This window comes from Centroberyx affinis, unplaced genomic scaffold, assembly GCF_046629955.1.
Source record: "Centroberyx affinis isolate AG114_WGS23_722 - 3 ecotype Tasmania unplaced genomic scaffold, CSIRO-AGI_Caff_v1 ptg001502l_1, whole genome shotgun sequence".
Taxonomy (NCBI): Eukaryota; Metazoa; Chordata; class Actinopteri; order Beryciformes; family Berycidae; genus Centroberyx; species Centroberyx affinis.
Genome location: NW_027279966.1, coordinates 181,045 through 235,369, shown reverse-complemented (window position 1 = coordinate 235,369; position 54,325 = coordinate 181,045). Strand labels below are relative to the sequence as shown.

General features: G+C 41.1%; 1 protein-coding gene across 1 annotated transcript; it reads right to left on the bottom strand.

The window, feature by feature from the left end:
* Positions 1-16,909: 16,909 nt before the first annotated feature.
* On the bottom strand, positions 16,910-40,376 carry tmem161b (transmembrane protein 161B). The gene is made up of 12 exons (XM_071527220.1): positions 40,181-40,376; positions 32,084-32,187; positions 30,803-30,886; positions 28,383-28,480; positions 27,752-27,908; positions 25,871-26,022; positions 25,723-25,783; positions 25,474-25,614; positions 24,196-24,309; positions 22,736-22,910; positions 21,183-21,279; positions 16,910-21,085 (listed from the first exon to the last, which is right to left on the bottom strand). The coding sequence occupies exons 1-12, from the start codon at positions 40,181-40,183 to the stop codon at positions 20,790-20,792; spliced, it is 1,482 nt and encodes a 493-aa protein (XP_071383321.1). The 5' UTR covers positions 40,184-40,376; the 3' UTR covers positions 16,910-20,789.
* Between the last annotated feature and the right edge of the window lie 13,949 nt (positions 40,377-54,325).

Genomic DNA, 54,325 nt, shown 5'->3' with positions numbered 1-54,325 from the left:
TTTATTTATGAATTTACATTCAAGCATAAACAAACTGCAGCAGACATTACTTGCTTTTTGTAAATAGAGTTGATTGTATTAGTGTGAATATAATTGATAATTTTTAATTTTATTATATTGGTCAGCTGACATCTGTGGATTTGCTACAGTGTTTGCTGCCTGTGTTGACACACTTCCGCAATTTGTGACGCCAAGGAGATAGGAGGCCACAAAAAAGTTAGCAGGTTGTATTTACAATAAATCCGACATGATGTGAATGCGGCATGAGGCACTTCCTTTGTGTCGTGAAGTTTTCTTGGTGATGATCTAATTTTTTTACCGCCATTATTCAAATTAATTTGAGAATGATATAATGAGGTAATAGCAGATATATTTTCCAAGATCACTGAGCTCACCTGGAAAAGCCACAGAAATTGCAAAGCAATTCAAACAAATTCAAACAAGCAATTACGTGGCTCAGTACACTTAGAAGCAGATAGTGATTAGTAATAGGTTCTTTATGAAGACTTGGATTGGAAAGATCAGAGTAATCAGTCATAGAATCTTCATCAATGTGGTATAAATTTGTTAGTTTCATATATAGCACATATTTGTTAATAATAAGCAGACCAAAAAAACAAGTTAAATCTCCAAAGAGTGTAATGAGCTTAGTTAAACTTTGTTACAGTGGATCACGTTAGGCTACCATGGTGTCCATGATTCAAACCATGATCAACACCAACATGAATGTAAGTATACACGTTTGAATGAACAGTGTAAGGCTCTTGGTAGTGTAGCAACGGTGGTCATGGTGATCAAAATCAATCAAAATCTTATGCTCATAGTTCGAATGTGTTATGATGCTGTTATTTCATAAGGATAGTGCATTTATGTGTAATGTGCATTATGTCCAGTTCAGTTATCCACATATCTATTAATCTGTGTCATGAGAAAAGACATCAGTGTTAAAGAGTTAATAAAATGCCATTTATATCAATTCTAACTATAAACACATCGTTTTCAGCCGTAACTACTTCACAAAGGGGGGAGTGGGGTATCTTACTCAGAGGAAGGATCATTACATGGCTGTTAGATTGATGAGAGCATACCCTTGTTGACCTTTCCTTTTTTTTCGCTTCAGTATACCAAACTTCTCTAATGGGATGCTAAGAAAACTGAAAACCACAAAGTTGAGCCCTAAACCAAGGCAACCTAGTATAATGATATGGAGGCTATGTAGCAGTAGTGCAAGCACAGCCCCAGCGAAATGAATAGCATGGACTTCTCCACTATAAAGCATCTTTCAAGGTCTGTCTGGAGGAGGACATAACTATAGAGCCCACACTCCAGAGCACATAGCTGTAATGTCTAACAACTTCCTCCATTTCTCCTTCTCATATTCAGCTAATTTGAGTCCTCCCGTCTCTCTGTGGTGCTGTGTGCTCTATACATCCTCCCCCACCATTCCCTCACATTTTCACTCTGTGCACTCTCGCTCTGGAGGACCTATACACCGGCAGATAAGAGGAAATGAAGTCTCGTCGGCACAATTTGAAGCGCTGCTTTGAAGCTGAATGTGAAATAGCAGCTCCGCTCCTCTCTGCTCCTCTCCGGCTGGTAAAATAAGGGCCCTCTCGTAAAAAGCACTTTACCTGTGCTCTCTCCATGGATCATTGCTCTCATTAAACAGATTTGGGGTTACGTTCAAATCACAATTACTCCAAGCACTAACTGTTAATGGGCACAAGGGTTGAAAGAGTAAGAGAAATGTTTCTGACATTTCTTTTTATATCTCTCTTTGAGCTGGAATGAGAACACATTGAAAGGTGTAAGGTGAACCATAAACTAACCTACACCTGAATGGGGATTGATTTCAAAGACTTGCAATATTGAACTGTACCTGAAATCATAACTGAAATTTTTTAACTTTAAAGCAGATTTTAATCTTTTGGTCTGTTGGGAACTGTTACTTTCATAATGATTATATGTTGAAAATAGAGTATATCCTTTTTGTCTCCAGACTAAACTAGTAAGTGGAGCAGATGCCTGCCCTTATCTGACCTTTCAGTACTTACTGCGTGAATCTTTCTGTTCTCTAATATGCAACACACATTGGTGTGTGTGTGTGTGTGTGTGTGTGTGTAGGTGTGTGTGTGTGTGTGTGTGTGTTTGTCTGGGGGGTTTGTATATGTGCGAGGCTGCTGAGAATACCCCCTGGGTCCTACTGCACAATGCCAACAAGAGTTCAGGCAGGATGCTTTCATCTCCTCACCATAGAAATCCTGCTGTGTGTATGTGTGTGTGCGTGTGTGTGTGTGGTGTTTGTATGAGTGATAAAGGATGGAGAGATGTCACCTTGAGCACAGAGAAGAAACAAAGTATTGCAGATACAGTAAATATACTAAATTTGACACTTGGCAATTAAGATTTTACAATATCATTTAAATGAGTCTTACCCAGCATGAACTGTGACCCCTAATGAAAAAAGACCCATTGACCCATAGCTTCCTCCCAGAGTGTCTGTTAGTGAGTAACCTGCTGACTACCTCAGGGCAAGACACTTTGTGATTAACTCATTTATTAACGACCAACAGAAATCACAACATGGGTTTTTCCTGTTAATCTATATTCGTCATGAGGGCATCTCAGTCATTATCACCACATTCTCTCTCTAAGTGTGTTTGCATGTGTGTGTGTGTGCATGCGTGGACGTGTGTGTGTGTGTGTGACAGAGAGAGAGAGAGAGAGAGAGAGAGAGAGAGAAAGCATGCATGTGGTTGTATTTCACTGATACCATGATGCAAGTGTTTGTGTGTACAACTTATGTGTGCGGGCCTCTCCTAGTGACTGCCTAGGGCGATAGCACAGGATGCTAATCCCATGTATGCCTCCAGTCTCTCAGCTGCCTGCACAGATGTGGAGGAACGTTTTAGCCCCTGCAGTGTGCCGTAGGGCACGAGCGCTCACCCTCCCGTACCGCTAACAGACAGCAGCTGCCTACTGCAGTTCCAACACACCATTTCCTCCTAGCTTTCACCATTTGTGTGGGACTCTTTCCACCATATCTATGTGGCACTGTTCAATTTTCAGCAATGAGAGGTGGCTTAAGGAGGGGGAAATCGACTTTTGACTGCCATTATATTAAAGTATGCACACTTACACACATTTATATCAGTGTCTGGGGGTGAAGAGCACTCTCTTCCCTGAGAATCAAATCATCTACTTAATGTATAGCCTTATCTTGATTGGCACTCGGTTGTGCAAAGTCTAAGGAATATAGTAAGTTAAACATGCATATAGTGAAGCCAGATGTCGCCCATTGATTGAAAAGGGAGTGCAGACATCCTTAGTGCTGGATTCAGGCTCTGTGACAGGCAATCAAATTTCATTTGACAAATGAATTCGAGGAAACAGCTAGACATGCATAGCTCTATTCAGTAGATGGATAGAAATCATATCATATAATACACATCAAGGGGAATTTTCCAAGCTGTTACTCTGTTCTTAAAATAGTTTGAGCCTAGTCTGCTTCCCATGCAGATTGTCTGTACAAATCTAATACACTAATGCTACACTAGGCAAGATTTTCATGTGAAAATACTATTGTCTTATCAGCCTAAATCACAAAGTGGGACTGCAATGGCGGAAGCGTCCCATCCACCCTAATCGAGACCCTGTAGGTTTGCCCTATTTGCCCTCAAATTAAATGCTGGTGTTGGTATGGACACTTCTCCACCCTTAGGAAGTGACAAATGGAAACTTAAGATCGAAAAACAAACTGTCTCTTAAACAGCAGTGAGCCAGTGATCCTTTGCTTCTCTCATCCCTTGCATATCCTTTGGTATGAAGCGATCACAGACCTGCTGGTTTGAAAAACATGAGCCTTCTGTGTGCAGTTTACTGTCATGGAATTAATACCCAGAAATCATGTAACATGATCCAGAAATCATGTAACATGATTTCTGGATGTTGAAGTTTAACATTTTCTAACAGTATCTGCCAATGTGTGAAGTTGCTGAGTGCAGCTTTAAAGAGAAATACAAAAATAGGTTGTAAAAAATGTGATAACTCAGAGTAGCTGAGCAAAGCTGTAGCACTCTCATCATTTCTTCACCTGGTTTGATTGTCTGGCAGAAACATCTTTATATGCTTTGTGCAATCCATATTATTTAATCACCCAATACTCTCAGAGGTGTTGCTAATCCCCCCAATTAACAAGATGGAACAATTCTATTCACTCTTGATTGATAAGCACAGTCATGGCTGTCATTGGCTGTGAAACCTATTATAACCCATTTCTTCTCTGTTCTTATCCTTTCAACCTCTATATTATTACCATGGCCTGACCTCCTGCAGTGTTTGTGGAGAGTTTTGATGAGGTTGTGGAGGAAGGCTGGAGGAGTGACAGGTGGTCATGACGATAACTATCCATCCACCCCCTTCCATCTCACCATGGAGCAGGCTTCAACCACTGATCTCATCTCTGATGTCCATAGTTGCAACAGAACACAGCAGAAAGATAGATCAATAGGTGTCGTAATCGATAGGTCAGAATGAGGGATGACTAAAAGGTCGGCACCGATCGATTCTCACATTATTGGACTGTAACCTCTCAGCTATAGCATGTTGGTCATTAACTATGAAACCCTACGGGATACCAACACCCCCACCTGCTTTCAGTCGCATCAACTAATCCTAGTTATTAGCTCCATTCTGGCTGGACGGGGAGATAACTACATTTTCTTCATCTGTGTGTGATGTGTTATGCTACGATATCTGCCTGGCCCTCACACCCCTGACCTGTCTCTCTGTGAGACAGTTCCTCGTTAGGAGAAAGCCAGCTTCCCCCCTGCTGCATGTAGCCCCTGCCATACAACCATCATTAGTGAGCGACAGTGCTGTATATGGCTGCCGTGCCATGAGGCTCTCAGACCAGCGTTCGTGAACTCCAGGACACTATCCTGGAGCTGTATGAGGTCCAGATCATGAATCTTACACCACTCAACTCAAGAGCAGTCCTGTTCCACTATAGAGCTTAGCAAGACATCTACCTGGGCTCTTAGCTCTGTAGGGGAAGAGGACAGGGTCACTGGGTTGAGCCAAATCTGATTTTCACCTCTGTCTGGATTGGTGTGAAGCTATGATGGAGTTTTGACGGGCTTGAGAAATGCAGTGTCATGGGGTGGCAATGGATGTCACAAGTCAACCTAGGTAAGGACCTAAACCTCATGGAATGCACCCATCCTCCACGTTAAAAACACGAGTAATTGATAGGGGTGGTGATACCTACTGCTGAGTGTTATATGCTAGAATGTTGAATAAAGAATGGATATGCTACCAGCCCCAACAATTTGCCCCCACACTTCAGTCACGTAATCACAAATCGCAGGTGATCACACAGCTTATAGAGGTAGACCAAAGATATAAATAGCCATAATCAATTGTGGGTTAGTGTGGAAATGAAATTCAAATCTATAATACACTGACACATTGACATGTTACACTCATACGTTCAGTGCTGAAAAAAATCTGCAGGCCTGTGCCATGGCCAAGTGACTATACAGTTCTTTTCTGACCCTCTAAACCTGTTTTGTCCAGTGGTTCTTCACTGAAATGGCATTAGCATAAATCTCCAGCCCATAGAGGTAATGATGGCGTGAAATTATGGCTGCCTCAGCAGACCTTATTCCCCTCTCTGCTCTCCCTCCCTCTGGGTCCAAGGCCTCAGCCTTCAACTGAGACCATCTCCCATGCTTTCTTTCTCTCCTTCGTTTCCCTCTCTCCTCTCCTTTGCCTCCTAGTTCCATTCAAAGGGAATGTGTAACTGAATTTGAAATTGAGTGCCCTTCTTTCAAGGACCACAGCTAATGAGACGTTTTGCCTTGAAATCCAGGCAGGACGGGGGGAGACCCTGATGGGCGAGGCCTGGAGATGATAGCCACCCTGTAAGTCAGGTGTAAGGCTGTCCGGATCACTTACCACTGAGAAGGGGAAAGGTGGTTTCTATAGGAGTGAGAAATAAGGACGAGCCTTTATAGAGTGAGCACCCTTTGCTGGCTCACCTGGGGCTGCCATTGTGAATCCAAGAGCCGACCTGAAACAGTAAGCCAGTGTGATCTGCATCTATGTGCAAAGAGAAGACAGCCTGTACCAGCCAGGCCCCCCCCTGTTGCATACATGTATTAGGGCCTATAATGAAAAAGAAGCCCATAAGGGTCTGGAGGGGGAAAGGAGGTGACAATTAGATTGAGACGGAGGAAAGAGCACTGGAGTGGGTCGGAGCGAGCCGAGGAAGGATGGAGTGTGGAGAGATGGAGAGGAGAGCCAAAGAGATGGAAAGGGGGCCGGGCCCATAGAAACAGGTATACTTGACAGTTTGCAGTCCGGGGATCATCCGAGAGACGCCGCATGGGTGCAATGATGAAAGGAATCGAGAGCTTTGCGTCCTAGGGGTTCTCCCTTTAATCAGGGGCCCCGAGGAGAGAACCTTGCAGCCTATGGGCCCGTGGCCGCTGCTAGCCACTGTCATGCTAATGAAAGAGGCTCAGGGTGTGAATGGAGAAGCTAACTTGTTACCAGCGTGCTAATTAATGCATGCGGCAGGGGTGTGTGTGTGTGTGAGGGTTTTATGCATTTTAATGAGGTCTGTGTACGTACGCGCACGTGTGTGTGTGTGTGTGCGTGTGCGTGTGTCTGTGTCAGGATGACAGGGATTTGAGGCATGGGGTGAGACGGATGCACGACCAGGTTTGAAAATATGTGGTTCAAGTGTACAGAACACAGCAAATATGCCCAGGAATAGTGTCAAAATAATTTTTTGAAAATTACGTCAAGTGGAGACACAGCCTGCCTCCAAAAACATCTAACTGCTCTATAATAAGATGTTTTTCAGCTTCACAGTACAGACACACACTATGCCTGTAGTTTAGACACTACACAGGCTGTAAACCCCAGTTAATATAAGCAAATATGATGATTCTGTATATTGGTGAATAGACATACTCTGATAGTTCGATAATGATGCTAATTTGTATCATTAATTAAAATAGTGATCCAAAATTGCAATTAATCCTTATTAGTACTAGTATTAATAGTAGTTTTTATTTATGCAAAGAATCTAAATCTGACTAAATCTCACGCCTGGCTGTCGCTTGTTGACTGTCTGCGGTTCATCGGTGCTCTTATGTCTGTCATGTCTGAGACTATGACAAAAAATTACCCTTGGAGCTCGGTTCAGGGTCTCACCCCAGCCAACTCTTGCTGTCTACCCCACGTTCCCACGGACAAATGGGCGGGGGACCGATGGATGGCCATAGGCACAGCATATGGCCTTAGGCCGCAGCTTTGTCTGGGCTGTTTGGGTTAGTCGGAAGAATGGCATTGTTGCACGTGTCACCCAGACAAGACATAGGGGCGTGTGTCAGGGTAAAAGGGAGAGCCGTCAGGGGCCGCGACCCCCTGAACTGCCGGTGGCCTCTCCCACAGACCTCTGTGTCATCCAGACACACCCCGTTCTGTGATTTGAGGATCTATATCAGTCTCAGTGGTATTGACAAGGAACATGATTTTTAGATTCAATTTGACTGATGTAACCCACGAGTAGATGGTTTGTTATAACCTGCTTTACTGACACATATGAAAATATTATTTCCATAATGGCGGTTGAGTTAAAATAGGTTAAATGCTCTGAGGTTACGGCCTGCAGGAGACATACCACTATGCCTGAAATGTGAAATTGCCATCTTTGAAAAATTAAAATTATTTTCCAAATCTTACTGCATCAAGAGGAATATCTCAGAGGATGTGACCCAGTACCGATGTGCTACACTAATGAAATGTGCTCTACTTTTTCCATCAGTCAACTTACACACAATTTTGTGGATGCACTTAGTGAGGAATATAATATATGCAGTTTTATGTTCTGATTGATCTGACTCCATCACACACAAAACAACAACAAAAACAACAACAAAATCCAGTTTTGATTATTATTGATTATTTATTGATTATTATTACTTATATTTGGGACACACAAATTCTTTATTGTGAAATAAAAATAGTTGGTAGCAAGTTCCTGCATGTTTTTCTGTTTTGTCTGTTTAAAGACAGTCACCTCTATGTCACCAGCAAATCTGTGACAGACAAATGCAACGTACAGAACCAGAGAACACAGGTCTCTGTCTCTCTTCATGGGTGATGGAGACACACTGGAGGTCCTTATATTTTGTCCCACCAATTCTACCTCCTATATCCTACCCTGCCCCCAACCTTGTCCACCCTGTAAAGTGCCATTATAAAAATGTCAAGGGGTCCCTTTCTCTCGTCCTGCCTGTCAAAATCATGTGCCATTATGCAAATCGCTTTGTGAACATACACTCTCGAAGATTTACATAGGCTATAGGCTATAGGCAGTGGAGAATTCAGACGATTACAGAATTAATCCCGGAGATACATGTTGTGTATGTATTTATGAAATTTGAGGAATATTTTACATTTGTCCTTGAAGGTTAAAACACTAAAGATGCTTATATCATGATGTTTTTGATTATATGAAATTATTAATTATGATTTTTTTTTTTTCAACAACATTGTTTTTTGTTTTTTTTCACCTTGTATGGCTAATTAATTAGTGTTTATGTTGCATTGAATGTTTTCTGGTGAAGCACAAATACAGGCAACTGCATGTTGTGAGTTCAATATTCTTCAGTATGATTCAACCTACTGTTTAGCAAGACATGTAAGTAAATTAGATTATTCAGTTCCATAAATAATTGTATGCCATATCACTCACTTTTTTTAAATCAGGATTTGAAACAAATTTGTGTACCATCAAAGCTACAGTCAGTCAGACACAAGCTAAAATTTGAATATATTCTTCAAGGTAAGAGGATTTCTGTCCATTGATACTTTCTCTTGCCAAGAACATGCTAAATGCTTCTACGCCAGCATAATCTTAACCTCCATAAATTGGGTTTAAAATGATTTTCTCAGGGACTATTAGATAGAAGTGCACATGTGATTTTATCCTTTTACATTTCTTAACTCTTCCCCTTTTCACTGGTCTTAAATGTCTGTGTTTGAATTGCAATGTCTGAAGTGGTTTTGAGGTGCTACAGAAATGGAAATAGTGTGTGTGAGGAAATGTAAGAGGGACATAAGAGGTGGAAATAAGTCTTTCTTGGTGGACGGCATGAGTGTACCTGAAGTGGAGGTCAACCCTATAATGTGCCCATTTGGAAGGAGCATCATTAAAGCCATTTACCATGACTTTCACTACATTGCTTCCTAAGTAATAACACAGAGCCCCCCCCCTCTCAAGAGCAAGAGTAAAGAGGTGTGTGTGTATCCCTCTGCAGCACCTGTACAATACAGTACGGTACATTACAGAAAATAGAGAAAGGACAGATAACTTCCACCGCTCTGATACATTAGCCAGAGAAAGAGTGAGAGAGAGAAAAAGCCAGAGAGAGAGAGAGGGAGAAAGAGAGAGAGAGAGAGAGAAATAGAGATCGGGCCTTCTATTTTGACAGCCCTGAACCAGAATATTGCTCCATTGTTTGTTTCTCAGAGCAGAGGAGTCATGGATGTGGTTTGAGTGACAGTGCGTCCGATGTACGCTGACATGTGGAGCTGCTTTACATTTCCTCTAATTGCTCTGCATTGCCAGAGCTTGGCACACATGTAGAGCATGGTAAAAGGCGCCTCTTTTTAGGTCGAAACAGAGGGTGCTGTGATTTGGCATACAAAGAGAAAAGGAGGCAGTGGGGGAGGAGGAGGAGGAGGAGAAGGAGGAGGAGGAGGAGGAGGAGGAGAAGGGCTTGAAGAGAAGGCGCTCTATTATTACTGATAGACTACTCTGAAGGACAGAGAGGTGACGGCCTTGTTTGTACAACTCTGTGGCATAATAATGTCCTGCATTAAATCTCTGGCCAGTTAAAGCTTAGCCATATTGCCAATGCACCAGGTGTGTATCTGACATCATCTGTATTCTCCCAACCACAGTTGTCAATGATGCAAGCTAGAGAGGATTTTGTTGAAATACCAAATGTAGAAACAAAGGCATAAAAAGAAGGGAATTTGAGGGGTAACAATACAGTGGCAGACATGGCGTCAGTTTTGATTCATGGTGTTCTGAAAAGCCCTGAGATTGGAGGAAATCCTTGCAAGGGAGGAAAAAAAAGCCTCTATCCTTGCTGATGCTATTTTAATTAAATAGTTGCTAGGTTACACAGTGCAAAACGACAGGGGTGGGTGGTGTGGCACAGGCGCCTGGTGAAGGGAATGGTGTATGTGTGTGTGTTTGTGTGAATATGCATTTGCGTGTGTGTGCGTGTGTGTGCATGTGTGTGTGCGTGTGTGTGCATGTGTGTGTGTGTGTGTGTGTGTGTGTGTGTGTGTGTCTGAGGGGACATGTCTCTGAACAATGAAAGCACATCCCTTTTTTCCACACCCAATCTATAATAAGGATTTCAAATGTGAGACGTATTGACATGAAATACAGTGAGAGTGATTTTACGCTCTCTAAAACTCTCTCTAGCTCTCTCTCTCTCTGTCTCTCTGTCTCTCTCTCCATATATTCCTCACTGTCTTTTTCATTTTTCTCTCACAGATCAGAGGAAGGGGGGAAGCCCCCTTTCATCTCTGTGACAGTGCTTTTCACCTCCACCGGTGACTTACTGAGGACTAGTGCTCCCATTGCACCCTGGGATGCCAGACGATGGAGAATGCCATGGGCCTGTGTACCCTGGCAACCACTCCTGTTCCAGATCCCCCCACCCCGTACACACACACACACACACACACACACACACACACACACACACACACACACACACCTCCTCTAGCCTCCTCCAGCCTTCCTCCATGCCTCTCCAGCCTCTGTCCAGGACTCTGGCCACACAGAAACCCAGACAGAGTGCTGATGGATGGGGCTGGAGACAGCAGAGAGTCCCTTGATGTTGGAAATAAATCTGACAGGCCCTACTGGATAAGGCCAAGCATAATCTTTCTCAGTGACTCCAGGCTGAAGGGGGTGTTTTGTCCTTTTTCTGCACCCTTTTCTTTATTTTCAACTCACTCCCTCCTTTCCACCTCGGCCCTTCTCTCCGCTGTCCCTCCTTTCCTCTGTGCCAGCAGAGATAATGCCATAATTTACAGCTGTGCATTGTAGAAGATGAATGATAGTTGCTTTTCTTACTTAATATGCATTCACCACTACCAGATAATAGTCTTTTTGTAGGGAGAATAAAAGAAATACCTTCAAAAGGAATTGAGCATTTTTATGTTATATTCTCTCCCTAATGTGCTAAAAGTGATATATAATTCTCAGTCTTTCATAAGACACAAAATTGATAGTGATGAAAGTGTGGTACTTTTTTCTATAGCTGTTCCTTTTTCATATTCTTGAGTAAAATATTGCATGGTGAAAAAAAAAAAAGCTTTGCTTTTCAGTTTCCTTCCCCATAGGTGTGGAGCAGTCTCTCTTTTGTTTGTTGGTCTCCTGAGTGTATATGGTACTGGCTTAAAAAATGAAAAAGAAAAAAAAAAAAACATTGGGAAAGGTTCAGACACACACACACACACACACACACACACACACACAAATAATTTTACGAGCGCTTTGGCAAAAACATCCACACTTGATGCATATACAGTATAAATATGTATTCGGTCTTCCAGTCACAAACAGCTATTTCTCTTTTACCTTCACACTTCCATGTGTCCCCAGCAGGGACTGGAGCTATGTGTGTCTGCAGGAGAGAGGCAGGGAGCCCAGTGTCCAGGGGCTGGTTTCCCCTGGGATCACTCTGAATGCCTCTAACGACCTGCTGCCCTCCCTGGCGGCCGGCCTGCGGCCGGCAGGTCGCAGGGAGAGGTCAGGGGCCATTCAGAGCAACAGGGTGTCAATATGTGACCTTCTCACACACAAACAGGATCAAACAGCAAATTAACTCGCTGAACAAGGTCACCATTTGAATTGTCTTTTGGCTGAGAGACTGACCGGATTACCAGTTTTACCCAGATTTCCTCAAATACAATTATGCATGGTTATTTAGTTCACTGACATGAAATACCTACCAATAAAGGGGTGCTTGAATCTGATTTATTGTATATCATCTCACATATATCCCAAAATATATTGATTATTGCTCAATTTCAATTCAGAGGCATACTGTTGAGAAACCAAGTAAATACATATATTTATATACTGTATACTATATGTATATATATATATACATACACACACACACACACACACACACACACACACATAAATATATTTTTTATATATAGAGAAAATAGAGAAAATCAACAATTAAAGTGAACAAATAAACCCAAGGTCGGGCCTAAAAGGAGTTATGATCTACTGTGGCTGAAATGCCCCTTTAATATCACACAATATGCCTTTAAGACTCAGTGAAACACAAAGACAAGGCTATGTGATGGTACATGGTTTTAAAATATTTCCATACCTTGTCTATTTTTTTTTTGTGTATATCCTCAGAAATTATCTCTGAGGAATGTATTCATAATCCGACAGAAACCCCTCATTCTGTTTCAGGTACAATCTAATTGAAGGGCATGAAATACATTTTTCCCTATATCCAATGTAATGCTTAGAATTTATTGTCTTCATTCCAATCAGTTTTACATTTCCTGAAAACAGTGCAGAGTTACTTTGTCTTAATTAGGAACATAGGCTGGCTTTAAAGCAATGTGTGAGAGGACCTGGGGGTTGAAGTGCTGTGTGAATGCAATGTGCATCATCAGCCTAATGAAATCTAACACTGAAAATTAAGTCTGTTGGACCTGAGGCACGCAGAACAACAGGGCCCCTGCAGCAAAATGATGCAGGTTTCTGTGTGTGCGTGTGTGTGTGTGTGTGGATATGTGAAAAAAAATAAGAAAAAATCTGAGAAGAAAATGTTATGTAGGCTACAACTCCTTTGTCCCAGTTTGAGCACCACACTCGCCAAAGTGCATCAAAGTGTCAGCAATTCAAAGATGAAAAATGGATGAAGACAATGGCGCATTTCTCACAATTTTTCTAATAAACTGTCAATCAATCTGCCCCATGAATGACACTAATATCACATGATGCAGCATTCCATATCAAAGATCTGGTCGATGCTCATCCCCCTGGCTCAATCCGAGGCCTGTCCTCCTCTCTTATTATCGCCATCATCATTGGGACATGAAAGGAGAAAGAAGTGCTGCACCATTGCCAAGGAGAAACCTTGATCTTGGAATGAATATAGATTTGCATTCGCCACCTAGTTCCACTGGATGTATGAACACGTTACTGAGCTGCTCTCTGATTGGACGGCGCAGGAAAACCTGGCATTCTACTGATGCTCAAAGCAAGCAGGCTGGCCCCCTCCCCCTTCACACACTGTTACACTCTCAGTTCACGGCACTAGGGGGCAGTCCACTCTGTTGGTTCTTATTGTTGAGGAGGCATCTAGGATATCACAGTTTGATCAATAGAAAATGGGGCAGAGCAACATTCAAAAAACCAAATTCATTTATTCATTCATGTTTGACTTTTCAAAAATTCAATTACCCGTCTCTGATTTGGAGGTTTTGCCTTTTTCAACATCAAAGTTATGAGAAAGCCATTAGGCCATGTAGTGCTGCTTTTGCTAATTCATTTGGAGCCTGCCATTAATCAGTTAAATGGATTTGTATTGGCACATTTTCTATCACAGGTGATAAGTCACAGGTGGTAAGTCATGGATTAGATACATAAGACACAGAATAATGCAATTGACTGCCTTGGTGGGTGCAGGTACCTTTCCAGAGGAGCTCATAGGAATAAAGCTGAAGTAATTTGCATCTCAGTCGTACACGATAATTCACTGACACTAACAAATCTGATTGTTAATGTCAGTTAGCGTCATTGTTCAAAAGGCTGACACTGAAACTGTTAATGGATGGGCCAGTGTTTCTGTAAGGAGCCATGACAGACCTTCAGTCACTGTGGGAGGTTTGCTTATGATGCCTGACAGGATGATAAGCCGATGGATTCTCACCACAACACATTTGAGTTTAATTCTCAACATTATTGAACAAGGCCACTGTATATTAGGAATAATAAAATAAAAAGGCAAAACATCACACTTTTGATAAACAGTAAGCTTCAACAAGCATAGGCATAAGAAATTCATTTTTAAACACTAAATACATGGATACATGCAAATGCACACACACATACCCACACACACACACACACACACACACACACACACACACACACACACACACACACACACACACCAGCTATACCGTAGAGCTGTGGCTGTATGAGGAAGTAGTGTCTATCAGGAGGCTGCTAATTAAAGGCCTGCAAGAATGAAGCGTGGAAACCCCAAAGGAACAATGTTCATCTCAATATGAATTAATGTAAGAGCACTGGTGATTACCACAAGGGCAGTCAGCCATTTCATATTTCTACCACGAGTCAGTGGACCTCAAATTTTAGCCATGACTAGATTTAAATTTACTTTGCTTGGCGAGAAGCTTATCTCTGGTATTTTTTCTTTTCTCGCCTTCTTTTCCCTGTTTTGCACTGGTAACTAGTGCAAGTTTTAACTCAATTAGGCTGTAAAACACAGACAGCATTTTGAGGCAATAGAGATGAGCAACATTGCTTTATGGAGGGATGGGTCAGAGTCGCTGTGTAAGACATTGTGATAAAATACATAAAAATATGATTAAAAAATGCTATTGGTCTTGCTATTGGTATTGGGGATCATGGCTTTTATGCTCTGTGGCTACAGAGGAATGCCACCACAGCTTCATACAGTACAGAATGATACACTTGACCCTGATTTTTTTTTTCTCCAAGCATGAACCAAACAAGACTATAAGCTAACTTGTAATCTCTTGTGTGCATGTTGTTTTCCTCATGGCCAGTATACCAGCATCCTTTCTTCCTCTCCCTCTCTACTATTCTGTTGTACATTATCAAACATCTGGACCAGCCCTCACTGGCCCGGCTCAAGACGTTTTTAGTGTTAGTTTAGTGTCTTGTTGGACAGTCTTCTCTCAAACGCAGGACAATACAGCATGTTCCTGTGCACATATCTCATGTATCACCAAAATAATACATTTGTTTCCATTTCAAATTACATAATCATCACTATTAGTAAATTGTTATAGTTAGTCCTGTTTCTTAAGTGCAATATCAGTATATTTTGCTATTTGTAAAAGTACATTGTAAACTGTTTTTAGATGTGCTAAATAAATAGTTTATTATTACTACTGTTATTGTAATTATTATTATTATTTTTTTTAATATAAACTAGTTTTCTAAAATCAACATCTCCTACGGGTGCTTCCTCCTTCTGCTTAAATGTTTTGTGCTACTTACTTTTTTTTCTTTTGTGATTTCTTCAGCCGTTGTCACGGTAATGAAAAGATGATCAGAGTTGAAAACATGAAAACATTTTTTTATAATAGGACATCAAAGAATGTTTAATTCCACAGCTGACAATAAGAAAAAAAATATTGCTTTTATGTTTTGAAATGTAGTGAATTTAAAGTGGTCAGAACTTGCTGATCTCTGTCGACCAATCTCTAATTGACATTCAGTTCATCTGAGAAAGTTTTCTCTTTCTCTCATCTTTGTCCTAATTTGGATGTAGCATTGTAAAAAAGAGGAAAAAAAAGATGTATAAAAACAGGTCAGGGGAGTTCAAGCAAAATAAAGTGTTCTCTTTTGGGCCTTTCAGCGTACAAGGTCAGGTCGATCATGGAGTAGATCCCTTTATGGCTGCTGCTTCTCACAATCAGCACAAGGGTGGAATTCCTATTCTCCGTCAGACAGAAAGAACACTATTATAGGGCCACCTCTCCAGTAGATTCTCAGTTTGTCTTGCTGTGTGTGTGTGTGTGTAGGGGGTGTGTGTGTGTGGGGGGGGGGGTGGAGTGGGGGTCTCCGGTCCCCTTCCTAAAGGGTCACTCCCTGTCCCTCTATAGAGAAGGGACCTCGGTGAATAGGCCCCACTCAGGAGGAAGAAAGAAACCTCTCCACTGGTTTGTTTTGGGAGCTGTCTTATTGATCTGTCTACCTATGAATGAATGCATTGGCCCAGTTTTCCCGCTCGTGTGGACAATGGCACTCAAAGCCTGTACTATTGGCCTGATGTTATATCCATGGAATAGCGTGCATTATGGGGAGTTGGGATATGTCGTCATTTCATCCCTCAACCTACTCCACTAACCTCTCCTGCAAGAATAGTGATGCCAAACTCAGGAAAAGCAAATCGATGGCCATTGACTGCCAAAATCAATGCCGTATTTTAGAACTGCAGTGATGCTTGAACACTTAAAGTGCAGGACAAAGCAGTTATTATTGAGCACCATTCTAAAAGACAATTGTTCTAGTCTAATAAAGACGACGTAATTCCAAATGTTGCCCGTGACCTTGAAGACCCTAAAGCAACTCCAGTAATCATTTACAGGGAAAGGCTGTTTTTCTAGCCCATGCTACTATTGCAGTGGGCTTAATCAGTTATGTATTTGCTTCACGTCTCCAAGAACAGATATAATAGTGTCAGGCATGTAGAGAGGGACTGTAGAAAGGGACATCTCCATGGCAATATTTTGTCAAACTCATAAACTGAATGTATTGGGTCTAACATACACATACTGTGAATTCCAGAAAGGCAGGTCATCATTTCCACTTCAAATAATGTGGTGCTTCCAATTTGGTGATGATGCATGGCAGCCATGTTTTTTTTTTTTTTTTTGCTTTGCTAAAAGGCCAAACCATCAAGACGATTCAGAACACACAAAAAGGCAGCTGTGCAGTAAAAGCCCAAAGAAAAGGATATATATATATAAAACAATGCCACTTTATTCAAGTCATTTGACAGTTTTCCAGACTCAGACTGGGTATAAAATCAGTCAATTTTCTTAATCTCCGTAAAAATAAGTCATTATTTGCCTGTTATAGAGTTTACACAAAACTAGTTAAAACAAGGGAACCATTTCACAACACACAACATGCCAAAAAAAATTACTTATTGTTCTCAAGCATATTTAAACAAGGACCAGTACTCCTGTTAGCATGATTTGGAAGGAATGAGAGAGAAGGAGCGCACAGAGTTGGACAAGGAGAGACAGATCGAGTCAGTGAACTGACAATTTTACAAATAGGTCTTTGGTAAGGCATCATTTCTGAAGTTGTCAATCCTTCTGTTGCACTGACCAGAGTATCATCCAACTACAATAGTGCCATTATCTTGACTTACAATATCCATCAAAATGAACATGGTTGTATTCAGTGTTCAAACTCATAATTTCTCTCTTTGGTCATCCGGGAACAACTAGAATCAGCTTGGCCAGTAATACAAAGATTGTGATCAATGCATCCTTCTGCAGGTGTCTCTACTTGTTAGGACTGTAAGCTGACACATATAGATTATGTAAGATGCTCTATCAGCACTGACAACACAACTCACCGAGTTTCTCAGCAGTTCACAACAAATCCATAGCTAAAGTGCCCAACTGTCAATGTTTCAATATTTTGGAACCAACTGCTCTGAAGTCTGCCATTCAAGAGGCAGCTCTAATAATCAGCATGTAAAGCATTGAAGTAATTTAACCCGTCTCCCTGTCAAGCTACTGCTAAGGCCGTATGTGAAGCCAGTGAGCCAGTGGAATAGTCTTGCATAATGATGTGATTTGAATCTGACCGTCAAATGAAAACCTCTAAGATCCTTTTGTAAAACCAACTTAAGAAAAAAAAAAGACATAGTAAAGAACATAATTTATTAAAGACGATCTAAACCAGAAATAAATACATGAGAGAACAACAATGTGTGTAATTTGTGAACCCAACAATGAAAAATAAACACTTGAGTGGTAACAAACAGAACAGCCAATGCCTCATCAGGCCAATGAATTCTGAAAGTATCCCAGCTACTTCTCAACAGACAGTTAATTTGTAATTGATTTGTCTAGAACACATTTTCAAAAACTGATTTAAGTCATCATGCACTCCAATAGCAAAATAGAGTGTTTGCTGTTAATAACAGAAATGTTTACAGGCCTCAACATGTATAATAAATACAAAAAAATATATAAATCAACTCAAATGATCATTAGGAGAAATTCGATTTTTTTGACCTAACCAACACAAGGTGTGAGGCTGTTTCAGGGATGGTAGTAGACAGGTTAAGAGTTTAGGAAGTGCAGTTCTTACAACTGGAGGGGGCTAAAATCAACTCACCATACCAATCATTTTCATGAAAACAATCTAAAAATTAGGCAGGATTGATACATTCATTATGTGCATACTCCCCATATTTTAAAACGGAGACAAACAGTGAAGATAAGACTTTAGACATCAAGAGGTGTTCAAAAACAAACAAAACAAAGTATGCGATATGGTGCTGCTTGACTTTGCAAAATGTATTCTGTACAAAATTCATAGAACTGGAACTCATGAATTATAGTTCTATGATATAATCAATGTAATGATAACAGATTGTGAAATAAAATGCCAGAGAACCACAAGTTTCGGTGATCTGTGATCAGTCTGGCGCCATGTGCCCTACATTCCTGAAGAGGCTGGACAATCATATTGGCCGTGTGTTTCATCAGCACAATGTGCGTGTGCGCACGCATATACCTGTGAAAAAGTTACGGTATGCGAAGGGATTGTAAATACAAGTATGAATGTCCTAGAGCTATTGATTCCCTCATGTTCCCCAGAATACAGAAGGCCGCGGGTTGTAGTCCAGTTGTAGTTAGAAACACTAGCAGACACCAAATCTACAGCCATTGGGACAAGGGGACAGGCTCACTTGGCACCATTTTGAAATCAAAGTAAGTTCTAAAAATCCACAATTTGATCCATTAGAAAAAAACCAAACATAAAAACAGGAGATAAAAGTTAGTTCTCAACTGGCTCTAAAAGCGATGGATGGGGAAGAGGCAAAGAAAAAAGATGGAGGAAAAGAGGAAATAAAGGCTTCAGCTTATCAGCAGTAGTTGACATCCTCTCCTCTAGATCACAATGCCCTTTCAGATTACAGCCGACCTACAGCACAGATCTTTCTCATGCACACAGACAAACACACAGCCACAAACACATACCTTGACTAAGCCCTATGTGCTGTCCTCCCTTTACTGCTCAAAAGGAGCTTAAAATTCTCTCATCTCTTCCAATATGGCTCAGTTTAAAACGAGGGAGATTAAAACAGAAATTAAAAGTCACAAATGAATCGGAACGCATTTCATTCAAAAACCTAGGTTTGTCCTTGGTGGCAAGTTCACTTAGACATGTTTAAATACATCAGTTTCAAGTTAGTGGGAAGTCTCCCAATGAGTTCATTGTCTCTTCTTGCTCCTCTGCAGGTAGGACTCTCCTTGGGCTGTCCATTCTCCAGCCATGGTTGGTGGACAGCTGTGACCATCTACTGGCAGCTGTTCCTCGCCAGTCCTTTTGGGAACATCCACAGGCTGCCCCTCCCTCCTCCTCCTCCTCCTGCATGCAGACACACTGGTCCCTGCTGCTCCACTTTAAGACTTTTACATACATACTTCTGATCGGTGGCAACAGTATTGGGACATTTGAGAAAAATAGGGAATTTTGTCTGGTCAAAATGTATATTTCTGATCAAAAGATAAACATAGTTATCAGTACTCCCAAAATTCAGGTAAACATGGGGAAAAATTACTCAAAATAAGGGTAATTTTAGGCAAATATTAAGTTGCGTAACATTTACATATAATGACTGCATGAACCCCATGAACATCTCCAGATTCAATGAAATCCTGTGGCATACTCCCCCCAAATATAAATATCTGTGACAATGTGTCTCCATGGGATTTCAGCAGTGGCACGGACTCTGCCCTGCTGTGATACAGGCTGGAATACGGACGGCTCCCTGACTCAATGTCCGGGCCCTGTGCTCGTGTACCAACCAGAAAACATTACCCTCCTAGCACTGTGCCTCCAGTCATGCAGGGTAACTCCACCGGGGTAGTTCTTGCTGGATAATTTTCTGATGCAATTCAATGGCAATACTAGTTTCAAGGAGCACCTACCGCTGAGGTGACCCCGCATAACTCAAGGAATCGAGATGGGAGGGTAATAGTCTGAAATTTGAATTCTACTGACGTGCATGAATTTGTAAAAGGCTGCACTCTGGGCTTGCTGGAGTATCTCGCATCAAGATATCAGAAGTCTGGTGATGTTGATGGATCAAAAATCTCACCTAGTTATTGCATGTGAACAATTGAAGTATTGACCAGAAGATTAATTTAGTTTGAATTCATTTGTCCCAATATGCTCCACTGAAACTGGTGAAACTGACCACAACAACTGCCATATAACATATTAACATCTCTGCAAATAGTTTGAATCAGTATCTGAGAGTCAGCAATTTTACTTTGTATCATTCAAATTTCATATATACTAAACTGGACCATTTTCACATTACCATCTCAATACACCACTGACTGTTTATTAAAATTATTATTGACGCAAAATTGAGTCTCTTTGTTACAGTTTGTGAATCCTGCTCTCCAAATAAAAAGGTAGTAGTCGTAGTAGTAAAAACAATGACAAGAGTTCACAGAGTCATCTGTGGAGGAAGCACTGGAAGTTGAACCAGGAGCTCTGATGATATGGTCAGGTTTTTTACGAGGTGGTCAGAGGGAGGGAGGGAGGGAGGGAAAGAAGGAGTTGTGGAGTGGAGTCATCAATAGGCTTCTGTAGCCCCACACAGTCCTTTCTGATCGGGCCTAGAACGTAGCCCTGTGGGACTCCGCCTGCCACCGCTGGGTCGGTGATGCTATGCCGCCATGAGATACTGATGGTAAAAGAGGCCGAACAGAGAGGTGGAGAAGAGGCAGGCAGCAATCCACCAAGTAAGGAAGGAGAGGAGACCCCGGAAAAGCAAGGGGCTGAATACAGTCCGCAGGCCTCCAAGGGCCACCGACAGCTGGGCTACCGACGCCCGGGCTCCTGCTTCCACCACTGGAGCTGGTGTCGGGGCTGCTATTGGTGCTGCCCCCATTGCAGGGTCAGAGTTCATTTCATGGGTGCAAGGCAGGTCATCTTCAGGATAGACCCCCCAGGAGTGTCCACCTGTAACAAATAGGCCGATAAGAGGAAAAGGGTAAGAATTCCTGGGGCCAATGAGATATTCTGTACTGGTAAAATCACTGGACAGTGCATGACTCACCTAAGGTTTTTAGCAGCAAAGTTGTATGTAGCAACATCACCAGTGGTGCCACATACTGTAGTGCGATTACACACAAGTAGTAAAAAACACGCGCAACCTGGGTGCAATAAGAGAAGAAATATGTCATTGTAATGTACTGTTACAATCCCATTGGTTCTTAAACAGAGCATCTTGCAAGACTTGGAGGTATTATAACACAAAACTATCATAACTTGTACAACCTTATTGTTTCTCTGAAGTAATTTCCCCAAACATCATTTAGTGCTATATGATCAGAGCAACAAAATAAAAATTCAAAAAACAGGAAAATGTAGGATAATAGGAATTTACCATTACATTAATGGGAATGCCTAAAAGCCTGAATTCCATCATCAACTCTTGTGAGTGGCCGACTGACAGGCCACCGCTCACCATTAGGGGTGGGATTCATTCAGGGATCTTACCATACAATTTCAATTCACAAGCCATTATTTGATTATAAAAGGATTCTTGATGTCTCACAATTTTCAGTTAAATACATAGTGAGTTTAACATTGTTTTATTTTTCCACATAATATACTTATACTTCATGATTTAAAAAATAAACTACATTCCTTTTTATTGTATAAATCAATCAATCAATTGCAATCATAAACATGGAATGAAGTGCACCTGTTATATGAACCCTACAATGCATTATCATCCAATTGTTGTAGACCGCTGTGTAACTTGATATTTTGAAAAACAGTCCTCCATTCAATAATTGGTAATCAAGGTTTCCTCACAAATAATTGTACAAAATTTAGAGTAAAGAAGCCCTTATACAAAAATGAAATAATATGTATTATGAGAACAGCAGCAACCTCATACAAAATAAATCATTATTTGCCATCTCTCATGAAAAACACCAAACTTTTGGTTGTAAAAAAATCACAATAATTTCGACACACAAATAGGCCTACAGGAATTAAAAAGTGTGGGTTGCTGTAGATAAAGGAGGCAGCGATGTGCCTCACCCTTCCCTGCAGTCGTGACAGAGTGGGTAGCGGCATTCACAAAGTTGACATTTTTTATTGAAATGAGTGCTACTTGGTGGTTCACTTGCATGCCACATTTACCAGTGGCTCCTAACGATTTGGAAAAGGTCTTGATCCTATTCTGCAAGATATGCATGTTTGCCAATAAGCAAGGAAACATTAACCTGCTAGATTTTTGTACAGAGCTTGAAGTCAGGTTCTCTTCCATACAAGAGATACTTGACCTTTGTGTGGCAGAGCTTGCAACACATGTGACTCTTTATCAAATTTCTTATTTTCCTTGAATCTCATAAAAACCGAAAGGTGTCCACGTTTGCTTTAATCAAGGCGGAGCTGGCTTACTCACATTTCTCCGCTACTAATACTACTAATTACAGATGTAAACAATGCTTAGACCTCCAGTCTGTCACAACTCTATTCTTTTTTTAACATTGCGCCATAAAGAGTGTAAAGTTATGCTTTAAAAACTTGGAATTCATTTTTATTGTGCGCACTGATACAGAACGGCAGGACTTTTTTTCCCCCATCTCTACTCACCATCTTCTGCAGGTCAACAGTGCTGATACGTCCTGCCTCCTTCTTCATCTGCTCCACACCCTTCTGGGCCAGGTTGAGGTAGGCCTGCAGGTGGTGTCTCATCATAGCCAGCCGGAGCACACACAGCAGCAGGATGGCCCATAACCGCAGCGTATCATACGTCTGCTCAGTCATTCTGATATAAAGAGAGAGAGAGGAGTGTGAGCGAGAGAGAGAGGAGGGATGAGGAAGGGATGAGAGCTGTGCTGGCCCATGAACTCAACACATCATGTGTCTGCTCCATCATCTGGATGGAAGGGAGAGACGATGAGACAGAGAGGAAGGAGATAGGAAGAGCAAAGGAGTGAAAAGCAACTCATAGCAGAGGAGAAAACGGGGAGAGAAATAAAAAAAGTGGGTGAAAGTGAGAGATAAAAAGGTAGAAGGGAGGTAATGTAACATGATGCAACTGATTCCCAAAACAGCAAACACTTGGAGGGGTTTAATCAGGTTTGACCTTGATGGTATCACAGTCACTGTCAGCAGCAGAAGAAAGTTAGACACATGACAGAATTCAAGCCTAAGCAACAAATGGAAGATGCCATCTTGGAATGAATAACCAGCTAACAAATGACAGAGGTTAGAGATATAATAAAGAGCTTTCCCTGAGGTATGGCTAAATTTGTTTACAGTCTAATTTTAACCCAAATAGACAGCATGTGTATTGTTGTCGCTTCATCTACAAGCTGAATACATTTCTTATCTCACAGAACCATTGCAAATTCCATTTTCATGATTGCTGTTGCATTGTTTACATCCATTTTCCAGCACAAAAGCCACAATTACTTTTATTTTCACAACTTGGCAAAGTTGTACCGTCCCTCTTGTTTGAATGGCAGGTAATTAGCTTGTTAGATTCAGAGGGGAGTCCAACTAGCTTGCCTACCAAGTTTAGATCCATAAACAAAACGTGTGAGGACTAATACACCCTGAGCACCCTTGTGCTCATGGAATGTTTATGTATCCTCACGCACATGCTGGAAAACATTTTACCTGTGGGCCGTTTTTTCTCAATTTTCTGAATTAGTGGCCAAAAATATAATTGTAAATCTTCAAGTAACTTGAACATACATTAGTTCACTTTTCCTATCAAGTGTGGGTATATGCACTGATTCTTTAAGGATAGGACATGCTGATGGAAAATAATTTATTTTTGTTCCAATGTTTGAAAACACAAATACAAAGCAATTTACAGCTTCAAAATGTTTAGCTGTCATACTTCCAGCCATTGTATTGAGAACTAATTTTATTTGTGAGCATGAAAAATGTCATCAATTGTGAAATGTGAAATGTAGTTTTGGTGAGATAACCACAAAAACAAGTAGTGTGCCACACTGGCCCTAGAACTGGCACTGCACTGCATCACTGGATCGGGCATTTGAAGGATTGGTGGAAAGAGACAATAATTTTGTTTTACTTACAAAGGCACGCTTTCCTTCCCCAGAGTGGGGTTCATTATGTAGTCCTTGGTAATGGGCTTCACCCACAGCAGGACCATGATAAGAGGGGACAGGAAGTTGATATGGAGCAGAGTCCTAAAGAAGAGGGAAGGTGAAAGTGAGACGGCCAATTCAGTAAACAGATACTGAGGCTGGGTGCTCAAAAGCATCCAACAACTTGTACCCCGGTGTATCAAGTGTCTCAGAATAGCATAATTACAGAGAGTCTGGCCAGTCAAGGAAACCTGACCAGTGATCCTTTAAGATTGAGCTATTTGATAAATATCGGCCCAACAGTCTACTCACGTGCATTTGGGAACAACTATCAGTGTATAGCTTACTGAAATCTTTGGCCATTTGATATCAATTTGAAGTTTGCGCACAAGGAAAAAAAAAAGTCCATATTATCAATGCAATTTTTCCAGAGAGGGGTGAGAAGATAGCCTGGGCATAGTTTTTGAAGGGCTTGGAGATAATCCCTGCCAGAGACAGGGTCTGAGGATGTAAGCTCATGACAGTTCAGAGGGGGATGGAAGAGGAGGCCATTTTGGAGAGTCTGCTATGCCAAAGTGGATTATCTGGGTGCGACGTGCTCTCTGCTCTGAACCCCCTATCATGGTCGTAGACATGCCACCCAGTGAGTTCTGAAATAGAAATCTGCCCCAACTGAGGAAGTCTTCATCTGACTCACAGAGTGCTCTTATCCTATCTGACGCACTCTAGATAGCAGGGGACAAGTGCAACTGCTCTGTACTTGCCATTATGGTACTCAAAGATAGGATAGTTTGATATTTGAGCACTATGTTTTTGATGAATTTGAGGATATCATTTGTTAACAAAAGCCTAGACTTGGAGAGAGAAGAGAGCACTATACAGAATTTTCCAATAGCATATAACCATGTATATTTTGATGAACAATCTGAGATTATATAAAAAGTCAATATTTATATATTTTGCATATTTTTAACATACTTTTTATTTTAGGCTTGATTTACATATGATAAAAATACTTCCAAAAATCCATGTTAAAGTTCCAGTGCAATTCTAGGCTATTGTTTAACAAAGGGCACGTAATGTAAAGTTTCCCAAATATTACTTTACCTATCCCTCTGGATATCAATAGAATCAAACCACTTTCGATATTCAATCTACTTTCCAGTCAAATATGATGTCAATATGCCCAGGTTTAAATGGATACTGACAACAAACAAATGACTAAACACAGAGCAGAACAGGAGAGAAATACTGTGGTGGACTCACTGTGTAACTTTGGCTGTGGTCAGATTGAGCGCATCTAGGTGCATCTGGGCCAATCGTAGACCAGGGAAAGTTAGAAATGCTCCAATCAGGGAGCAGAGCAGGGCCAGGATCAGCTTAAAGGTGAGTTTAGATATGGGACCCCTGTGGAAGAGAAAGGACATATTTAATAGTGAAGTTTCTATAGAGTCATAAAGCATTCATGAAAACATAAAGACACTATGGATATGAGAATAATGATATTGTACTTACTGGGACTCAAGGCCCTGGTGCTCCAGAAACTGTAGAGCACTGTCAGAGAAATTTGCAAAACCTAAAAAGAAATGATTAAGTGATTTACTCAAAAAATGAGACTGTCATGTTAACAGAAGAATAAAGACAGAATAAAAGGAACACTCACCGGTCTCCAGGCCAAACTCCAGATAATTTTCAGTGACTATGAGAATGGCCATGGCTTTGACAAAAAAGAAGAAAGCAAAAGTGATGCAGAGTGAGCGCTCGCCTCCTTCTTCCAGCTTAAAGTAGTGGGCCGTTAGAGAGAAAAGGGTCTTACTGTGACAGGGTCAAGGAAAAAAATCTGCAGGAACACACTGGCACATGAAACGGGTCCAAACACAGTGGATTATAATGCAGACATATTTTCAATGCCATGGCCAGGATCGAGGCCAACAGAAATAAGTCTCAGCAATCAACCGAATACAAAAAGGTAGAACACAGCAACAACACACCAAACACTGTTATTCATCTTAACACAAACACACTAAGGGTTTGTGCATACACACAGGCCCTCTGTAAGCCCTCAACCCAAGTCAATGCCACACAAACCCCGCTACACCTCCTACACAGAATGTGTGGGTACATTAACTTGGTCTTTGGCAGGCATGCTTGCCACCGTGGTAATAATGGTCTTTTATGCTGCTCCTGCCAACACTGATCCAGAGGGCTAAGGACACAGCATGTTTCTAAAGCTGACTCTGGTCTCTGCGGAGATGGAAACTTGCCTTTCTTCAACATTCCAGGTGACAGCATGCCAATTTTTCACTCCGTTTCAATCCATTTCATGAATGGTAATCAATCCAATGGAGTCTTTTTTCTTCCCGTGGCCCTTATTCAGTACAGTGAAGACAGTTGCATAAAAAAGGTACCAGACAAGTTAGAGCCAGCCTGAGTCTGAAAAGACGAATGCAGCCGTGTTTGAGCCGTCACCGAGTGTACTACAATTACTGTGCCCCTGAGCCGGAAGGACCATCAACAATAGCCAGAGGCCAAAGTTTCAGCAGCTTATTCTATAAAGGCTTTGGACATTCAGTAACATTCGGAAAGTTTAGTAAAGAAGAAGGAAAAAAAAACTCAGGCAAAGGTTTATGCAGTAGCCTCAGATGCAGCTGCTTGAAGATGACATTGCTCTAGTGACATCAATGAAGGTGGACGCAGCAGTGGTTGCTCTTCAGCCCCAGACTCTTTAACATGCCATCGGGGTTGAGATGGGAAACCTGAAATCAAGTGTGCCATTAACACACATATTGAGCCAACATATTCCTCCATCATCATCTTCATCTTCATCATCATCACTCATTCAGGTGAGGGCCCCTTCAGTCCCATTTCATTCCTTCCTGTCTCTCCCTTTTCCCCCCAAGCAAATCAGTCCGTTGGGCTGTGAAAATTGGGCCTCCAATCTCTCCGACGTGGGCAGGAAATGACACACCATCTGACCGCACTGAGCCAGGCCCGACCGGGAGCGTGGGAAAGATTGATCCCCATGGACGGTGGCAAGGATAATGCATATTATTTAACTGTCATTCAGCGGAGCAAAGTAGCAGGTAGCCGTGGAGCATGAAGGTGCTGGCAGTCAAGCCAGTAGGAGCTCTCCGTCTGTCACTTTACAGCCACTCTCTGCCCACCACTGCATCCACACAATCAAGATGGACTGATTTGGTCTCTCTTATAGACAAAGAAATGTTAACCTCCAACAGATAAGGGACAATGGTGAAGAATCTTAAGTGAAAACAATGGGAATGAGAGGGTGCAGAGGATAGAAAATCCAGACTCCTGCAGTAACTGTAACAAAATAATATTTGCTTGAATTAACAAACTTCGAAAATGGGTTTCTCCAGCTTAAAGCTCAAGGTTACTTGCCTACCCAGTACTTACCCAATACCTATGACCTATACCTTGACAATTTCAAGAACAGTTTACACTACAACACTCTGATGCGATTCATTGACAGACTGATCAAAATGCAGGCCTATTGAGATATAAAGAGCGACTGATGTAAGGATACATGACAAAGGCGAGTACCAGCAGGCACCAGACCACACTGATGTTCATCTCTCCTGAGGGCTGAGCCACACTGTAGTATAGCTCTGTTATCAGATACACTACTGTTGCCGCCACCGTGAAATCCACCAGCCACTGGAACTCTGGGAAGTAGTGCAATGCTGGGGGGGGTAAAAGAGTATTATTGAATAGAACTGCTCAATAAAAGAGAAATATACATAAGAGTGTGTGATTGAGTGAAGTCAGGATTGAACATAATTTTTGGCAAACATATGTCGTCTTAGATTTACTAGTGCAGTGCCCATTCAAAACATGCCTGTTTGGAACGGGCCGATTGCTTGGCCTCCGGTATTGCTGCTTGCGGCTTTCTCGAGAACCGCTCATCCAAACAACTTCACACTCAACACTGCGCTTCCAGTCGCTTGCTTTGAGCCCTGCTGCTGCACAGAGCGCTGTTCGCTTGTTTATTCAAAGTTAATTAATATTGAACGTGACGCGTCCAATCCGACACTGCATGTCCTTGGGTCCCCAGCAATACACCCGCCAAGTGTGAAGTAGATCGGACGAACGGTTCTCGAGATATGTGAAGGACACACATACAGACAGAGATTCCTTGCTTTATAGTATGATGATACCTAATGTGTCCACCTCTGTGATGCACTTCGTCTCCAGCTGTAGGTCTATGTCCTTGGGAATTGTTAGCGGCTTGTTGTCTATATGACCATTGTACTTCCTGGGGCAAAGAGGACAAATCAGAAAAACAACAAGGTTGAGGAGAACAGATACAAATAATTCCATTATGCAATTGATTAAACTTTGTATTTGTCAAGGATGAGTGTTATAATTTTTTTTTTTTACCTGTGTGGAGATGTAAACTTGGAACATAAGGTAAATAAGGTAAGGTAAATACATTGAACAGCACTCACACACCAATATACTGACACTAATAATAATAATAATTATAATAATAATAATAATAATAATAATAATAATACACACTGGTGTGAGTTTTGGCAGACATTTTAGTTTAGTTTTTGTCACACGAATCGCCATTACATCCTACCTGTTTTTCTATAGTGTTGGTAATAGCATAGCCATTTAACACGCTTCCACACCGTTTTCAATATCTCTCTGTGCAGTAAACAACTATGAGAGAGAGCTGGGGTTGGGCTGAGAGGGAAGATAAGGTCAATACTACAAGTGTAGCAAGATGGAGTGTGTTGGGAGACTGTCCTTCAACCAGAGGGACTGGCCGCAAGGCCCCGTTTTGTCAATCATCCACTCTGCTGAAGTGTCCCTGAGCAAGACACTGCATTCCTACCAGCCCCATGTGTGTTGTTCTGTAGGTGACCTCCCTATGAAGAAGGGTAAATGAAAAGAGAATTTCCCTGCGGGGATCAGTGAAAGTATCCCATTGTTATTACTATGCTTGGCAGCAGCGCTACATATTCCAATGTCAGGTATGTGAATGTATTTTGAGTAAGTCATTGTTAAACTGCCCATCTGAATTGGCTGTGGTAGTAATCTTTACAAGCCAGCTGATGGCCCTGTCGAACATTTTAACTCTTGTGTGGTTGAACCTGTGGTGGTTAACCCACTGGCCTGTAGAGACGCTGACTGACTACCTGGGCATTATATATTATCGGTGAGGTAGCGCCAGCATAGTGTTACGATTGATTATGATGTGCAAGCTTTATACTCCTCTCTTCCTGTAGAGGAATCACTTTCAAGTATGTTAAGATCGCGATATATGACTTTAACAACAACTTTACAATGTCTTCAGATTTTCAGTATAAAAAAATAAAGACAATCTATATTTATTCCATGTACTTGTAATAATCCATGTTTTTTGTGGGGATTTTGGCAATATCTTTGGAGGTGATCTTTGTTGTGGTGTTTTGTACTGCACTTCCCAACTATCACTTTGCAACAGCACCGCCAATACTCGCACTTACTCACGTATTATTATTACTACTATACTCCTCCAGGCCTACAGGGGGCGATACACAGGCTGTGTTGCAACACCAACAGCAGGAGCTTGGCCAGCTGTTCTTAGGCTTGAAGAACTGTCTGGTGGGCCTCCCTAGTGTTGGGCTTTGTTTGTTCAGCCCTGTGTGCGCTGGATTCACAGGACAATACCACTGTAAGACGCTAGGGCCAAACATGCCCCGGACAGATTTCATCTCTGAGGCACCTGACTGAAAAAAAAGGGGCTCAGCTTCGCCCCTCACTGAGGGAGTCAGACCACTAACAAAAGGAGCGGAGCCGCATGGCACGAGCTGGCAAAAGGACAGTGGTCTGTCTTTTACTTCGAGGGATTAGTGAACATGTGGCGTTGCTGAGCTCCAACCTGCCTCACACAGCCTCAGAGAAAGGACTGTGCTACAAAACCGCCTTAAGTTAGAACCCGGAGACCATGTGGAACAGTAAGGATTAACTTTCATTTGTGACTTCAATTCAAATTCGCTTTTAAAAGGACAGTACAAAAGAAACAGCACTAAATTCATGTGTGCAACATATGGTTCAAACTTCCACCTGCAGCCCTGAAATATTGAATAGTTGTTTTTTTTGAATTGCAAAGTAGTCTGGAAGGAGAATCATCTTTCAGAATCAAAGTTTGACATTTGACCACTTTGAAGGTATAATGCATTTTGGGAAACTTTGATTTCGGAATGGATGCAATCCTTTTAAACTGCCATACCCTAAAATAGCCTAAACGGTAATGGCTCCAAAAAACAGGACTAACTTTCTTCACATACACAAGACAGGGCCATTTCTAAGCCGAGCTGCTCTGAGCCCCGATGAAGAGCCATAAAGAACAAAACAACAAAAACAGACTTCTGTCTTCTTACTTCAAACAGGCCTTAAACGAGCCACATAAACACATCAGCTTCATCTCTCCGCCGACATGCCTGTGTTCTCCATCCATCTCAAACGTCTGCCTTTCCTCTTTTCATTCCTGCCTGATGAAAGAGGTGCCATTCGTACCTCTTCTGTGCAGTTGCGTTTCCCCCACCCCCACCAATAACCCCTCTCCACCCCCCCACCTTCCTACCTGTCTTTCTTCTTCTGTCCTTTTTGTTGTTTCCCAGCTAAGCTCCTCAACTCATCTTCCGTAGGGTGCTGATACCACCGCAGACTGTGAACAGAGAGAAGGAGAGAGAGAGAGATGGAATCAGGCAGAGAAAGTGAGACGGATAAAGGGGAAAAGAATGAAAAAGGGGACACACTAGTCAAGCAGGCAATTCCAAATCGTGAACTAGAATGGTAACTGAAAAAAATAAATAAAGACAGACTTTATGCCTTCCCATCAGGACTAGGACATATTATATAATTCATCATTTGTTGACATTGAAGTGCAGAAAGTGTACTTGAACAAGAGACATTTCATAATTTCTCATCTGTTGACTTCTAGTTTGGGTAAGAATGAATAGAATTCACTTACTGTAAACAAGAGCTTTCATATGGGTCCTTAAAGCATGCATATCAAAATCACATTGTAAATGCTCTTGGCAGCAGAGACTTTAAGTCTTGGTTGTATGAGCATGCCTCAGAGCATCAACGTACAACAGCTCTAAGCTTTATGAGCAAATGCCTAACAACAAATGCACAAAAGAGGCATTTCTCAAAGCTTTAGCTTACAGTACATCAACTACTCTAATACAGTTCTAAAAAGCACTTGTGTGAGGCTTTACAAAAGCAAGGTTATCAGTCTCCTTAAGGACTGAGCTCGAAACAAGAGCTAATTTAAGAGCATCCTTTTGAAGACCAACATTTCAGGCACCCTTCTTAAGTTTGTTCGGAAACCCTCTTGTCATAGTTTCATGAGAGGCTCTCTGTGTGTGGTGGAGGAGGATGGTAGCAGCACAGCTTGTTTTCTTTTCCTTTTATATTTATTTATTATGGAAAAATTAATTGCAAAATACTCTGGAGGCACACTCCAGGCCTCCTGCTTAGGCCAAAACTTTTCAAAAAATGTTTCAACAGTGCCCTAAAAAAAAACCAAGAATGAATTATTAAATGTGTTCCAAGAAGCTGTTTACTGAAAAACACATATGGCACTAATTAGAGGAAATGAGGCGGGCACTTTATTTTTAAGCACCGTCCTCTCGGGTCATCCCAATATTTTGATGCCCTTTGGTCTTTGCAGCCTGATTTAACGATTCTTTTTCTTCTTCTATCCAAACCCTTTTCAGCAGACTGAAAAAACTGAGACTGTTTACAAGCCAAGTAAACCCATTGTTTTGGACTCTCTTTGAAACAAACTGCTCAGAAGGCAAGTAACTGAGAAAATTAAATTGTGGCGCTTAGAGGAACTGTCAGGACTCCACATTACCTGCCACTGCAGAGTAGCCATCTTGCAAAGGAATAATGAGGTATGATTTTCTGAATTACGCTGGCCATTACCATGGTAACCACCAGCTGCACGCCGATCACACCCTGTGGAAGTGGGGAGGTAGAGGTGGGGGTTCAAATCATATTTAAATAGTAATTAGACATGACATACAGCAGTTACACATACACACTAAAGGCTTATATAGACATTGGTTATTTTGAGGCATTTCTCCATACTGTGTAAAATGTGTTTAAAATGCATTTTTTTTGGTTTATTTAGTATTTAAACTATTTAAGTGTTACAATTTAAGTGACCAAAAAAAAGAGCAAAACTGTTAAGTCTCAGTCCGCTAGTCTTGCTGTCACACCGTAATGACAAATCCTGATGAGTTCAGCTTGCTCAATAAAATTCTTTCAAAGACAATCACACTTAAACTAGATTCACACACCGCAAGTTGTTTTGGACTGATGAAGCACCACAGGTGCCAGGGGCTGACCCAACACACCCAAACAACTCGGCTTATGATTTAAGATTTTAACTCCTCATCTTCATCACCATGGCAGATTAATAATTTCAAAGTGATCAAGTGATCAAGTTCATGCAAGCCAAAATTAGTGCAACCCTGTTAACAGAGGTTGGTATTAAGTAGAAAAACAATATGTGATTAATATGAAAAAAGCTATTCTGAGTGACTGCCTTTAACGAGCTGGATTGTATACTGGAGCAACATTCAAATTGTGCATGCGATATTTGATATTAGTGGTGATTTAGGCTATATCACAAAGTTTTTAGCTATATGGTGTGGCAACTGACTAGGGGCCCTATTTAAATGATCCATAGCGCATGGTATAAAGCGCATGGCGCAAGTGCATTTAGGGCCAAATCCACTTTTGCTAGTTAAATGGCGCATAATCTGGGCGCAAAGTAAGGCGCACGGCACAAAGGGGTTGTACTTAGTCTCTTAATTAATCATAGGTGTGTTTTGGACATAACATGAATTAAACCAATCAGAGTGTCATCTCCCATTCCCTTTAAAAGTCAGGTGCACTTGCACCTTGGCGCATTGCTATTTAAATGCCGGATTCGGCAAGTTGGAGAAACGAACATCCAAAAAGCATCTAAATGTCATTATAGGCTGACATGGTGTCAGCCTATAATTAGTCTCAAGTAGCCTAAGTGCATTACAGTCTTTTAGACCTAGTTTGTCACAATTAAATCCGACAAATTCAAGGTGTTAGGCATTGGGACTGGATGTCTCAAGGTAATAAATACTGATGCATTATGATGCACAGGGCGCATTGGAGACGCCAGTGCCAGGCGCAGCGTCCTCTACAGCCTCCTCTTTACCACGGTCTCACACTGTCTGATCCCCCGAGTCAGAAAACAAGAATACAGAACTTGTCGATGCGTTTTTTATTCACATCGAATGAATGTGAAATGTTGAGTGCGTGGTTACGTTCACTCTTTCCAAAAACAAAAAGGCAGGAAGATCAGGAAGATACTGCGCCAACTGTCGGTAACTGTCTGTCGGTTCTGAAATAACAGCGCTATGTTTCTATAGGGTACACAAACTATGTATGTAGGCTATTGACCAATCAAGGGCGATGTGTGTGCGCATCAGATAGGCCTATGTTGTGCGTCGGGTGAAGGTACTGCCTTTGCAGTTTATTTTCATGACTTTTTGCTGGGCTGTGCTTTTTACATATTTACTGTGTTATTTTTCTTGGTTGTAGGTTGCTGTTGAGTTTGTATAACACTACAGATGTAGGCGCATCTTACCATCTGAATAATGCGCCCTTTAAATAGCAGGAAAATACTGCGCCATTGACTTTAGACAAGGTTTTTGTTGGTCAATGGCGCAATCGCTTTCCGCTGCCTCAAGATAGCAATGCGCCTGACCACACCTCATTTTAAGACCAACACGCCCATGGGCGTGAAAATGACAACTGTGTCAGTCGGCAACTAGCAATGACACTTGCGCTGCGCTTTGTGCCGGGTGTAAAATAGGGCCCTAGGTGTGAAAAAGCAGGCTGAAACACAGGAGGTGAGTGGCATGCAGAGGGCCTACTGGGGATAGCTGGGCCCAAATAGGCTGCTCACACAAATTTAAAACTTTTGATTGTTCTTAATCATCATGCCTAATACATCGGGCACAGAGAACAACAAAACATATTGATAATCTCATTTATTATTTTCTAAAAATAATAAATGATTTTTTTAAAATGATTTTTTAAAAGATCAAACTGATTGTGGTCTGTCTGACTGTACACCTTTCTCTGCATAAAAAGGGCCAAAGCAAACATAGATATACCTGACTACAGCGACACCATATTGCTGTGGAGAGATCACTGGCAAACAATGAGACACTCTCAAGTAAATCAATGGTATAATATTTACTGAGCTGAATAACATTATGCCAGTAACTGGGATCAATGATGGGAGAGATCAATCATGTAGAACAGTGTTCATTTGATGCCAGGAATAGGACTGAAAATTGATTACAGCTTTACCTCTGCAGACATAAGTCACTGTCTAATAAAAACCCTTAACATTGCCTCTAATGATTCTGAAAACAAACCCTTAGTAGTAGAGTATGAGTGGCTTTTTAGCTCTGGCTTGACAGAGGTTTCGATCATAACACGTGAAACACCAGAGGAAAACATGTTTTCCTTGTGAATAAAAGGAAATACTGTTGATGGATTAGGTTCCTCAACCTTGGATAAGTAGGCCCAGAGCTCAAACACTGAATGACCTTCATCTGACTTTCCACACAGGGATGAATTGGCCTGTGTGGAGCCTAGGTGTTCATCACAACAATGTCATTCAACCAAACCAGAAAACATAAATTAAGCTAGCTGTGTGAGATTCCTCAATGTCAATCTTACACTACTTTCCCATTTCAGTTAAATAGAGGAATTTACTTTTATGAAGTTGCTGTTCAAGAGAGCACTCCCATCTAGCCTACTTTCCTCATTCTTCCATCCACCCTTGCTTTCTTTCTCTCAGCGATAACGTTATGGATTTTCAGAGAACTGAATAAATAGCATAACAACTAATTTTCAAACCCACAAGTAGCACAAAACATTTCCAGACATGAACCAATTTTGTTCTGGAGAATGCAGGCCTAATCCCAATTCCTAGTGGAATTATTGGTAAATTATGTGTAAACAAATATATCTGAAGCCATGTTGTAAACCACAAACAATGGTGCACTTCCAAGCCACTGGAAGTTCAAGTACATTCCAATAAAAGACTTGGATCCCTCTTTAGCACTGTTAAGTTTATTGTTACAGTGGGGCTATGATATTACTATGCTGCAGCAGGGCAAGATAAGGGTCCATTATTCCCATGTGCACACATCATATAAGCACTGGGGTCCAAACGATATAGGGATTTGGAGTCTGATAAAAAAAAAAATACCAGTAACTGGGAGCAAAGCAAATTGATCTCTGATAAAGGCTGATAAAAATTATTGATGATGTTACTTGAAGTACACTGTGAGACATTAGGTACGCATTCTATGCATATATGCATTATGCATTAGTACATTACACTAGAACATTACATTAGAAGCACATAAAGCCATGCACTACACTACATTGACTATTGCAGTAGCTACACAGTTGCCTCAGAATGGGTGCATTAAAGGCTATTTTGACACTAGGGGTCCTAATTTCGTGCCGGCACAGATCAAGCGCAGTGACCTTGCGCCGGTGAAGTGGCAAATTTTCAAGTAGATTGTAGATGTTCTACTATGTTCTTATTTTTAGGACAAAATATATTTCTGAAAAGGCCAAATCAAAACGTGAATATTCAGGCTATCCAGAGGCATTCATACAGACATTGCTCTTTCCACATTTCATTGGTGCATTATCAGAGAGAGAAAGAGAAAGAGGCAGAAAGAAAGTGACACAGAGGACACAGTCTGAACAAATTTGACAGATAATATGGGGCCATTTTTCCCTTACAAGGTGTTTCTTCAAGGGAATGTTCAGAATTTTTTTGACAAGTCCATCCTCTTTATCTGTAATCATACTCCTCCTGAGGTTGTTCAGAAAGTTTTGACAACAGAACTTTTGTTTTGACGCCAGAGTCCTGTTAGCATTTGTTAGCCATGCTAATGACAGTCAATGTGGTATCAAACCATTTCTTTCAAAATCGCAAGCATGCCATGCACTTCTATAGCTGTAACAGAATTGGTTAATAAGACCTGCAATGAGGCAGTTTGGGGCGGGGAGGGGAGGCTTGGGGGGAGGAAGGGGGGGCTGCAACATCTGTCACAATGTCAGCCTCCAAGTGCCCAGGAGGATGAACAGCCAGCACTCCTGTGGTAGGTAGCTTAAGCTTTAGCAACATAGGGAGCTCAATATCAACCCAGCACATTTAGATCAATATTCACTTAGGCTTAAGAGGCCAGAATCATTCCTGTCATGCTGCTCCTTTATCCACTCACTGTAGGTGAGGTCTACAGTTTGGCCTATCTCCAACTCAATCAGTAGGAATCATTGGTATCAGTGCCTGCACACACTTGAGCAAGGAGAACCAATTAGCTAACTAATCCCCAATAAAATATTTTTCCTCCCTAATAGCAATCCCATATCTGGGCTCGCACCTGGGTTTTTAACAGGGAGTCTAAGCTGTGATTGCAAACTCATCATCAATATCCTACATCAAAGCCCATACACTTTGTTTTCTTCTAAACATGCAACAGACAATGGACAGTCTGATTTAGAGAAGGCTACATAAAGACAGCTTGAATAGAGACACTGTTCTCCATCAGTGGATGGTAGAAGATGAGGGGAGAAGAAATGTGAATTATTTCTCTCCATCTCACCTGCACATTTTTGAGAGGATAATTTCACCTTGTCATAGTTCCACATACCTTGTCGGTTACTCTGCTGCTAAATCTAGCAATACACCACCTACTCTATGTAGGCTGTGTTGGCAGTGTCCAAAATTAACTTTTTTGTTCACCTACGAAAGGCTGGTACCGGACAAATTACTGTTATTTTGAATCAGGTACTGTATGAACCATTCAGTAAAGAGACAAGAGCAGATTTAGAGCTCAAATTTAAAACTTTCTTACTCATACAATGGATCATTTTTTTGTCTTCATCTTCATTTTTTTCTTTTTTGTGGCTTTTTAGGTGTCAACACATTGGAATAAAGTTTCAACTGATGTTGAGGCTGGTCAACCATCCAGGCAGCAGAGAAACAGGAGTAAAAGTTTGTAGAAGTGGTCAGCAGGGACAAAGTTTGAGAACAGGCAAAGACCGTATATAACAGCGGCTTTCAAATGGTATCATCTCAAAACATTACCGGCCGGTGTGGTGGGTGACCCTGATTGATTTATCCACAAAATTTACCTGCATTTGGCACTTAGCAGGTGTTAATTTCAGACCTTGTGTGTAGGATGTCAGTGGTGCATTATTGACCAGAAAAATATGACTCATGACTGGCATTCAAAAATCACCACTGTAGACTAGAGAGCCCTATTGTAGATACCAGAGAAATAACTGCTGGGTAGGGGTGGGTGATATGGACAAAAATCATCATATCACAATATTTTCAGATATCACAATTCACAATATGCATCACAACATTTTTCAGTTTGCTTTTCTAAGGCTAGGTTGAAAAGTATGGTAAACTCAACTGGTAAAATTAATCTGGTAGCAGTACAGCCTTACAGGCATATTTGCAGCTGGGCATTTCTTAACAAGTGTCTACCACTTTGAGCTATTGAGGCCTTCACTTTCATCTGTTTTGATAGGAACCATCCTTTGCTATGCTAACTGTTATAGCACCCATTATCTTTTACCAGCATTTGTTTTTCTTTTCAAATGGAGTGCCTCTCTGAAAGTACTTGGCTAGCAATGTTTGACGCTGCCTTCAAGTGCTCCTTGTAAACACCACTTCCAATTTAGAAGCTGTGCATTGTGCAAGTTGTGCATTCAAGTGCTTTTGGCTACTTTTGGCACTACCATAATACGGACCATGTAAAATTTGATATTTGGTTGCTGTTTTATTTTTGAAATCAAAGCCACTATGTTGCAGCAACAGAATGAAAAGAGAAATATCATGTAATTGATGCTAGAATTTATTTATTAAAACACAAATATGTGTGACAAAAGTTAACCAAAGAGTAAAAATTTGGGCTGATGTTGTAATTATGATATTTCCGACAGCACTTGAAGGCAGCATAAGTGGGCCCCTTGAGCTGTTCTCAACGATGCAGTCAAACAAGATGTTTAACTACACAACTTTAAGCTTTCAGTATGTTGTTTTTGAAGATTCCTTTAAAGATAATTAAACATGTAGGTTGTATCCTCTGTTGAGCCAATCCTCTTCTAGGCATGTTTTATAAATGATAATCACTTGATAGCATTGGATTGCAGCTGGTGGAATGTGCTACCTTAAGTTCTGTGTTTACACTAGTAGCATGCTAAACTAACCTTATGCCCATTCTGGTTGTAATGTGAAGTTTGTCTCCAACAGAGGAAAACAGGGAAACATCAATCATACTAAACAACTACAGTGCATGACACCATTGAATGTGTTTGCGAGAGATGAGTTACGCCTACGTCACGACTAGTGGGGGTGTGGAAGGAGGGAGTATATGATGCCTTGATAGGAGAGGTGATGAGGCTGGACCAAAATACTAGACCTAGATTTTGCCACGGTCATGGGGATCCCCAGTGTCACGCAGCATGGTGTACACTCCAAAAGCCAAAGTCAATACCTCTTCTGGAGTCACAGAGGGGAGAGTGGGTCCCATTAATGTGGCAATTTACACTCCATCAGACTTGACGCGTGGCCAAACATGACCTCTGCAACTCAAGACAAAATTTCTCCAGTACAGAGTAGCGGTCATGCTATATAGGTCAAAAGCACACATGCTCAGTTTGGAGGATGTTGGCCATTCTCTGTGGGGGGGCTGCATGGATCTCAGGCTCGGCGGAAATTGAGCCAGCATGGACTCTCTTATCTTGCCCAGTCCGCTTGACCCCCTCCACACAAAGACCAAATGGAAGCTGTGGGGGGCAGGGGGTGGGGGCTGCTGTGATAACCACTATTCCTAAGAGCTCAAATCACCTAACTGCCACCTTGCCCATGAAACCAGCACTGGACCTGCAAAAACTCTGACTGACCCATGCTTCCCAAATTAAGTTTAGCCTAACCATCGGTTGAGTGTGCTTATTTCTTTCTCTAGCCAGAAATTGTTAAGCTGCCGGATGCATGAAATCTAAACAAATAATATTTTCAATCCAAATATTGCTATTGTAGTTACTCCAACAACTGTAATGTTTCTTGTTACAGAGGGGACAATTCAACATGATACGGTTAAGTACCTTTTGATCTTTCAGCAGACAGACAGATTACAGTGCTACTACTCAACAAAAATTAAAAACAAAGAAATGATGATTACAAATACAAGTGTGTGCTGACAAAGGTGCAACAAGTGCAGCTGACTGTTACTCTCAATCAGTTTCCCTCAGTAAACTGACTACACACATATTCTTTCTGGTATGTAGGAAACATGGGATGAGGTTTAAATGAACAAGTATGGTCAATAAATGTCATAGATGATTGTACTTTATGAACTTTATGAAGTTCACAGTTCCTCTGAGGGCATTCTGAGGTCAAACTGAGCAGATCAGGTAGGCACAGCACACCTTGGACGTACCTTGCTGCCAAATGAATGGTAGGCTAATTGCTAATGTCTTAGTAGCAGTTGCAGAAATCCACGTATCTTCCAACTTTACCCAGCAATACTGGCTAATTTCAGTATTCACATACACTATATGCATATGAACGCAACTCATGCAATGTTATACAATTAACGTAACACCATAAGACTGCAATCAACGCTAGCTAGCTACATATACTAGCTAGCAGACGGCTAGTACCTGTCTGGCTAGCAAGCTAAGCTAATGTTACACTGCACACACACAATGACAATTTTGCAGAAAAGCATAACTGGGTCACCAACGGTGTACACACTTTTTACCAACTGACACCATATCAATGAACTGCGACGAAGCAGAGAAAATGTTATGTCAAGGCTAGCTAACCACAGGTGCTCGCTGTCACACTCACCATGTTGATGCAGTGGAGCTGAAACGGACTCAACCCCGACAACTGTCACACTGAGCACCCCGACTCGGAAATCGAGCGGCGCGGAGCACATAAGCCCTTCGTACGATGGTGATGCACAAAGTTAATGAATTTCTCATTCAAATAGCCACCGTATCCTTGCAAAGATGGTTTACATCGTCAGAAATCAATGGATTCAACCTCGGCTCCCGAGTATTTTCAACTGCAGTAGAGGTCACGCTAAGACTCTGGGTAGGCAGGCGTCCTTAGATATGCCTGCACACGGAGAGTAAACTATAAGGTTTCAATAATTTGAAATTGGATACATTAAACTAATCTTACTTTTAAACGCTAAAATAAATATACATTTACATAACATTGCTTTGAATTCTTGTAAAATACAATGTATATTTTGTAATTTTGTATAGGCATAGCCAAGAACACACTAAGTGAACAGTAGGACCGCCAGAACCGGAAGACAGCACGGAGTCACACATGACCACATGACAGATCGGCACCTGCACCAGCTGGGATGCTGGCATCTCGGTGCATATAGGCGAATAATCGAAGTCTCTCAGCTTCCATCTTTAAAACGACGTTTTTGTCGGATCAGTATAGTGTATTGTTTATTGGATAGTGTAATGAATGTTAGTTCTGTCTGCCCCCTAAATGAAGGTGATTGTTAGTGTTGTTTGTACCTCACTGGCTTATAATTAGGCTACATAGGTTACTGTGACATTACTAAGTAATATAAATGGCACCGCAGTTGTGGCATAATATGACAGGAGGGGATAGGAGGAGAAAACAGAGATTAGCACAATTGCCATATTAAATTATGCTGACCACAGCTTCAGCTGTCAATTGCAGTATATGTAAATCATTGTCACTCCATAGTAGGACTTGACACATGTAGGGTCTTGATGTCCAAATGTGCATGTCACAACAAACAATTATGAACAGTTACTCAGAAACCTTAGGCTACTCTGACTCAACCTGTTTTGCTTTCTTTGAAAAATAAAAAGAAAAGGAAAAAAAAACTATAAAGGAGCTGTCAGAAATATGAATCCAGCACAGTCGAGCTTAAGTCATTTAGCAACGCACTACAGTAAGACTGAAATGCCTCCTAAAACAAAAAGAAAATGCATTTTCTTTTCATGTAGGACAAGCAAATGCTCTTGATCACAATGTTCTATTAACGATTTCAGAAGACTAGGGCCTCTGGCAAATGTTGTAGAGGCTTTCAATGAATCTGAGCTATTTTTACTGATATTCAAAGTGAAACTCCGCTCTTAACCTAATTCACATACACTGTTCTTTATGAGCTTGGACTGATAAATAATGAGGAACAACATATAGCCTACTATTGTCCTGCAAAAACTAGTAGCAGTCAGAGAACCGAGACTCAAACTTCGATGTGGTTTGTCTTTCCTTTTAAGCTTTTACACACACATGCGGTTTGGTCCTTCTCATAGTGCTCTGAAGTAGCAAATGTGTGGAAATCCCAATAAAAAAGTGACTATCCACAGAGTTCACTGATGATTCACTGTCAGTGGCGTTACTTCAGAAACTACTTCCTGATTAAATCACTAATGAGAGGCTTTTCTGTCTGTCTGTTTGTGTTTTTAGGTTTGGAAAGGACTTCTGGTTCGGAAATGTAAGTGGAAATAGGGGGAACAACTGTTAAACATCACACTGTAAGTATAACATCCTGGGCTGTGCATTCTTTAGCATTATTTACAGCAGTATGGTGCAAGACTTGAGATAAAATGCTTACGCCCAAACACACAATACTTGTTTGCATACGTGTTTGTTTGTGTGTATGGGTGTGTGTCTGTGTGTGTCCGTTTGTGCTTGTACACCAACATGTGGGTAGGCTATATAAGGGCCAGGCTGTATTTGCACATGCGCATACGTTGGCTAAGCCCTCCTCTCTCATTGCAGGGATACCTACCCCACCCCCCTGATGCATCATACCAGCCCCTGGTGGCACACACACACACACACACACACACACACACACACACTGCAGGAGCGCGCTTCCACCCTGTCTCAATCTACTGTATACTGCACATTTTCCCTGTTAAACAAAAATCACATTATTCTGCCCTTGGGCCTGTGAAAAGATCGCTGTGTACTAATGATGATGTCAGCAATGAAAGCAATTACCTTAAATGTAAAAGTGATGCAATATGTCACATGACAAAAAAAAATATATCATCAGGACACTTAAAATTCGCACTATTTTGAAAACAGGATATCATATGACAAAAGTGGCTCTACTGAGACGTAGATTGGGCTTTACTTCAGTATCTGGGTTATTCCATACATTTCATGCTGATTTTCCTTTCATTTATAATTGAAGGGGATCTTATACTGTACATTCTGCATGTTGTATTCCATATCACACTCAGCACTATCACTGCTGCTGCTTGAACTGTATTCTCTCCGGAGCTCGTTTTTTATTCAGTGTTGTCTGTTCTTTTTATTCAGGCTTGTCTGAGGCTTGTTTTATTTTTAGATGAAACATAATAGTCAGGATCTTCAGTGTACTGTGAGAGTTTCACACCCCTTCCTGGTGTTTAATCCATATGACATCTCCTCAGTGCCTGCTAGTTCTTTTGAGTTCCAACTCACAAGCCTTACAATATAAATAAAGATGATGAGAATATTACAGTAAAAATCTCAGCCTAGTCAATCAAATAGACTCATTGTTGAATGTCACAATTCATTTTTAATGGCAGGGCTTTTTGGTGTGTGAGCGCTGGTGAGCATTATACATCATTTCCTTCTTTTATTAATCAAACAACAGTTTGAAATGTGTGTCACTGATCTCAGCAGTATACCTCGAAGCAGAGGAGGAAAATAGAACAAAAATCCACGTCAGCCTCTCACCAGTAGGACTGAAAATGGTTCAGAATGTAATTCTCTTTGGTGCAGCGCCTCCTTCTCCATTCTCTGTAATCTACAAGAATGCAAATTACAATGCAAATGCAAATAGTACTGAATAATTTATGTGTAGTGTAGAGCACCAAGAGCCTTTTGCTTAAATAGAGTAATGTGGCATTTGGAGCATACATTTGGTTAACCGCGAAAATACACCATAGAAATTCACTGTGTAAAATTCTGTTCAACAATTTAGCCGAGGCTTTGCAGGAATAAAGTTTAGCTATTCAGGATTCAAGGTACACATTTTCCATGTCTGAATTATATTATCTTGAATACAGTACCCTATGTACTGTGTATGTATGCCATATTGCTGAATGTTTGATAAAGTGACTGGGACTGGACACATCAATCAACAGAGATTTCTTTGGCTTATTGGTTAAACACTGCATCTAATTTCACATCCATGATCCCTCTTCGCTGGATGATGTTATGTGGTTTGACCCATTCTGGCCTGCTGGAATTGCAATGCAATAGCGAACTGCATGAATTTCCCTTGAGCTGGAAGTTACTGTAGGTTATAACAGTGGTTGAATCATTTCATTCCAACATTCAATTATTCCCATGTTCACTGCTGCTGATATTTAAATACCTCCTACATATGTAAATGTCAGTCCAAACCACTGTTGACATTAGATCCCATCCTCAGATAGGCTACTGTGCCTTTGCATCCAACACAGTAACACGGGCCTTTCAACGTCTTTGTTCAATCCGTTGATCTGATTTCTGTAATTGAAATTGGAGAAAATACACACCGCCTTTGTCTTTTGTGCTAGCGCCAGGAAAAAAATGACTCCTATTACAATTAATGGGATTCATATACACTCAAACACATACAGTTTGTCCGTCATTTTTATCTTTTATTTTTTTCAAAAAGCTCCTGCTTCCATCCTACCACACGGCTGTGTTCGGGCTTCTCCCTCAGCGGTTTTTCCATCAGGGATTGTAATTAAGCAACAGCATTCATGAGTGGGCATGCTCATTTAGCCAGCGTCTGGGCTTAGACAGCTTTAGAGGGATGGAAGAACAAATCCTGGTGGAACAAGGCAGTGTATGCTATAGTCACAGAGAAAACACTGCTGATAGAATAACAAGTATTCCTAAAGTTTTTCATGCATGTATGTGAGTGATATTCTGTAGTCTGAAACATATGGTAGGCCTTTTTCATAGCAAGTTCATATGTATTTTTTTCCCTTTGTGTTCTTTACCTTGTAAAGACTTTGCACTATAATAAGCTTCTTGTGACCAATACCACAATGACAAATCGTGAACCCGGAATTATATGGTTTTATCTGACTATAATAATTTAGTTACCCACATATTGTTAATCTTTGAATGTTACTTTATTCTTGTGTTGTGTTATTTTTTTTTAAAGAATGTTTTGGGGTTAAATATAAAACGTTTAAGACGTTTTGACTGTAACGTCTTCCTCAGAGTTGGTTAAATATTTAAAGATATGTAGCTGAATGGATCCTAATAATGGCTCCCAAGCCAGAAAATAAGACAATTTTAAAGTTAATGATGGTATCACTGTACATAGTCGTGTTAACAGTGATGGTTCAGTTAGTGTTTTAGGCTTAATCAAGGCTAATTGCTGGTTCACCAACTAAATCATTAGCTTTCTGAAGCGCTAGCTAGCACTAGCTGGCTCAGTCTAGCTACAGTGCTGAACATCAGATGGCCTAGAATAATCATTATTGTTTCCTAACAAGTTATTTCTCTTTATGTACTGATACACTGGTACTATGTGGATCAACTAACTCCTCTCCAGTGGTTACCTTTCATGTACCAAAGACACACTGAGTTAGCCAGTTGCATCTTGAATTAACATGAGCTTAACCAACATGTGTACCTTATAGTGTTGAATTAGTATTTTGTCACAGGTTAAGAGCAGAAACACAAAGGAGCAAAGCAGAGAAAGGAGTGAGACAGATGAACAGAGAACTGCAGAGGGAAGGAGTGAGACACATCAAGAGAAAACAGCAGCCACATATAGAAAAAGAAGAGAGTGGGAGAAACAGAGACATTGAGCACTACAAAAATAGGCCTGTCTGCAGAAAATTAGATTATCATACTGATACAGTTGTTGAAATAGTTATTTGTATATTGTATTGTATATTTTGTTAATCAAAAGGTTTTATTATGTGTTGAAATGAGCTTTTAAGTTGTTATGAGTGAAATCATTTTTTAAACTGAACTTTCTTGTTTGGAACAGACATTATTGTGATTACAGGGCAACTTTGGTGTTTAAGAGTAGAGCAATTGATTTGGGAAGAGAGGGCACATTGAGAGGGCAAATTGTTTAATCACCATGAAAATAACTTATACATACTGTTGTAATATTAACATGAATTTTGCTTACAAAAGACTTGAAAAATAATGATGAAGAGTAAATGCAATTTTACATAATGGTGTCTTTCTAGGCTCATTCAAATCTAAAATACTATAACAAAATTGATTTGCAGTCTGGTCGTAATGTGTTTCAAAACTGACTTGATAATTAAATTTACCATTAAATCATATTCATCTTGTTTCCCATTGAAACCGAGGTTTCCTCATTGTAAGCTATCAGACACAACCTTATAGGACCAAACCCAGATTGACTTTACAGAATTACAAGGTTCTATCTTTGTTAAGGCCCTCAAGAAAATCAATTTTCTAATTGTCCCAAGATTTTCATATTTTGCATTCAAAGTACCATGCAAGCTGTGTTTCGGTATAAAGATAGATTTCACTAACATTTTTGCCAGCTGGGACGTCAAAACTTTGAAGCTCTGTATCTCAGAACTGAACCAGATAGAACCTTATAATTTGATTTTATTTATTTCAACTAACATGTGGCATGTCAGGCCTCTCCAGAATACATCAAGGTGCGGCAGTAGACCTGAGCTGGGTTCTGTGGTGATCCAGTGGGTCAGATCCACCATATACCATATTTTATCCCAAAATCTGTCTCTCCTCTTCTATCTCTCACACAAAGAAAGTGTGTAAGTAAAGTAATCCTGTGACAGAAAGCATATTCAGAGGTGGCACACGGCTTGGCATCGCATCCCTTTGGCAATGTGAGCACCTCCCTAAAACAAAATAAATCGATTGTTCCGGGTGTCAGGTCAGGTGACACATTGCATATACCATTTTGTTGTTTTATTGTTTATTGCATTCACCATTCTACAACTCTGGCCAGTTTGAAAACACAAGGAAACACCAGGCAGCACAAAGCGCTGCACAGCGCCATCGCAGCACCAGGAAATTATAAATGCTGTTTTTTTTTTTTCTATTCAATTGAAGACTGATTTATATTAGAATTAGGTTACAGTGTGTGTGTGTGTGCACAGAGCAAGAGACACACTAAGAAAGAAAGCGAGAGAGAGCGAGAGAGAGCGAGAGAGAGAGAGGGGGAGAGAGAGAGAGGCTCATTATAATCAGGCAATTATGCTGGCAGAATTAGAAGTGTCCTTATTTTCTCTTGTGGCAGCCTGAGTGTGGGGACGTTTTTTAAGTGACTGCAGACTAATCCATGGATATGACTGACTCTCCTGTGTTAATATGGAGCATCTGTAGCCGGGTGTAAAACAACAAGATTTGGAAGTGAAAGCCTGTGCTTTTGGCGGTTTGGGGAACCGGTGAGTCAAGCAAGGCTCCCCAGGTTCTGGGCTCTAATTTGCATTGATGAGGATTTTTTTTTTTTTTTTTATCTGGTTGAGCTTTTGGCTCAGCAGTAGTGAGTGAGAGACAAGGGCACTGTTTACATGCCTGCAACTCAGGACCATGGCCGTACACAATCAGTGTCTTCCAGACGGTGGTATATAATTATACTGCATGTTTATTTGAGACTTCTTATTCATTTTTATGTATGTATTGTTACGATTGTTGTTGGTAGTGTTATCAATTGTGTGTGTGTGTGTGTGTGTGTGTGTGTGTGTGTTTGTGTGTATGTGTATCCCTAAACCTGTATTAAATCTGATTGTTTTAATCCCACAATTCAGTTTAAAAGCACTCATATAATTTTGATTAAATATGGCATCTAAAGCTTTGTGGGCTAAAAATGTATAGGTCTATGAATTATGATTATTGCTGTCAGGAGTTTAATGTGAAGTGTGATTCAAAATATTTTTAATCCTATTACATCACAAAGTTGTGTTGCATCTCTAAATAAAAAAAAGTCTAACCTCATCCATTTGTTTGTGAAAATTCCTGTGCAAATAAATGTATCATTATCATTACTGAGTCACAAGAATTGACACATATGTGATTCTGCACCAATGACAAACGTTTTCACACTAAAGACTTTGACCTCAGGTCAAGGGTGTTTGACCAGCATTTGACTCTTGACCTCTAATACATGTTGTCTTATCAACCCGCTTGTTAATGTGTATTGATCATCTTTCCCTTGAGAGAGAGAGAGAGAGAGAGAGAGAATGAAAAAAACATATTCTTAGGGTGAAGTGGAAAGTTTTAATTGTTCCCAGTTTAGACCTGTGCGTGCAGAAGAAAGGTTGGAGCACACACTAAACAATAATGAATAATAATAATACATTGTTGTATGACAAATTCAATATGGACAAATGTCTCATTGTTTCTTCTTTTGTTTATCATCATATTCTGACTATTGATTCTTCACAGCATCACTCATTTATTTACCTTCAATTTGCATGGCAGTGTAATATGCATATATTTTTTACTTTTGCGGGTGGCATACATTAAATAATTAGCACTGAATAGTTTAATACGCGAACTATTTTTCCCTTTTCCTTCATAATTTTACATCCTTGATGTGGATAATACATTATAGCATAATAAACAATGAGAATTTTCTGGATGGATTTTCTTTGTGCACGCAAGAGATAAAAAGACATGGTACAAATTTTCAATCACATCTCTGTCTTGAGGACACACAGACCCAACACCCCACATCCCGCCCCTTTTCCACTTACAAACCTAAAAAAAATGAATTGTGCGTGGAATTTGGTAAGAGGGAGTGTATTTGTGTGTGTGTGTGTGTTGGGGGGGGTTAAGATGAACACAGGGGAATGACGACTCCCTGAAAGTTCTCAGGGAAGTGCTTGTGTCTGGCCGTGGAGCAGGCAGCTGATTTGGGATAGTGTGTTAGCATAACAAAGGGCCTGAGCCTGTGAACTTGGGGCACCTTTCGACCCTGGTGCTGTGGGGATGAATAGTCTCCGGGCCTCCCCATAGAGCGCCCCCACGGCTAGCCTGATCGTGGCTAAATTGTTAATCAGGGTAATTTAATATAGTTTTCAATATGCCTCATCTCTCATCGGGAAAGCATTCACCGGCCTCTCGCCTTCCCGCCCAAAAAAAGGCCCCCCTATTCAACCAGGCGAGACAGGCAGCTGCAGGTCTTATAGCCTTCTCAATTGAAATGTTCAAACATCAACAACACGGAGGCCTGAGAGCTGTGTGTGTGTGTGTGTGTGTATGCTGGCGTGAGCTGGTTCTCTGTCTTTCCTCCAAACGTGAACATGAAAGACCATTCATCCATGTGTAAATCTAGACACACACACACACACTCAAATGCACAGAGCAAGTGAACGAAAGTGTGTGTGTGCGTGTGTGTGTGTGTGTGTGTGTGAGACAGAGAAATACAGTAATGCACAATTTTACTGTACATCTTGCTGCTGAGACAACTGCAACCACCCCACCTTTATTTCCACCACCAAGTACGATATCACATACATTACTTTGACCTGTGCTCAGAAAATGAGGAAATGAGGCAGCGTACTTTGCTGTACGCTCTGACTGCCATCTCCGGCAGTTTGTTCCCCCTAACCTGGATGAGGGTGATATCATCTTTGTGAGCAGTAACTCTCAGGCTCAGGACAGGTGATGTCAGCTCTCCTGGTGGCAGCGTCCAGTAGCTGAGGTGAGTCATCGGACTCTGGGCCCTAGTTTTAGGCAGTGTGAGTCGGAACCCCCCCCCACACACACACACACACACACACATACACACAACACACACACAGAGGGCCCAGGTCCTGACTCCACTGTCTATAAATACTACAGTAATCGAGGATGACTCAGACACCTCATGGCTTTCTGTTGGGAGGCAAAAGATGGAGCAGGGTGGACGAGGAGATTGCAGGAACAATGTACGCAAGCTAGCCAACGTGTACATTTTAGCTTCGAGCGCAGCCAAGAGGTGTTGGCAGGGTGGCAGAAAATGGAGGAGAAAGAACAGGAAGCTAATAGGTTTCCTGCAATACTAGGAAAACCTATTGGTGTGTGGCAGGAGATCGGCTGCAGCAACTTACTGATTAAGAATAAAACCAGGATTCCACATTGTGTGATTGTGTGCACATTATTGCCTTCAACAAAGATGAATAACATAGATGGTTATGAGGAACAAAAGTATCACAAAAAAGTGGTGGGTCTCATGCATGTTTATCATGGACTTATGATTATGAACCGGGTTTGTTTTATCATTCATTCATTCATTCATTATCTTATTTAATTACAAATCACCTGGATTGTATTTCTTGCAGTCCAGGAAACTAGAGACAGTTCTGGCAGTCTCCCAGCCAACATGGGGAGATTGGTAACCATAGTTGGTACCACAATAAGCTATTTCCACAGATTTTGAATAAGACAAATGTGGCTACAGACTGATCTATTTGTGCGGCATATATAATAATGCACGGATTGGGATTCCTCCCGTTTTTCTCCACTTTTTCTCAGCTTTTGTGCTGTAAACATATTGTTCACCCTGTCTTTTTAAATACTTTGTTCCTGATCCCGGGCCTCAGATAAGCAGTACTGGTATGGTGACAAAGCGCCGTAGTGAAAGCATGGGAAAATGCTATATGTCTTGGCACAGTGCACACATGTATCTGCAAACACTAGCTGCCTGATTAGCATACCAGCTAGCCATGAGCAGCCTGTGTGCTAACACAGACAGTGAGGAGGCGCAGGCTCGCAGACCATGTTCCCTTGTGGGCCGTTGAATAGAAGTGGCCTACTCCTGTGTACTCCATCCAAGGCTGTATGTTAATTTATGCTGTGTGACTAGATGATAATTCACGCCTACATCACCAGACTGCACCCCCCAACCCAAAATCCAGACATGTTTCTATGGGAACCCCCAACCCCAAGTCAACATAACTGAAGAACCCCAAAACACAACCAGACATATTCACATCCCCAAATCAAGGCAAATCTACTCAGCTGACTATAGTTGAATAAATAAAAGCATTATTTTAACCACAAATCAGCATTTTTTGAATATCAACATTTATCATTGTGGTAAATTTCTCCAAATTGTTTGTACACTAGAGAAGTAAAATTTAATTTGAGCCACATTCACTATGTAGTCTGTTTTTTTCTCTTGATTTGTTTGTTTTAATTGTACTAATCTTACAATATTTTCAGTGACCGGTGCGATGGTCCGTCTGCCAAACATGACCTTTATTTCTTCTACTCTAAAAGTCACTGAGTCACTTACTGTTATGTGCATGCCTGCAGTCCAAGTTTAAGGGCATCCTTTGGAAGTTTGGATGTAACCGTGTTTGTTGTGGTGCCAATGAGACAGGAAATAGAATTTATCAACATGGAAACAATGGTGTTATAGGCCCCTTGGGGGACGGGGTCTAAATCTGGGGTCAGGACTGTGGGGCCACGTCTAGACGGCCTGCTTTTGTGACTGCGGGGTCTCAGCCGCCATCTCATCCTTTGAATAGGAGAGCTTGACCCGTGTCTAGCCGCCATGGGACTCGGGCACAGAGATGGGGACAAGATGGGGACAAGAGAGTGGGGCAGCAATAGAGGTGTAGGGGTAGGACATAAAATCAGCTCATAGGCATTTATAGTGAAGAGATCTGGAATTACTTTGAATGACTTTTTATATTTTGGGGGAATGGAAGTTGTGTTAAAATCCCAGGTAAACCACAGAAAATTTTGAAATTTATAAAATGTGTCACATCATTTGTCACTTTACCAGCAGCTTACTTGTGATAATCACACCTTATATTGTTAAAATGATAATCACATTCTTCCACAGCCTGTTGACCACACATGGACCATGTTGACCTCAGGGCTTCTGCAGTTAACCTCCGAATTTTCCACTTCCTCTGTAGGGATGTCACTAGCACCTAACACAGAACATATCTAGTCATGAGGAGTAAAACCAAGCCATGGTAATGCCAACAAATGGATACACCAAAACACCCATTAAATTCACCAGATTCAAATCCCCCCTATTCTCTCAGCTCCCCTCTCGGTGTATATAGAGTCGGGGAGGGTGCTGCTGCGGGGCATGGTATAATTGAAAGGCTGAAGAAGAATACTGCTTGTTTAAACCAACCAGCAGGCAGTGAGGGCATGATGGGAAAACAAAGCCGGAGCCCCAGGAGTGGGTGACACGACATCACTAATGGCGGAGCAGAGAGGAACGCTGCCTCTGTTTTGTTACCCTTAGTCCTTGTGACAAGAAGCAGGTTGAAGAAACTATATAGTACAGTTCAAGAATTCAAATCTGAAGTTTTGCACAGCTGCGGTGTCAGTTTGCCACGATCTCACCGGACTCCCTTGAGTGACGGTTCCTTATTTACAGTTATTTTCCTTTTATTGAAGAAATACGCTGTCAATCGGCGGCAATCAATATCAGGGAAAATTCTTTAAAAAAAAGAATATTTAATTTGTATGGAGACGTGTAAATTGAATTCCTTATTTTCACATTTAAAATAGTTGACACTGATATGATTCAAGGGCAGAAGGAGCACATATGGATTCATTTGGAATCGCACATGAAATGGAACCTCGTTATTTCCACACTCCCATCCACCTACAGTACCTATATACAGTAAATACTTATAGCTCTGGATAGTAAGTGATAGGTGGGCTTAAGTGCAGAGACTGTAGAGTGTGAATAAGCTATTCTATTTGAGCAATATTGAAAATCTGTGATGTTCCCAGAGACCCTTCTATTTCACGTCTCTGTTGGTTTTTTTTTCTTCTTCCTATGGATGAGAGTTTGACACGAGCTATATCTCAGCGGTGAAAGCTACAGCTGCTGTGAATTCCCTGAAAGCAAATCACTAGGCATGGCTGTCTCTTATTGACCCACATAAGGAATCCCCACCCACCACCTGCAAGACGGCAGCTCATTTTAGCCAGCAATAAATATCAGTGTTACATATCAATAAAACCATCAGAGGGAAGGGTAGAAACAGCGAGGAGGAAAAAGGGAGGTAGATTGAAAGAAACAGACAGGAGGAGGACGGACGGGGGGAATAAGAGAGGGCAGAGGTGGGAAAAATAAAGAGAGAGAGAGAGAGGGAGAGAGAGAGGGGAGCAGAGAAAGTGAAACCTGTTCGTCTGTTTCGGCCCTGTGGTCTGGTGCCTCCTGGGATAGTCGAACACTCTGTCAAGATTCTACACTTCAAAATCAATCACTCTCGACTGGGCACATAGAGAAAGACACACACACACACACACTCATACATGTACGCATACACACACAAACTCATACACACAAAATGTTACAGCTGATGTCTTCTCTCCTTGTCCAGCTCCACCTAGGCAGTCTCAGCATGTCATGACAGTGTGTGATAACAGGAGTTGTGATTCCATCGGAGAGGAGAGGAGGAGGGGAGGAGGAGAGGAGAGGAGGAGGAGAGGAAGTCTAAAGTCTAGATGGATCGCTATGTCCTGAAGGCTGTCCTCTCATGCTGGCAGATCAGCAATATTCCCCAAACGCAAGAAGACACAGACACTTCAGGAGCTATATTACCTGTTCCCCCGATCCTCTGAGATGCAGAGAACAGAATACAGAATAAGAGCGGGTGCATATTGTCTTTATGTTCTTTGGGAATGACAGATAAGACTATCAAAGTCAGCTGCTTTTTTTCAATAAAGTCCCTTTAACCCTCATGACCATCAACCTCAGAACAGTCCCGTCCCGCTGAAACTCCAGTGTCAATGTTGGATTTCAGAAAGTGTGTGATGTCAAATAGGCTGCCGTTTGAAACCCGCACACATCTGACATCCCTGCATTGTATTTTACAGTACTGTAACACACTATGCAGCCTTTGTACTTTCCAAATCTTCTGAGGGAATAAGCGGCGAGCAAAACACACACCGAGGTAGATTCAGTAAGACCTCATTTTTCTCGCTGTGAAGTTGCCAGACTTGGAGTTTGGTATCTTGTCGTCTGTTGGGATCATGGGGTGGATGGTACTTGTGAATCTTCTCCCAAACAAAATAAGATAACACAAAGTCCTGCTATCTGTAGATAAAAGAGAAATACTGTGCCGTCTGCTGCGAAAAAGAGGAGAGAGACAAAGGAAAGAGCAAAAAAGTTCTAAGACATAATGGAGTTTAGAAGTTATATTCTTTACTTTTCCTCGCCAGCAGCTTCCAAGGTCATGTTCCTTGGCCAAAAAAACACTCTTAATATAAAATATATCTGTATTTTTCCCGAAACTCTGTTTCAATAGCAGAATCCTTGCATTAATTCTTCACTGCTTACAGGAGATCAATCCTAAGTAACTGCCGTGCAAAGCCATCTGAGCTCTTTGTGGTTCCCAAATGCTTTTGGCTCAATTCAATTGTGCTGAAAGATGTAGACAGCTGCATTATGATTCCAGGAAGACCTATTCAATCTGTGATCCATACCTTCAAATGCTCAAATCTGTCTCCATTGGATTTCACTAGACATTCATCTACCAATCAGCATAATACAATCTGATCTGTGGTGGACATTTTTTTTCAGCGTTATATTGTTGATCACAAAAGATTCTTTGCCTGCGTGTTCATAGTGAACCATCTGCAATAAATAGTGCAATGTTATTCTCATCAAATTTTAAGTATTCTTCGAGATACAAAACAATGTTGTGCGCTTGTGTATAAGTAATACCCTAAGACAAGGCTTCTTCATCTTTTTCAGCACAGGACCCAAATGAGAAATCTAGTCCTAGAATTCAGGCTCATTAAAACATATTAGTACTCTTGTCATGTCAGGAGACCAGAAACAGGCTTGCAACTGATTTTGGGTCCTGACTCATAGTTTAAGAAATCATGTTCTCAACAATCTTAGCTGCTTAGAATACAACAAGTAGTTGAACTGCAATCAATCATAATGTAAGCTTGGCCTATATTATAAAATGTTTTATCTCTCTACTAATAGGTTGTAATAAGCTTTCAGTAACAATTTCACACGAACACACACACACACACACACACACACCATAT

Coding starts and splice junctions, on each gene's coding strand:
- tmem161b (XM_071527220.1), bottom strand. Junction 25,615..25,722: donor CACCAGGGCCTTGAGTCCCA/GTAAGTACAATA, acceptor TCTCTTCCACAG/GGGTCCCATATCTAAACTCA. Junction 22,911..24,195: donor GGGAAGGAAAGCGTGCCTTT/GTAAGTAAAACA, acceptor TCTTTATATCAG/AATGACTGAGCAGACGTATG.